The sequence below is a fragment of the Colius striatus genome, chromosome 17 (genome assembly GCF_028858725.1).
Source record: "Colius striatus isolate bColStr4 chromosome 17, bColStr4.1.hap1, whole genome shotgun sequence".
In the NCBI taxonomy this organism is placed as follows: domain Eukaryota; kingdom Metazoa; phylum Chordata; class Aves; order Coliiformes; family Coliidae; genus Colius; species Colius striatus.
In genome coordinates this window covers 5,903,605-5,971,526 of record NC_084775.1, presented here as the reverse complement: position 1 = coordinate 5,971,526, position 67,922 = coordinate 5,903,605, and the positions used below count along the sequence as shown (strand labels likewise).

Here is a 67,922-nt window from a genome sequence, read left to right as displayed (position 1 = left end):
TTTAAATGGGATTTTCAGGCAGCATAAAGTTTTTTTTTTAAAATAGCCATGAAAAGGGCTCATATTAATGGCAAGCCAGGCATAAACATGGACAGAGACAAAGAAAAATAAGGTGATAACGCTATGGCCATGGGTCAGAAAGAATCATTAAGAGTCAGCTTAGCAGCTACAGTAGAAGGACTTTGTGTTTTGTTCACACTGATGACATTCACAGTTGACTCCCTGTTCTTTGAGGAGCTGATGAGTTATCAGCAGAATCTTATGCTGGAACCAAAGCACCCAGTCAGCTGAGCAAACTCTTGGGAAAAAGGGCTGGCTGAAGTCAGCTGGTGGCTATGTGGCTCTTGAGACAATATTGGGGTGGGGATTGATCTGTCTCTGAGAAGTCTGACGTACTATCTCCATTCCTGTCCCCTTCATCCTGCTGAAGATGCTGCTGCACTGAACCTGCAAGGTCTGGTTATAAATAGCTTCTCCCTGCAGCTCCTCAATGAGCCACTGAGGCGGAATGAGTCATCTCTGCCAGCTCCATGGCCCCCCTAAACTGACTGCGTCAGGTTGGGAGCATGGCTGCCAAAAGCAGTGGTACACACTGTTCCCTCTCAAAGGGCAGTGGCCTTGGGGGACAGGGACACTAAACAAACTAGCTCTACTCATTACCCATAAGCACCCAAAAGCCACTTTGCTTTGTGAATAATAATGTAAAATCCATCAAGAGTGCTTAGAAACCAACACTGGCACTTCAGCCCCTTCTGTCCACACCAATATCCATGCCACCCTTGGTTTTCAACTGGAGCTTCTAACCCATTAATTGGCTTCTTATGGAAATGATTGAGCAGATCTCTGGAAGTGAATCTCTCATTCTACTTACAAAGAACTTCTCCTTATCAAGATTTGGTGACATTGTTCAGCAAATGGACACAGCAACAAGTAGATGAGCTGATAAACCCTCATCTCTAAGCGAGGTGTGCTATTAAGCACACATCTGTACATCCTATGACAAAAGGACATGAAAATGGAAACAAGAAAAGTCAGATTTGCTGCTTCTGTTGTGAGAGGAATTTACCCAGGACTCACATGCTCTTCTAAACAAGACAATGCATAGAGCCGATAGCTCTATCGCTTCTAGATCTGTTGCAGGAAAGCCTTGTGTGATTTCCTGAACTTGCACAGGACATCAGGTGCCCAGAGTAAAGGAATTCTAGTCATTATATGGGCTTTATTCAGAGGCAAATTGAGCTCTCCTGAAATATGTACTTTCTCAAGCCTAAGACAGTAAAGATGATTCATGAACTTTAGGATAAACACCTATGTAAGTAAGTAAAGCATAAGTCCTAGCCAAGACAGCCATGACAATTTGTTGTGATTAGCAGAGATCCAAGGGGTTGGGAGTGAGTACTTATGATGGGGCAAATAATTTAAACCAATACTGGATTAAAATTAAGGAAAAGAATATCAGGTTGGGAGGGAAACACAAGGCCAGTGCCAAGGAACCCAGGCAGGGTGTAGAAACCAGAATTACTGTTATGAAAAAAAAGAAAGGACTTACTCCATAGAAAAACCTAAACTTTGAAAATATGCCTGTCCTTCTTTCAACCTTTTCATCACTTAGAAAGTTATTTACTAGTACCTGGCACCCATGAAAGGACAATTCTCCTATCAGCTATCACCTCTAGCCTCTCCTCCATTTCCTCATTATTACCTGTTCTCTGTCCCCTAACAAGAATACAAAGAGTAATATCTGTTTTCTCTTGAGATGTTCCCATATCAGTAACAACAAAGGATCCTCTCCTCCTCACTTTTCACAGTGCATAGGGACAGGCTCTTCACCATCTTTTCTCTCACCTCTCCATTTTTCCATTAGAAAAGATCTAGGCACATTGCTATTGATCGCTCTATTCCTTAGCCTCTCTGAGGACTCCAAGCTGTACAAAGGTTGTGCAGCCATACAGTAATTGTGTCTCAAGGATGCATCTCAGCTGTACCTGAGTGCTGAACCCAGCTCCTGTTTTGTATGACAGCAAAGAAAGTTCCATCCCTTGGTAACAGTGTCAAACCCCTGTCTTCCTTCAATAGTGGGAGAAGGATAGAATAGGTGAATTCCTGGAATTTCACAAATTTCTTAGCACATTAGGATTTTTTAGTCTCCCTAATAAATATATTTTTTAATTCAGAAATGTAACACTTTGGTCCTTTGTTGTATTTGAATCTCAGTGCAGGTAGCTTTAACCATAGCTGTAGGCCAGTTACTTGCCACCTGAATGCTGATACAGTAGCCCATGCAAGACACAGGACATAGATAGCTCAGCACATAAGAAAGCAAGTTCTCTGCTCATTTGCAAACATAAAATTCAAGTTACTTCAAGAGATACGGCCAGAGGGAGCACCTGTCCTAACAATGGGAAGGAATGCCAATGGCAAAAGCTCCAATCTGACTACTCTACAATGGAGAGGATGGTGTTTCCCATACTTAAGTATAATATATATATTTATTAATGAGCAAGAAAATAGTTAGGAAAAGTAAAATTATGTATATGGGAGGCAAGCACCTTACTGAGGGTTGAGGTTCTGATGGTAGCAAGGAAAATACTGATGAAATACAATTTCTTGCTTTAAATATTTGTAAAGGCCAACACATCCCCAAACAGCTTTTCAAGACATAAAAAACATCCCAAAACAACAGAACAATTCCACCAACAGGTGCCCTGGTTGGCCCAAGACTGTACGGCATCCTCTTGTTACACAGACAACAAACTTGGAAAGGTACAGGAAGCAATGCAAATGAAATAGCTACTGCCAGGAAAGGCCAAGAACTCTGACAGAGCAGCTGAAGCTATACAGCTGCCACTTGCTGGAAAGGCCTGCCATTTGCAATTGTCAAACAAGAAATGAGAGAGCGTATCTCTGAAAGTAGCTCCTTCTGTTGAACTGGTGTTTACAGCATCCTATCTTTATCTTTTCTTACCTAAGACCAGGTGCCTCTCCAACCAGGTGTATTTCATCCTCATCTATGGCACTCTGGCTACTCTGAGCACAGGGAATTCCAGCTCCTAAAGATAAAAAGAGAAGAAGCAATTAGCCCAAATGCATCTGTGGTTTTAATTACAACTACAGGTAGGTTCTCTGTCTTTTAGATTAGGATTATTCAAAGTATTACACTCATTCCCTAGAAAAGCCAACCTTTTTAAGGCCCTAGAGGCTGCCACCTAAACTTTCCAGGAATTTATATAACTTTCCCTGAACAGCCCAATGGAGAATGTTTTCTGGGGGGCTTACACTTATCCTTCAGGTTGTGTAGCTTCCCAGGTCATCCCACGAAAAGCATGGTATACAAAGTGAGCAGAGATAATCAGATGTTTTTCATAAGCAATATCACCTTGCAATAGACAAAAACACATGCTGTTCAAGTTCCAAATTGGACACCCCACTTGAAAACTAATATAGGAAATATTTAAACCAAAATCTTCAAGGAATAGGGGAAACAGTTCATTAAAAAAGTCAAATCAACCCAAAGCAAGTTCAGGTCAAAATAATTGCAGGACTCATAATTCAACTCTGTATTCTTTCCTGCATCCTTCCACCACTATGTTTTTCGCCTTTCTGATCCACTGGATTCATCTCTCTTTCCCTTCTGCCTATTCTACTGCCTTAAGCAGAAATGTAGTGATTATGCAATGAGATTTTTCTTTAAATTGCCAAGTGGCATGATTAAGTTTTGTGTATGAATAGAAGAAAAATTCTCCTGATGGAACTAAAAAGTCAGGCACTGTCAGCTCCTGAAGCCCAATGGCACATCCAGTTACTTGGCATGTGGTATGGGGAAAGCCATGGTTGAGGGGCAGTCATCCTCCAAGCAGGATTTTAGATAGAGACTGGGACACAAACATTCATATATATCTGCTGTCGTCATTGCTTAGCAGAAAAAAAATTATTCCTTTTAGGATGTCCAGACATTTCAGTTTCTCTTAGAACCCAGTTTAAAGAAAAAGAAACTGATTATTCCATTATGGAGAGGAATATGGAGGAGGTCACCGCATGTGTAGGACAAATACCCTCCTCTGGCAAACCTGTATCAATCAGTCACCATCATCTGGTCTGTGGGATAAAAATGTCTCAGATACTGTGCACTCAAACATCAGAATTGCCCATCTCATTTACACTGCTTACTGCTGTTCAGCAGGATCAGCCATGAAGTATAAGGTGATTTCTTGTTCAGCCAATTGCTCTTTCCTTTATCTCTTTTTCTTTTTTGGTATTGAACCTTCACCTCTTCCTTTTCCCCAGTGTTAAGTGTAAAAAAATCTGAAGAGATAAAGGCACGGTCATGAGAATCGCAAAAGAGTTGATGTGTTCATGAAGGAAATTAGATTGCTCTGCAGAACTTTCAGCAGATGCTCTGCAATATTGCTTTTATATCTGTCTTTCACTATTTTTTTATACAGTATAAAAAAAACCCCACTGTAGATTCACATCTGAACCTAGTGCCAATGCACTGAACAAATAGTGACTCTGTCCCAAGGGAGGAGTGGGTAAAGAGCAGTGAGACAAAGGGAGAGAAGCACAGGGAAGAAAACAAAGGCCAAGCAACAGCTCAAAAGAAAAAAAAAAAAAGTTCTTTTTGCTCCGCACACTTCCTCTTGTTTCCTTCTCACACTCCAATTCCCCTACTACCTCTCCTGGGCAGTGGGATAAAGTAGTCTGCAGTATGGTGCATATCTGAGTCCAAACCCGACTTTTCAATTTTTAAAGCTCTGAAGGGAACAAGTAAGAGGTAAGAGCATCCCTGAGGAAGCAAGGCTTCTCCGGCAGAGCTGCTGCAGCAGCAAAGCTATTAATAAATGTTTGCAATCTTTTAATCATTCTGCTAAATTGCCATCATGTTCTTGCAAACCCCATAGTGTGTCAGTGCAGCTGCCTCCTCCTGCCTGCCTCCCCGTGTTCGTGCATGTGAGTGAGGGGGAACATCAGGAACATGCTCAGATCTGAGGGCTGCTGCAGCATTAGAGGGAAAATGGTTTTGACAAGTGGCTTCTTAAATCTTCCCTGTTCCAAAGAAACTGGCCCTATTAGTTACATTTATAAACCATACTTCCACCTGGTTTTTCTTCTCCAGATAATCCTGCCTGATTGATCCACAAAAAACTTTTCTTCATGAAAATATCACATGTGATCTGTCAAGGCTTAGGACCCACTACCCAAGAGACCATATCTCTTGAGACAGTACTGTAGTCGCAATCAGCCAGCAGTCACTCTGCCTTAAACAAAGATATTCTCAGCAACGGGCCATTTATGTCTGCTTTATCCCACCCACCGTGGAGCTGATAGTCATCAGGATATAACACAAGTATATATGGCTTTTCAGGCTTTTTCTAACAGGGTCACTTAGTCAGAATATAAGTGGACTGGAAAGCTGTGATTCTATTTATAGCAAGAGATAACATTTCAGGATGAAAAGGATTAATACTTCTAAATTAATTGTCTATTTGCCTTTTCATGTGCCTAAAGCATATCATTATTGTCCAAACTAGGATATAACAGACAAACCCTCCAACGTCATGATGGAGATCAGCTTAATCTTTTGTCTGTTCCCTCCCCCAGCTCAAACTCTCATCTTCATCCTAATTATAATAGCATCTGAAATTATCATGGTTTAAAAAAAGATGCCAGCTTATATAATATTCTTATTGCTTATTAATGATTTCAGAAGGGAGAGCAAGTTGCCTTGCATTCTGGGAATTATGCAAACTAAGGCTGAGCCATACCTTGCTGGGCTCCACCAGTTTCTTATTCAGAAGCCTGATGCGTGAGGATTACCATGTAATAACAGATATTAAGGCTTTTAGTGAATGACAGGCCTGCCGCACACACTTGAACAAGGAGACATGACAGGCATCACATTGCACAGTGATTAGCCTTGGGCACTTTTCAGAGGCAGAAGGCTCCAGGCAAAGTGACTTTAACCGCCCTGCAAGTGTGATAATCCCCAAGACAGCACGGCCTGAAGAGTTTGATTGCTGTTTGGCATGGGAGCTTATGAATAATGATAAAGAAAACGTCAGACTGGATATCAGTGACACAGTTACGTGGCACTGACAGCCAGAAAGACAGTCCACTCGGATAGGAAGTCCTTACGTCCATGACTTTAACCTAAAGTTACTTATACCCCATCTCCTATACATCACCTCCTCTATAAGGCTATAAAGTGTGAAAGATGCTAAAGAACTGAACGTGAGATTTAGCACGTGTCCTTCAGGCTTCTGTGTTTGTCACTGTGGTATCTTTCTGCTGGAGAATACAAGGTGGAGTAGGAGGGAATCTGAATGGGAGCAGGAGATCCAGATCCATGTTATAGACTGCTGCATTTTTATTGGTGTCAAAATAAGGTGACACTGTCAGTCTCTGATGCTGAGAGACTATTAAAAGACTAATGGAGTTGCTTGCTCCTATGATTACAGAGAAACACCTGCACTCTGCAAGTCCCCAAAATAAAAAAGCTCAGTATGTATAATTTAAGTAAATTAATTAAATAAATTTATTTTAGGATTATTTTGTTAATGTCTGTGATCTGACTCGCAGATGTTGATCACAATACTGGGTAACACTGTAATAGAGCGTATATGTTTTTTTTCAAGTAATAGGTTTATCTGTGTAGTGAGATACATAGAAACATTGAGACCTGAACATGTCTAATAAATGTTCAAAATCTAACCTAATCAACATGCAAAATCATCATCTTGTGCTTTTTAAAAAATCCTAGATCTGACCAAAATTAACTCCTAGTTATTGCTTAACAGCTGACCCTCTGTGTGCCACAAAGCAAGCTGAGGGAGTTTTGTTTTGGCCAAGAGGCTGGGGTAGGGACAGGGGAGGAAAAGAGATGGAGCAGGTTAAAAGCATCAATCCATCTCCTGGAGACAAACCCTCACATGTAGAAAAATTCCCATGTCAGCAAATTTAGAAATAAATGAGGATGTCATGCAGACAGTGCTGGGCATTAAGTTATGGTGCTGGGAGACATGTCCTCTGCTAGACCTGCTATTTCATCAGCAGTGTCCCACCCTGCTATTTACCCTGAGAAACCCCCTTAAGTGTTAACTATGGTATCATCAAAGAGGAGCTATGCTGTGCAAAAACACTGGCTCCTGTGACACTACGGGAATAATCTAATAACCTAAGCCAACACTCAGCTGTCTCCAGCTTAGTTTCTTGACCCATAATCAGATATTAAAGCTACACACAGTCCACAACACCAATTATTGATGTATCTCATGTTGTCTCTGCACCATCTTGTACTTGGTACTTGATTTGGCACAGAGAGACAGGCAGCCCAGGGTGCTGACATACAACAGGTATATGCTGAAATGTGGGGAAAAGTGAGCTCCCTTTGGAAAGATGGAAAATGAAACCAGATGCCACCAGTACTGAGAAAGAGAAGAAACCAGATCTGATCCTTTAGATGACTTGATGGAAGCTGCTCATGTTCAGAGGCAGTAGGACCAAATTCAGTTCTAATTAAGTCACTAATGTTACAGCAGGATAAACATGATCTTTTAAGCATCACAGGTATGAAACAGGGACAGAGAAGGTCACATAGCAACAACTGCTTGAGTTCCAGCATGAGCACTATGGAATTTTACTGAGGTAGCCTGAGGGACATGCCCTAGGTCAATTGCCCCAATATCCACTCACTGTGGCACTGCAAGAGGGCTCCTATGTGCATCTCCAGGACCTTCAGCTTGAGACCAACCATCAGCAGGCAGAAGTCATCTAGCACCAGCTCAAAGCCCTATCCCCTCAGGGGAACTGGTAGAATCAGCCTAGCAAATATAGCGAGGTATTTTTAAGTTTTCTTCTGTCTTCATGGTACACATAGTTAGGAAAAGTGACAAATATTTACAGCCTCTTTGACTCAGGTACAAGCACATCTTTAGAAAAAATTGAAATGAACAAAATAAAAGCAAAAAGCCCCAGCAAGCTTTCCAAAATAGGTCAGATGCTTCCAGCATTTTTTGTCATCTTCAGTTTTTAACAGCCACTGCCTCTGGAAACCTGTCTGCACTTACTGGTCTTTGTAAGCACCTCCAGTCAGCATAGCAGAAATAAAGAGCTGCTGTTGGTGCTCCCCACCCAAATCTGTACTCTGCTTTCACTTGCTGTGCTGTGCAGTGGGATGCTACAGCTAAAACTGGATCTAGGCAAGAACAGATGGGTGGGGAGGTCTCTGTCAGAGTGGGTCAGGCCGAGAGTCAAAGCAGTGTGCCGCAGCTAGGCAGTGACTGACACACTCTTTGCACCAAGCTGACATAAGTACAAGCCGAGACTCTGCAGCTGCCCAGGGAAAGTTCAACCATGCCCCACAGAGCAGCTCCACCACGGCCCCCTCCTCACCTGCACAGGCATAGGTCATATAAGGTGGCTGCAGGATGCTTGTCCACTTGCCTCAGCACCACAGCTGCTGAGTGATGGATGCACTGGCAAATGGTTTGTATTGCCTCCCTCATTAGGGACACAAGTGCTCTGCAGAAGATATTTCTGATCCTATGCTGCTCGAGGCTGCTGGAGTTAAACATACAGCCATGTAGTAAAAGGATCGTTCAGTATATGGCTACATAAACAGAGACATCTTACTGTAAAATAGGACCCTGGGTTAATCTGCATGTGGGGATGCAGGGGAAAGAAAATGCAGAAAGCAAAGATCTGTGAGATAAGTAACATTAGACAGATCACTTTTATTTCAGAATAGCCTCTACACCAACTCATATGTAAAGAAGGTGGCTCAGGGTAGGCTGTGTTTATGCTGTAAGAGCATCTATTTTCTCAATTATTATACTGTTTTATGCTGCTTACATTGTGTAATAATGCAATTATTTAATTATAGCATTCCTTGAAGTAGAAAAACTTTACTATCCTCATTTGCCAATATGAAACTGAGGCTTAGAGATACAAAGGCCAGACTTCTATGCACATGAAGGTGTCCAGCTCCCACTGAAATCGAAGGAAGTTATGTACCTACATATTTTGAGGATTTTAAACTACCAACAGAAGTCAGTGAGGAGTTGCAGGTCTGAGGCTCACCAGTGTACTAACCCCATATAATTGAAAGTTCTCTGTCCTTGTAAAAATCATCTTTTTTTTTTTTCTTTTTCACTTAATTCAGTTATCTCACAGTGTCCTCCCTCTGTCAGACACCTCTGCTGCCTCTGCATGCCTACAGCTGAGGTACCAGCTGCTAAAAGTGTCATGCACTGGTTTTGATTTTTTTTCAAAAGCTTCCTTTCCAGATAGGCAAACTTAGGGGTTCATTTTGGTGTTATTTGCTTCTAATACTTTCCCTTTGATTGACCTGTAGTTGTTGCACAAGTTTAAGGAAATTTACTGAGGAAAAGTCTTGCAGCAGTAGCAACAACCAGTCTTACAAAAAGAATCTTATGTTTAAGTGCCATTCAGCGCAGAACAAAACACCAAGTCCTGTCTCACTAGCGTGTTCCAAAATCTGTTCTCTCTGAAAATATCGGTCTCAAGTGTGGGCTGGAAAGTGAGTGAGGCTCGCTGAGGCCATTCTTATGGCAGCCTTTGCCAGAACATTATGGAACGTTGCATAGGTAGCAAGAAGTTAAAATTCTACAGATGCTTTTGGATTCTTTGTGAAGGAGCAATTTTTCAGTTACATGTAATTAAGAGTAATTATCCTTTATCTTCAGAGATCAGAACAAAGAATAATTAATCCATCTTAACATCCCCACTAAGGAGGTATTGAATATGGCTTTTTTCACACAGCACATTACATAGTAACTTCTATGGCCTACTATTCAGTCTGTGTTCCCTAATTCAGAAAGGAAAGAGGAAAGAGAATCCTGAACTAATATTCTAGTTTTTACCTCAGTTTAATTACCTAGTTTGGAAACAGCTGCTTGCTTCTTGCAGAAACTTCCTGCAAGCGAAGAGAGTGCTGCTTACAAATCTTTCATATATAGAAGCAAACTGTATTTGCTGTATATTTACAAACTATAAGCTTTACTATATTTGGTAATGAACAACATTTGAGTGGATCTTTTACCAATTTTTAACATCTATCCATGAGTGAAGTATTTTCAATTTTTCTCATTGCAGAGCTGGAAAAAATGAAAGTTGGAAATTTAAGGCCATCTTCTTAATGCCATCATCTGGCACAAGGGCTTTTTGCACTGCTCTCACGCTGCTGTTGCTGCACAGGAAGAGCAGGCTCCTGATTCTGTGTTCCTTCTAGACAGCACATGCCAAATGCAGAGACACTTATGCCCTTTATCAGACCTTAAACTTGGGCTTCACTCTTCCCAGGTGGCTTCCAGTTGTCAATATCTGAATGGAAGCTCACCTCCCAACACTTGGGATGTCTCTTGGGACACTATTAGACTGAACAAATTTCCTGTTCTTGACTATAAAAAAGTAACAAAGAAATGTAAATTTACTATTTTGATCTTGAGTAGTGTCAGATCATACTGTAAGCTACTGAAAGAGGCAGAAACAACATTTGCTTCAAACACATGGTTTTGCAAGACAAATATTCCACATGGCAGGATGACAGCAAAGATGAGGGCAGAGCTGCAGGCAGCATGTGTGGCAGCTTTGGCAGACAGACCAGCAGTCTCTGGCCTGTGACAGCCTAGGCACCCAGAAAGCTTATAATTAGTGATTACATGTTAAGGTGGTAAAAAATGATAGATTTGATTCCTACATGTATTGATTTGAGGGATCCTGAGCTCAAAAGGTGAGAATAGAGAGACATGGAAAATGGAGGAGTAAAAAGGAAGGGATCAAAGGGAGAAGGAGAACATCCCAAATGTTACATGAAAGCATCTACATGAAAGGCTCCAGGCCAACATGCTCAGAGAATGTACTCTTCTGTCTCAGTGACCTTGTGAAGATAAACAAAAAACTGAACAAAAAGCTTCAGGCAACATCAGACAGGATTTAAGAAGCAGTTTTAATTTTAGCCAGATTGTTTTGTATTTTCGACTGTGGGGTTATCTAGGGATGCAATGTGCATAGAGTGGAACTAAATGTAGTTGTCACCCCTAACTCTGATACTGCACCTGATGGCAAATTCAGTTCTGTGCTTCCAGGGAAATGCAAAAATCATGGCTTTGGCTACACAGGAAAGATGAAATTGTGGTATCACAAGGATGGGGCACCAGCACATCCAACTTGGGTTACCTTATGCATGAACAGCATACAAGACCTTTATCCCAACACAATATGCACTAATATGCTAGTTCCCCTTGCTTATACTATGTCCTTGCTTCTTGTCTCTGGGCTGACTGATAGTTTTTATGAACAAAATGTTTCATCCCCCTGCATGTCAATTGCCTCATCTATAAAATGGAAACATCCTACGTGAAAAGTGTGAAAGGATTCATTAACTGATACAATTTTTTCAGTATACACATTTGCTGATAATTTTAATTATAGTGAACACATACAAACCTAAGAGTTGGCTGCAAACAATAAAACATATGCATTAATCACAATGTCTTTTGCAGCTTATTAGCACAATGAATTTATACAAGTGGGATATAACCTGCAATTTGGACATTACAAATGCCATATAAACCAAAATGAGGGTCTAGACCTTCAAGCCTGTACTAAAATGTCAAATCATGAACTAAAATGATAATACAACCAACCTAGGCTGATTGGGAATAGCGCTTCCTCACACACATTACCTCACATAACATGCAGGAGCTGAGAAAATGAGACTTCAGTATTTTTCTTTCACCTCCCTAGCATCACTGCTTTATTGGACAATCATTGATGAATTATGCTGATGAAGGCTCTTCTATCCAAAGTTCTTAAGCTGCATCACAAATTGTCTCTCGTGTATAGACAGTATATGTTATTTCCCCCCATCCTCATATACTCTGTCCTCTGTAATTTCTACTTAATAACCTACCCTGAAGGGCACATTGCCTCTCCAAGTCTGCAGGAGAGACATCCATCCTTTCTCTTGGCAGGTCTCTTAACCCACTCTTCAGTTTAACTAGCATTTTCTGATTTTTTCTCTCTCAGACCTTCTCTTAGGAGACAGTTCTTTCCCACTCTGACTGTGTAATTCACCATCACTCACGACAGTTTCTTGAACCACTGATGCTGGAATCAATAGAGCAAAGCTGGCAGAGGATGGAAGTAAGGAGGTGGGAAAACAAATGTGATGATGTTGTAACCTTTTAGTCCTGTGCTGTCAGCTCAGCGCACCATGACGCCTGACTGGACTCACACGGCTTCTACTAGCACAGGCAGTGACTGTATGAGGAGCTGTGGTGGCTCAGGTCTGCTCTGCACATCTTGCAAACCAACAACAGGGAACTAAAGGCAATGTCCTACATGAAATGAAGCAGGACACGACTCTCACAACACATCTCTCTGCACTGTGTCTTTCCTAATCAGCCTTCTAGACTGAAAACAGAGGCCCTTGCTATCCATAGGGCCTGGCCTGTAGCATGCACAGTGCACATGTCCTATTGGATTACAGACCAGAGTGCACTCACATGGTCTATATGTCAGAGACCCAGCCATGCCTCTGCAAAAAGAGGGAAATGAGGAAAGGCAAATGAAAGCAACCGGAGCAGCACAGGACAACCTGAGCCCAGTCAGAAGGGAGGATATGGGATACCACCAGAAAGACAGGGGCAATAGGCAAATACATCTTGGCAGGCATGTTAGAAGGCTAAGCTGGGACCTCACTCCATAACTAAAATACATAGGAATCTTCATGGACTTTGATATGACTCAAAAAATGTGAGAACAGCTTATCACCTAAGAGCTCATTGTATTGACAAGTGGAACAGATGACAGCTAGATCCGAGTTTGGATACTAAAACACAAAGCAATATGGCAAAGATCAATGCAACGCAGTCTCTCTCACGGAGAAAATGCTTCTGTCTATATCAGCTTCAGAAACAAACAACTTCCCCCTAGTCCCTTTGATCACGAAGCAAAAGAAAAGGTCACTTGGCAAGTCCATACTGGACTTGGTGCTTTTTTTTGCCCCAGGTATATTTTGCAGTTCTCAGAAAAACATGACTCAAAAATGGGATCTCAAGGAGAGAGCAGTAAATAGGGAAAGGGAGAGAACAGCAGTACAGGCATCTATTTCAGAGGGCAGAAGTTTATCACCCATGACAGGATTTCCACTGGGTTTATCATTGTTTTCTTTGTCTAGAATTAAGGTCATTAAAGAAGATGTTTCCACTCTGAATTAGCAATGAGTTCCCACTTAATTTATAGTGCCTCAGCGATCCCATGTGAATTGGCTCCGGGGTCCTCAGTAGAAGCGTTTTTCCTGTGAATTACATACCACAACTGGTTCTTTCTCCCACCTCACATTCAGGTGCCCACCTCTTTTCCCTCTCCCCAGTTTCTTCTTGTACCTGATCTTTTCAGAAAGCACTACGTGCTTCTTCACATAATGTTAGAGATCGCAGGGTTGGAAAATACTACAGAACTAATGATAATGTGTTCCACGATTCCCTCAGCTGTTTTTGTTTGTTAGACAGTATATGTTCCAAACAACCAATACTCGGAGCCTGAGGAGCTATAAATGATGGGACACAGTTTTGAGAGGTAGTGAGGGCAGAGAGCCTTTGCAGGAGCATAGGGGTGGCACTGGGTGCTTCCAGAGGGTGCCCGCAGCACCGGGCCTGTCCCTACCTGTCCCTCCAAGGACCTTCCCGCGGCTCCGGTCAGGCGAAGCAGGGGTGCGAGCGCGGGACGCTCCGTCTCCATCATTTAGACTTTTTGGCACTAGGCAATGCAGGCTGAGCCAAGGTGGGCTGGAGCAAAAGGGTCAAAAGGGCTACAGCCGAAGGAATTAACCTTCAGCAAGCAAAGGGGGGCCGAGGCGTGGACCGCCCCCTGCCGCCCCCTCAGGAGCGAGCCGCCCCCTCAGGCGCGAGCCGCCCCCTGCCGCCCCCTCAGGCGCGAGCCGCCCCCTCAGGCGCGAGCCCTGCCGCCCCCTCAGGCGCGAGCCGCCCCCTGCCGCCCCCTCAGGCGCGAGCCGCCCCCTGCCGCCCCCTCAGGCGCGAGCCGCCCCGAGCCGCCCCCTCAGGCGCGAGCCCTGCCGCCCCCTCAGGCGCGAGCCGCCCCCTCAGGCGCGAGCCGCCCCCTGCCGCCCCCTCAGGCGCGAGCCGCCCCCTCAGGCGCGAGCCGCCCCGAGCCGCCCCCTCAGGCGCGAGCCGCCCCCTGCCGCCCCCTCAGGCGCGAGCCGCCCCCTCAGGCGCGAGCCGCCCCGAGCCGCCCCCTCAGGCGCGAGCCGCCCCCTCAGGCGCGAGCCGCCCCCTGCCGCCCCCTCAGGCGCGAGCGGCGCGCGCCCTCATGCGGGCAGGCGGCGGGGTCTCCGCGCGCGCTGCCCCGTCAGAGCGGCCGGCGGCTCGCGGAGGCGGCGGCTCGCGGAGGCGGCGGCGCGCGCGCGCACCCTGCGGGGACCACGCCGGCGGCCGGGGCCGGGAAGTCCTTCCCCTGACCCCGCCTCTGCGCGACGGCGATTGGCCGCAGAGCGCGGAGGCGCGTCCCCCTTTTGCTAGGAGCAGTCCCGCCGCCGCCATGGTTCGCTTCAAGAACAGGTGAGGCCGGCGGCGGCGCCGGCGGGCCCGGGCCCGCTCCGTCCCGGGGCGCTGACGCTGCGCGCGCTCTTCCGCAGGTACGTGCTGTGCGAGGTCGTCTCGGAGGACCCGCGGTGCCGGCAGTGCATCGAGGACCGCGCGCTGGGCCTCGCCGTCAGGGACGCCATCGCGCGCGTGCACGGAGACTACGGCCTGGCCTGCTGCTCCATCTCCTTCACAGGTGCCGGCGGGACGCTCGGCGCCTCGGGCCCCCGCGGGGTGGGGGGGCGGTGAGAGGACTCCGCCGGGCAGGGCCGGGGTGCGGAGCTCCCGGCTCACGGTGCGTGTGTATCCCCGCAGTGAAGTACCTGAACGCCTACACCGGGACTGTGCTGCTGCGGTGCCGCAAGGACTCCTACAGACTGCTCTGCTCCGCGCTTCCTTTCGTCCGGCAGCTGGAGAGCCGGAACCAGCGCTACCCCTGCGCCCTCAACACTCTGCACGTCGGAGGTCAGCTGTCGCCTCAGCCTCCCCGGGCCCGGGGTCTCCGGGGCCCAGGGAGAGGCCTCGGAGCCTAATCGTAGGTTCCAGGCCCACTAAAACAGAAGGGGGCCGTGGGTGCAGTAGTCATTAAGCTAGCTGTTTCTAGCAGCTTCACGTATGAAATGGGCACCAGCAAGTGTAGAGACAGACCCTCATTAATTCTCCCTGCATCTTCCAGACATTTAACACAAAACCAGAGCAGCAAGTACTGTATTACATTGTCTTCTTTTAAAAATATTTTTTGGAAGTATAGTATCAGCTATGCCCTGAAGATTAAGCACTTGAGGCAAATAATGGGCACGAGCTGTTAGAAATTATTATTCCAGCACTTAACCTCACCAGTGCAGAAGGGAAGTCTAGAGCCACTTCCTAGCACTTGCATTAATGAAGTTGTTGCCCAGGGCACTTGGCACTTGATAGAATTGTCTTCAGAAAATGCACTAGCAGCTCTGAAACACTTTGTGTTGTAGACTGTTACATGTTACTCTTGTGACTCCTACAGGTACCATAAGAACATGTCAGAAATTTCTAATTCAGTACAACAGAAGACAGCTGCTGCTGCTGTTGCAGAAGTGTACAAATGAAGGTGAGTTCTTCCAGCTGTGATCCTAAAATGTGCCCTCAGTTCCTGGGGGTTCTGTAGGAGATGCTGGGCTACTTCTGAATTCTTGAACTGAGAAGTGTCCTTTCTTTAGTAGGTGAGGATATTCCAGCATGTGCAGAGATTAAATGATGACCATCTCTTGCTCTCTCTGTTGCAGGGGAAAGACAGTGCATACAGAAGTCATTGTTGAGCTGTTCTCTTACAGAAGAGCAGTCTCAAAGTGGAGATGAGGAAGATGATGATGGCACAGAGACAGACTGAACATTACTGTTCATCTCCCCTTTTGTAACGAAGTTACCAGTTACCTTCAGTGTTACACAAACCACGGAACAGAAAAAGTGTATGTTGATATTTAGACTTCATTCCCCCATTCCAAGTGTTCTTAAATGAATAAATATTTTTTAAAACTGGAGAAAAGTTTTTACTTAAGTAGGTTACTTGCCCATTTCACTCCAGGACTCAAAAATCTGCACTCCTAAGGGGTGTCACAGCTCTGTATGATCTGCATGCTGAGGTAGAAGTGAGCTCTGGGCAGTTGGTGTGCCCAAGGAATGTAGTTATTCTCCTTTAGTACTGAGAAATCATTTAAGATCTTACTGTTTTTTACCTTATCTTCAAGTGCACCTGTTATCCCCAGGGCTGTCCATCATTTTGAGTCACAAAAGCACCAGTTGTGTACCCAGGAGCACTGATAACAGGGAACGCAAGGTAGAGCTGTAAGGCTCAACTCCAACCCATTATCAAAGTCATACAATCACTGCTTAGATATTTATTAAGTTTACACCAATCAGTTACAGGAAAGTAGCACTGCTGGTATCAGCTCTTGAATCCATAGGAAAACAAGATACAAGATATCCTGTGGAGACTGCCCTGCAGAAGGAACAGTGTTCCTTGCCTGAACCACTGCCCTTGTTCTAGCGCCCGTGAGATGGAGGCAAGTTAACACCAGCTCCAGCTATTCTCTCTTCCCAATGGCAAAGAAAATTTGATTATAAATGTGTAGAGATAATAGAACACAACAGACATTGGTTAGATACCAAGTAGTTACTCCTGTTCCATGGCTTAAAATTACTATTACAAATAGGAAACAATAGTACTGTGAATGCAGTTAACTGCATACTCCAATCTTATTTGCTTTCTCTGCCCTTATCAATAATTTTCCAGTGTGTATGTAAAGCACTAACAGCAATATGTGTCATCACCTTCAGGCACCTTGTCTTAGTTTCTTTCCACTCTCTTGACAAGCTGCACTCTTTCCATCAAGTGTGGTTAGTTGTGACCAAGCGTGAAGTCAAGCTGTTTTCAGTGTTTTGCAAGTGTTTCCTCCTCCTGTAGCACTTGAAGTGTTCTTTGCCTCCCCTCCTTTCTGGTTTACAGCCACATGTATCCTCTTTGCTACTGCCTTCCTTGCACACATGTTTAAGTGGCTCAAGGAAGCACATGTATAATACAGAGCCTGTTGCTTTGAAATCAAGCATCAACATATTAAGATAAATAGTTTCACAACCAGCATCTTTACCAGTGGTGTTAAAATACCTGACTCTAGGAGCCTCAAAGACACAGCTTCCTTGCTCAGACCTGTTCTGTGTCAAAGGCAGAGGGCACATCAGCTTTTTAAAGCCTGTGCAAGTGGAACTAAAGGCAGCAGAAGACATGTCGGTCTTGCACTGTGAGTGAGGTGGTACTTTACAGCAGGTCCCTGCCCCAATCTTGTCAGCAGGAAGGCAAGATCTGAATTTATGCAACTATGTGTTCTTGTGCTCCACCATGATATGACAGTTCAGGAAGTGTGCAGTACTGTGTGTATGCATATGATTTATTGCAACTGTTGGCCTTGACTGGTATGTTACACCTACAGTTCATTTTATTCAACAAAATCCACACCACTTAACTCATGAGCTCAAATCACAAGTGCACAATGTGACCACCCAAGGAAATAGCAGGGAGGGTTCCAGAAGAGGCATGTTCATAGCCTGAGGTGCTTAGTGCAGATTAACTTACATCCCAGAACCAAATGAATACAGGCCCTCACCCCAGTAAAAGAGACCCCAGATTCTTGCTGGGGGATAAAAGTTATCTCCAGACTCCAGCTATCAGTTGTTCTTCTAATTCAAGAGCAGCCAGTGTCAAAACACCATTCAGATAGTTCCCAAGAGCCCTAGGGTGGAGTGTTTACTCTAGATGATCAGGTTACATAGAATGTGTAGACCATAGTTGGCAATGAGAGAAAAAAAGTAGCAGCCTCACTCACCCACATTAAAACAGAGTTGAACAACTGAGAGAAGCCAGGAGGTTCCTTCTACCACTAGTGCCAGCACGCATTTTGAAATACACAAATTCATCTACAGTCACTTCAAAACCAAGCAGCCAAGTTCTGCTTTACACTCACCTCAGCTTTAAATCTTTCCAAGCCAGGAGAACAGGAGGAATTCTTGCTCTTTAGAAAAACAAGAGGTATAGTGGCTAACACTAAAGCCAGGAAGTTCTTTTGCCCATTTCCAGCGCAGCAGAAGCCAGTTTCTTAAGAGCATTTTGACAGTTTTACCGAAACAGCACTACTGATACAGTCAGATGGACTTCTGCCCAGGAATACTTCGAGGGAAATAAAGGCTCTCTGCCTCTTCACTTACGTAACGCTGCAGTGTCTTGGCAGTGCTACACAGCTGTAAAGACTTTCATACGGCTTATTAGGCCAAAAGAACTGACCTGGCACAGACCAGAAATCTTGTCTTATTTATCTCTAGCTTGCTTCTTTCAAAACATTGTTTCAGTATAAACTGATTAAGCGGTTGGAATCACCTTACTTCAACATACACTGTCATGATTTCCTCCTGAACCCTCTAGAAGCCCAGGAAACATAAGTTTAGTCTCCTCAAATTTAAATACTTAAACTATAGCAGCAAAACAAAGCAAAACGAAAAGAAAACCAGGAGAGGAAACTTCTCTTGAATAGCAGAATCACTTTGTGTGAACAACAGAGGTGCTGAATAATAGCTTCTGCTTCTGTTTCTTTTTTTTCTTGCCTCCCTTTTCCTCTGTGAAAAATTAAAATGATACTGTCATTCTTCTCATAGAACAGTAACATCACACAGACAAGATACATGTTCTTCCCTAGCCTAAAGGACTTCTAGAGATCTATGACACTTCCTATCAACTCACTGAGCATCACGTAGTTTAACCAAAAGATGACTGCAGACAAACTAAGGGAGGACTCCACACTACCTAAAACAAACCTATTCACCCACCTAGCTGATTCTAACATTGCTATTGCAACAGCAGATCCCAGGACCGCACACGTGCAGCAATCTGCCTTTCAGACTACTATCTATTTCATCCATGGCCAAAAAGCACAGCTGGAGCTGATACTCAATGTCACTGAAACTCTCAGGCCCTCCCATCTGACTCTCTCCATCACACAGTGCAGTCTCCAAACACAAGTTGAAGCTAAATGTCAGATCTGAGCATTATAACTGAGTTTTATCAGCCAGCACCAGGCCTAAGGATTCTTTGCTACTTGGAGACCTTCTCAGCCCCTACTAAGATCGCTGCTTTAAGTCAAGAGCAGCCCTAGTCAAGCTGTTCAGAAACCACAACCTGACAAATATTCAGAACTCATCTCTGGTCAAGTTATGGTCCCCAAAATTACTGCTCTCACTTCTTCCAGAAGACGAAGGGGAAATATTCCATTTTTTCACTTCAGAAATTTTTCACACCTTTCCTCCCACCTTTTACCTGATAAATGATCAGCTGAGGATGGTTTGTCCAGTTTCAGGAGGGCTGCCTCAATAGCTTGGCTGAAGGAATTCTGGAAGCTGGGCACAGGTATGCGGTCAGAGCTGTCACTTTCTCCATCACTATCTGCTGGCACAGGGAGTGCCAAAGTATTCTCATCTGGAAGAAGGAAAGGGCCTTGAGAGGCAGAAGGCTGTAGAAAAGTTTTGCAGTGCAAAAGTCCCTCCACACTCCAAATGCTTATTGTGAAGTTACCACACTTCTTAGATTCAGATGCATGTTAAAGAACCTGACGTAGTAATAGCAAATTTTCTTACCTCTTGTCTTTGGAGCAGGTTTGGGCCATGTTTCTGGTTTTGCCTTTCCAACTCTCAACATCTATCAGAAAAGTTGTAAGATATGATTAAATCCCAGGGGATGAGCAGCACTCTTCTAAAGTGGTAAGAAAATCTAGGAACCGCTTTGAGCACTCAAATCCTACGCTGTCTCCATATGATTTGTCCCACCTTGGTTTTGTGGAGGAAGCAGTTTTGTTCTCAGACTAAATCTCAATCAAGCACAAGTAATTCTGACAAGATTTACTCTGCTGTTTACATGGCTTACCTGGGCAAAGGAAGGGAAGGGAGACTCTTCTTCTAAACTCCCACAGAGCAATGGGCTGACCTGGCTAGCAGCAGGTGACAGTGGAGTTGGAATAGACTCTACAGAGAAAGCAGCAAATGATTAAAGCCAGTTTCATTTGTCAAAGGCACTCATTATGCTGCTTATCAACATAATGAGTGCCAAAATAAAGTTTCATTATCTTATGTAATTAACCATCTTTATCTCATCAGTTCCATCCATCAGTCACATAGTGGAACCTTTCAGATTTCTTCAGTCTTTTTACATAAGGGAGATTTAAACCTGGGGGTTTGTTTTGGGAGTTTTGGGGCTTTTTGAGAAAAAAACATTAAGGAAGAGTTTCTATGTAATATTTTCTATGAACTGCAAGATAAAACATTTGGTAAAGCATCAATGGACTAAAAGAATGCTCATCAAAAACAATGCTTTACTTCAGTATGGAATAGTAGAGAAGATGGGAGAGGACAGAAAGAAAAAGTGAGAGTAGTGTTTTTCTGGCATACACAGCTTTCTTTCCTTTTTAGGGTTTTTTTTTTTCCCTTTCTTTCCTTCTACCTCAGCAAAGATTTAAAAGATGGTTTAACTACAGTGCAGTTCTCATACTGACATTGAAGTTGAGGTAGTCAAAAGCAGACAAAGGATCAGAATGTTTCTTATGGGTGTCAGCCTTTTGTGCATGACCTCATAGGTAATCCAGGAAAGACGCAGTCTTTGTTCAGTATTAAGAAATTTTAGTGTGATGAACTGAGCAGTAGATCCCAAAAAGAATGATCAAGATCTAGATATGCCTTCCCACGTGCTCACCTGTCTGACACACGGGGCTTCTGCCAAGAGGAGACAGACAGAAGCTCTGATGATCAATGTTGGTAGTTTCTCTGGAGCAAGAGGTAAAAGCAGGGAACTGCTGCAGATTCTCTAAAGCAATATGGACCTCTGGATCTAGAAAGAGGTTTTAAATTAAAGCACTACACAATGTGGGGGAGGACTGTCAATATGCAAGTTGTTTCAGGAGTCTAGGAGGTGCCAACTCAATTTTCTTTCCATGCTCTATTTTAGAGACCAGTACAAGCCCTGCGGATGGATGGAAGCAGTTCCTAGGCTTCTCTTCCCCCTCCACCCCACTTTTCACTCTATCTCGTGATTACTATAAAAACAGAAACTAAGAATCCTGAGAGCTACATGTACCATGAAAATAGCTGCGCCCTCGAGTGCCCTCTGTCTCTCCCATCATGTACAAGTACGCAGCAATTGCATAACATCACTTGACATCCTGACTCAAACAGCTTATATTTTTTACTCTAGAAACATTGTTTCTAATACCTCATAATCTTGTTCTAAGTACACACTCCAAACTAAAGACCTTAGAGTTCACCCTATAGCTCAAGAAATCAACTCAGCATCTAAAGATGATTGGAAATCACCAGTTACGCTCAATCCCAACTTACATTTGCCCTGCTTCTTGTTTTCTTCCATCTCAATTCTGCGTTCACGTCGTCGTTCATCACGAGCTTTTTTCTGCCGGAGACGTTTCCTCTTTTCAAGGTCATCTAGGAACAATGCACAGTGTTGGATATCAAGAAAACCCACACCAATACTTTACCAATGTTTTCTCCAGCTCCAAGAACAACGTGTTCAGTTATAATACACTGGTAACAAAATATGCTTACAAATGACATATGCTCTTCCAAGCAGCCAGGCTTTTTTATTCATTGTGTAATTGTTTATAAAACAGTGAATTGGAGTTTTTCTATCTACTAGTCATCAGACAGTTGGTGAAAGGGGAGTGAAGCTGTTATGTATGTTCTTTTTCCTGCCATTAATATTCCTTCCCATCATCATCACACTCACAAATACAAGACAGAGCCCACTAGAAAGATAGTACCAACCTGAAAACAACTCTAAAGTCTCCTTAGAGATTACAGGTGGCTTCAGAGCCAGTTCACAGATGCTGAACTCACAGGTGAGAGGCAAGTGACAGAGGTAACGATGACGTTGTCTTATATCCTGTTAAAACAAGAGCAGATGTATTACCACAACAAGGTCTAGAGGCTGCCACATTGCTGACTAGTGTATGGAGATAGAACGTCCACCACTTGTCAAATCAAAAGGAAAACAATATTCACAGTGACACAATAATCCCTTTATAAACTACAAACATGTGAAGAATGCCCTGGGCCACAACCAAATGCTCCAAGATCTCCACCAACTACATCACAATTAGATTTGGATGAAGCTACTCTAGCTTGATTATTGATTTTCTTCTTGTTCCTCCCTTCTCACTGATACCACTGGAATAAAATTTTACAGTGCCAGTCTTCCCATGCATTTATGTTTGCACTGGACCCAAATTACCTTTTACACTTAAATTATTTGGACCAACAACTCCGCTGGACTGAAACAGCAAAGGTTTATCTGTTTCCTTGCAGAGGCGGAAAACTTGAAGACAGATCCTTACTGCCTCTGAATCCTTTCTTACTTGAGCATATCCTTTCTTGAAGATTAAGAATTATGTATAGTTGATACTGCAATTTTTCAAGTTATCTTTACCTGAGGTAACAGAATTCAAGATCCATCCCCTTTTCCAGAACTTCAGTGCCTTAAGCACTTTCACTCCCATTATCTCAAGCACTGAATTTTCCTTCTGTCCTCTTTGGTTTTTCAACAACCCACCATGCACAGAAACAATTGTTTGTTCAAGACAGTGGCTGAACACTTCTTCAGGTTGAGAAAGATGATAACCTGACAAGTTCAAGCTACTGTCTTAGAAAATAATTTAAGACAGCTTTAACAAACCAATTTTAAGCTCGAAATCCTGACTCCTAGTTTCCTACCTTCTAAGAAAAAAAAAAAGCTAGACTGCAGCTTACTTATCAAAAGCAACTACAGGTGCTGCACCTTACATAGATTAGCATGTCTACTCATTCAGAGTTCTTGTTTCTTATTACTGAAGAGAAATGTCAGCCACAACAGCCAATCTCCTAGAACAGGGACCCTTACTTAATAATAAGATAAAATAACTACCTCTGTCATTGAGTAGCCAGTTATCTCCACTACAGCTGCAGTTATCTTCTCTGGACTCTTCTCCAAGCTGCCATATTCGCGGACCAGACATCGAACATTCACAGGATGAAGGTACATACACTGTCCATCCTCCGCTACAAGATAAGATGAGATCACTTGTTCTTTGCCTGTTAATTTTCAGTACTCTTCCCCCTACCTCAGTATATTCTCCAGTAATAAAATTAAAGCTCCTTTCTGAGTTTCTGTGGGTAGTTTTACTTCACGTGGGTTAGCAGCATCTAATGAAATTACAAACATCTTTTTCAAGAAGGATCCCGACTGTCCCCATGACTGCAAGACTTCATTGCACTGACCTTGATAGAAATAGTAAAAAGGAGAGGTGTTAAGATGTCCACTGCTAACTGTATCTTTAGATTCTTGGTAACTTGTTTCAGCTGGATTTGGCTCTTCTGTAGTGTTCATATCAGGTTCCCCTATGGTGTCCACCTCCGGTACTTCCTCTGCATCCAGAACTGCCTCCTCTTCTTCCACAGGAGGCGAAAAGGAACTTGGTAGATCAGAGCAAGGTTCCACAAGCTCCTCATCAAATGCAGAGAGATACTCCACACCACACTATCACAGCAGAGAGCGTACAGTTAGTTCCACATCACCTCCTTCAGAAGATTACCATCTCTGTAAAAAATCTTTGGCACCAGTTCACCATACACTGCAATGTAAAGTGGCAGAATGAAGCACTAACAAGACCTGTCAGAACAGGGTTGTCACTCACCTTTTTCTCTTGGGAAACTGCAGGCTCCACAGCCTTGGAGCTTTCTAGGACCAATTCTTCCACAGCTGCACGGATTCCAGCAATGCCACTGTTTTTATCCTGGTCAGCAGAGAGTGCTGTTTCTCGCTCCTGCGTGTCATCCAAAGAGAACAAGTTTCAATGTCCTATTTAAGCCTGCAGACTATCACCATAGTCATTTTTAGCCTTGTCCTATACTTCAGGTTTTCGTAGATCTATAATTAATCTGTGACAAAGAGTGATTGTAGAAGAGAGGTTCTCTCCCTCTAGTTACTGGAAAGAATCCCCATTGTAGGATGCCTAAAGGCTTAGAAAAGGAATATTCTACAGGTTTGTTCCTGTCTGCCCGACAGAACTTATGCAGAAACTGCTGAACCTGACAGTGAAACACATCTTCCTTTGAAAGCAGAACTACTTCACATTTATGGAAGGAATATCATTGAGTAAAAAGCATTCCATTCTGCTGTCTTGAATATTGTGCCAGACACCTGGGATCCAAAGGCTATAATCTCCTCTAAGATCTTTAATGCTATTCTAGTAGCAAACATCACCACCTTGATAGTATGTATATCAAGGAAACCAGGATAATCACACACAACCACTTATGCAGTAGAACATAGATGCTCAGCACTCAACACGCTCTTAAAAATAAAGTTACTAAAAGCCTCCAAAAAGGTTCTCACCTTCAGTTCCTGGATAGCTGCCTCAATAAAGCAAGCCTCTGGGGTGTGTTTCTCTTCCTCATACTGTTTCAGTAATGCCGCTTTCTCCTCCAGAATCACCAGCTGCAAGACCTGCTCCCTGGATGCCAGAAGCAGCTTTGAATACTGACTGTGCTGGTCATCTGAACACAAGGAGCACCAAATCATTAATATCCACACATAGAGGCAACAATTTGGACTAGCGTTTCTTCTGAAGTTTTGTTAATGCTCAGCTTTGTGAATCAATGCACACCAAGGCAGAAAATACTTAGCAAGAGCTTGATACAGACTCTGCATATTACCCTTGTATCACTGGGAACATAAGCTGATGCCACCCACCTGCTCTGCTACACACATCTCCCAGACACAGCAGTTTACCTGCCACTTCACCACTCAGTTGCTACACATAAAAGAAAAAAAACTAGTCTGAACTCTATACTGTGGAAGCAGCACCTTTGAGAAGCCTTGGGTGGTCAAAACTCCCTGGAACAACGCAAGTCTGCAGCTTCTTCCTCTCATCTATAGAGTCAAAAATACTGCAACTGGAAAGTTCTGCAAAAGTTACCTGTTTTGGCTCAAACTAGTTCATAAGCCCATATGTACTACCAATCCATACAAAACATTACTATGAGGTTTTTACAAGAAGTACAGCAGAAACGGTAAGCTAAAGAATTGCAAGTTTAGCAAAAGGCTATCTCTGTTACTAGAGAGCTTTTCTCAACTACAAGCTTTACAGCAACCATAGTGTCACATACTAGTACAGTCCCTGAATCCACTGCTCCTCAAAGCTCCAACTTTATCTCACAAAACACTAAGATAATGCTGAATTTCCTGGGATTAGAACAATCTCAAAACTCATATTTAATTCATTTCATACATTAAAAAAAGTCCTTTACTTTCAAATACTGGGAAATATGTAAGCACACACCCTGTCTGATGGATATCCATCCTGCATTAGGAGACTTGACTTTGTACAGAGAGCTTAAATGCATGCAGTCTTTTATAAATGTGGCTGCAAACTGAAGTGAGCCAAGACAGCCCACAAAACTGCAATGTGAAATAAAATCATTTCTTTAGTCACACCAACAGATCAGATAATGATACGTTAGTCACATCACTTGACTGAAGAAATCTTCAGAAGTTGGGTAACAGATGTTTGGAATAGGTTTGCAATAATTTTGGTTATTTCCCTGTATTGCTCAGGGGTTTTGGGTCGTAAGTAAGTGATGCTGATGAAAAACCTTGTTAAATACTGCACCCTTGAAATAGCTTAGACACAGGGACATGTTTTTTGCTAAGCTGTATAACAAGGAGCCAGAAGGAAAAAGGTTAAGGACATTGACAAGCCAACAAAAGCAGCAAGAGTCATATCAATGACTGTAAAATATAAATCATACATCAAACTAACACCAATGACTGAGAAGGTAGGAGTCTGCAGTGCAGAAGCTTGGAGGGAAACAGCACACAAGTTAAAGCCTTAAAAAAAACAAAGTGTGGGTAGAAAGTTTAATATTAATATGTGGTTAATAAGGTTTTCAGCTGCTAAACCTCATGCTTTGTAGCCTGGTTTATTTCAAGATGACAGCATAGCATTGCCATGTTAAATCCTCTCTATACAAGTCCCACTTCCAGTTCAGAGCAGGATGCCAACCACCAGTTACACTTACCTCTGATGTGAACAGGCTGCACCACATTCATCCACTGAGATTTGGGCAATGCTACCAGAACACCTTTCTCTCTTCTCATAAGTTGCATTGTAATGGTATCACCAATTGCATATTGACGTGTTTCCATAGCAACAACACTGCAATGTAAGGAGGGGGTTAGTAGGGTGAAAAATAACATCAAAACCATACATCATTTAATAAACATTGAGTCTCACCTCTTGAGATCCTTCTTGTGAACAGAGCCATAACAAATAGGACATTTACTCCAGGTCTTTTCGCTCAAGGACAGATAGTGAAGGATACAAGCCCAACAAAAGATATGCCCACAGCGGGTGATCTTTGCTGCGGTTGGTGGGTACAGACAGATTGGGCAAGAGGGCACTTCATGGCTACAAATTCGCTGAAATAGCACACGAGAAGAACAGGACAAGTTTTAGACTTGGAAATCAGTTTCTATGCTAGCTACAGAGTAGATCTTACAAGTTTTTTATTCTAACATACTAATCTTCCAGGTCTTTAGGCTCTGCTTATTTACCAAGAAACTAAGTACACTGTGACCGAAGTAACACCTTCAGACCGAACGTGGAACAACCTTCAAAGCCACCCGTCTGGTATTTCTACCATATTGACATTAAAAAAGTGACTCTTCTCATATTTCCCTTATGTATTCATCATCTCTACAAGTTAGCAGCATCTTCATCATACAAATTCAGAGACTGAGAAGACTGCAAAGGAGCTCTGTCACCTCACACAAACAGATTTGTGCAGCCCCATGAGACCGAATTCATCTATCTCCACGAACATGCTAGTTTAGTCAGACACTGTTAGCATCTGTATGTTGCAGAGACATAACTGCCAAGCTAGCACCTAGAACTTTGGGCTCTGTCATAGCATCAGATGACAGTAAGCCTACCTCCTCTACAGCTACACCATACACCACACTGGCAAATAAGTTTGTACTTGAGGCAACCCAAAGTTCTGACCACAGTTCTCAAGAGATTTTTCATTTCGTTGCTAGGCAAGATGGGCCATCTATGCACAGTATAATTCTTCAAAATTCTACACTCTAGTCCTCTTCCATGGACTCATGCCCAAGTTTTCTGTTAATATCTTGATCACAAGGACTCTGTCTACAGAATGTCAGATACTATTTTTGATGAGCTCCCATCTGCGAAAGCAAGATGAAGCTGCTAATTTTCCTAATAGATTTTAGCACTTCTCTTTTCCTGTCATGAAAGTATTTCATAATATATTCCATGACAGATCTTTCCCAGTATTGTGGGAGTGACAGAAGAGGACTCAACTCAAAAACAGCTGAGTTTTACGTAACAGAGAAATAAAGAGGCAGTTAAATACAGGTTGAACTTCTTAAGAAGAAAAAAAAACCATCTAGCCCATCACAACTGACCACTTGCTCCACAAAGTCCCAGTTGACCAAGGTATCTGGATCAGCAAAGTGGACTGTGTAGTCCTGTTCTTCAGTGACAACAAACTGGCAGCTGGGGAAAGGCAAACAGACAGATGATCCACTCAGTTGTTTCTAAAAATTCTTTCAAGAACTATCCTATAGGATTCTCTGAGCTTCTTCTTGGTCCAGCAGAAAACTGCTGGATGCATTCAGTAACTTGTACCAAGAAAACTCAAAAGAGTTTAATTCACAACCTGATTTCCAGAGTACAAGCGTGTCTAAACTGAGTTAGACACTAACTACAACAACATCACACACACTAACTGCAGAATGAGCCAGGCAGAGTGGTCTTTCAGGATCATCTCAGAAACAGCCAGCTCCACCGGGGATCTATTAAGAAAACAGGGAATCCACAAGCAGAAAAATATGGTCCCAAACACTAAAAAGAACTACTGGGGTTCCTGCAAACAGACTTTGCTACAATAAGCCACAAAACAAAGGCAAAAAAATCCAAGGCATCAAAGCTGAAAATAGTTTTCATTATCTTTGATCAGATACATGAAGTCTTGAACACACTGCAAATTCCAGTGAAAGGGACCACTATTTCTGGTGAAAAGCAATTCTGCTGCTGGATTATTACACTGATCATCATTTGAGTTATACTATATGAGGTCTGTGCAATAGTCAGCTATTTAACAACTAAAGCCCTCATTAATAATTGCTTCTGCAACTTATGAATTCAGATTAGCTTTCATCCAGCAGCTGCTACCCCTACCACCTCAACATACTATTTTTTGGAAAAAGCTATCACCTTCCATAACAGAACCACACAGGTCTGCCCAAACGGAATGACACATTCCACAGGGGATACTGGAGGATTAGAGCAGAGAACTAAGCTGTTTGTATCTGAAGGACTCACTCCATCAGACACCTTGTAAACAGATAAAGTTGACAACTTGATCTAATTTTATCTGTTTCAAGTGTAGTCATTAGCACTAAAAATGCTACAGAGAGGTAACTTCACTCTAGAAAACTCCATACAAGGAGTCAAGGTCAAACAATTTCTTGGCTGATCATCTCTCACAGCTCAGTGTTTCTGTAGAAGTCTAGAGAACCCTGCTGGTCTTCCACTCACTTGGCCTGTAGGAAGAGCTCCTTGTTGAAAGGCTTATGTCCCCACTTGTTCCTTTTTCCCCAGTGGCTATGTCCATTCCCATCAAAATGGCCAGCTTGGCCACGGGGTTCAAAAGTGAAATTCAGTAAGTGGTTCAGATTAATCTTCTTGGGACCAGAGAATTGGGCAGGGCTGAACTCTGCCCGCTGAGCCTCTGCTACCTAAGAGACAACAGAATTGTTAAAACCTGATGGAATATACTGCAAAAGTATCAGTACAAGTTGATACCCTGGCTCCATCAGTAATTACATACGAAATATATGTAGCATCCACTCACTCACCTGCTCCCATTCCCGTTCTGCAAATCAAGCAGTGCAGCATTAGAAGTGCATTAGAACCTGAAAGTTAGGACTGAGTGGTCTTACCCCACACTGATCAAAAGGAAAAGAGCATAAGAACAACCCATGTAAAGACAAGTAAAAGTTAGCAAAATGTAGCAATCAAAGTTAAAAACAGAAGAAAGTTGTTATAGTCCTGACAACATTCTTTCAGGCAGATAGCAATACAAACCTGGTTACTATTTGCACAGGCTCTACTTGTTTTGTTTAGTTTTTATATAACAAAGCAAAGAATGAGAATTAAACAGAAACAGCAGGTGAGTTTTGACAGAGTCAGCAATTTAGGTGAACAGTGTTGTCCATTCACTAAAACTGAAAAAGCAGAGTATAAATGAAAACCCACAATAGTCTGAGGTATGTACACCCACATCGGCATAAAAGCCTCAGGCTGATTTGACTCCATCTTGATGTCACCAAGGCCATTACTTTCCCAATACCACTAACACATGCAGATTTGTACACTGAAGCAGTTAGACACAATCACCTCAGACTTCAAAGACAGAAATTGTACCACTAGGTGTTTTCACAAAGGACCTCTGTTTCACAAGGTATGTACATGACCTGTCTAGGTACCCATTCCTCAGACGGTATTTTTTATTGCAAGTCTCCCAGAGCAGAGAGCACTCCTCTTCTGTTGTCGCCAAGTTGCTGTGCTCACACTCACTCTGGCCATCTCAGTGATGTTAGCACCTCTTATTGCTCTTTCCCTTCCCAGCCCAGGAGCTGAACACAGAAGACCTATCTAGGCAGGTCAGAGTGATCCTCTTGTCCCAAGAAAGAAGGCCTTGAAGGCATGGCATTGCAATTCTCACCTCATCTCGTCTTCCACCATTACAAGAGCTAAAAAGTCTCCCACTTCCACCACTACCTCCCCTTTGAGGGGGCATCTTGTTAAAAGCTTTGCTTTTCTGTGAATTGGAGCGACGGGATTGACTGGAAAAGTTCTCATTTTTGGAATATGAAGTTTCTCTTTTACGATTATAACGCTGTTTGGATCCACTCGCATTCTTTCCATCTGAAAGAAAAAAACAACACCAAGAGTCAGATCAGCAGCCTCAGCATTGTCCACACCAATAACTGCACCTCCAGTAACTCCAGGGCAGAGACCTGTTTACCTCAGCCACTGCTTTAGGCCTTGGTTAAAAGGCGGGTGTTTATCAGGACATCAAATTGTCCCACCAACTCAAACCATTTCATTACTATCACTGCCTGAAGAACTGGTCAAAGAAGGATGTACTTGCTAGGCTTTATCTTTTATTAGAATGGCTGCATCTTCTTTATCCAGATTTGGAACTGCCCTCACTAGATGTTAGCACATTACCTGGTACATTAAGTGATAAACAATACCACATCCCCATGCCTCATTACAAAAAAATGACAACTAGTGCATTTTTTTCATTCCACTTACTGAAAACACACAACTAATCATATACTGCTCCCTATATAATATGCTGCTGCCTGCATTTGCCTCAAGGTTTCCTGCTTTGCAAGATGCACACCGTTGCCTGCTTCGCTCAGTTCTGCCCCTATGCTTAAAAGACCCAAACAGATCTAATCCTGTTCTGAAATACCCTTGTATTTCATGTGGACAACAAATGCTTATTGATCTCCAAGTACAAACACAATGTTTTGGCCTCGCAGGGCACATACCTACGTACCAAGTCCACCAATCCATGCACCAAGAAATGTTTATCCAAAAGCACACAGAGCACACTGCTGACCCCAACACAGGACAAGGCAGTGAAAGCACAAGGCAAAATACTGCAGAAACAAAGCTCATGAGAGCAGAAAAATCAACCAGGCTCTTGAAACCAGTTTACTGTGTCTAAACAGCTGCTTCATTAGACTGGTAAACCAGAAAATTAATATCATAAAGGTATGTCTAAGAGTCTTAACATAAAGATCAAATCTGCCCCAAGGACACAACAGACGCTTACCAGTCACTTAATCTAGCATTTCCACTGAGGGCCCTACGTTTTATTTGCAGCAGAGTTATGTTGATAAGTGCCAAAGCAAAATTCCACAGTCCCAGCAAGACATCTATCCACACCAGTCAGCCTCAAAATCACTCTGGATACTCAGCAAGTGTTACACAAACAGTAACACCTTATACAGTATTAAAATCCATTTTATACAAGCCTACCAGCTTCCCTTTTTCCACTTCATAGCCCTCCCCACCCCTTAGTGTAAATCTTACATGGTAGGCAAACATGGCTGTGATTCAGGATCGCATTGCTTGTATGGGTAGTTTTCATCACTAGTGCCTCCAATTTTCCCCTTCCCCGGGACCATCTACCTGAGCATGTAAAGTAGCTGCAATGGGATCATTCACACAATATCTCACACTTTTTGTTTATTTTTTCTCTCACTTACACCCCCATAAAGAAGGAGGCAGTGGACTGAATGGTCTGTGTGGTGTTTTATGTCACTGAGGATCCAACTACTTCAGAACAAGTTAAGCAATACGAGTGGCTTGAGTGTAGCTTGGGGCAGTGTGCTGTTTCTTGCGTGCTACTACAGCTACGGAAGGACACTACTTTCTCATGATGTGACACTGCTATTTTGCAGACAAACTTCATCACCAGAACTGGTCATTTATTCTTCTATTCAAAAGGCTGATCCTTAAATTAAGAATGAAACCAACTCCATCAGAACCACAGATGTGTAACTCTAGCACGTGCTTCCATAGCTTGCAGTGCTCTAATGCACGTCAGGCTCAAGAGACAGGGTTGAGAGTTATCAGGGGAAAAAACCCAACCAGAAGCTGCCAGGCGCTGAGGGCGTGACCAGGTCTGGCTGAACGATTACTTAGATAGACCTTTTTTGAGAATGTTTGTAGGGAACAAGCTATAATCAACACCTCTGAGGCTGTTCAAAAATTAAGTTGTTATGAAGAGTTTTGGACTACTGCTTCAGATAGTCAGGAGCAGAGCTGGTCAGCTTAGAGCTCAATGACCCTCACATCTGCAACTTCAGTGAATGTACTAGAAGAGCACTCGTCTAATATCTATAACAACTTTGCAGATTCTCTGCAATCATCAGCTGGGGAAAAGAAACAACAGTTAAGTGTGAAGTGAATCTTTAGGAGGCCCAGGAACAAGGAAGAGCTTGCACCTGCAGCTGACAGAAGCATTTCCTACCACTTATAGTTTTAATCAAGTTAGTCACCATCACAATGGTCAAACAGCTGGTTTATACATGTTCCCATCATATTACGGGTCCTTTCAGAACAACTCATAGAGCCTTTAGGAGTCAATACAATGACTCTCACATTTTATAGAAAAGTGCCTTTTTCAGAAAGGACATTACATGATAGTCTAACAATACACTGACATGCCACAGCTGCCAAACCTTGGTCACGATTTACCACAGCTCCATCCTGGATCTTCGCATTTTACTTTTCAGTTACCTCTGGTTAAGATAATCCCAAATATACAACTAGTCCTAGTAAAAGAGAACAGAGTTTTGCTCTTTGATGTACCATAAAGGAAGCAGCTCATTCCATGTCCCTTTGCCCTCTGTGGCTGTAACAAAACAAGCATCTCAGAGGTGGAATTATGTCAAGCCAAAGTTTTCCTTCTGTTTTATTAGAGAAAATAGTCCTTAAAAAAAGTTGGGCTTTTAAAATGAAAAGTTAGTGTGTTGTATTGGAACATCAGGATTTCTCTCCTCACTGCTCCTCTGCTACTAGTGACATTGTTTCAAGCCTGTAAAAGGTGACATTCCACAGAAACCACTTAAGACTTATTTTGGGCTGGAATGACAGGTCTTTTATTTCCTGCCTCACTACAGACACTGTTTCTTCTGTGTGAAGGCAAACCAACCACAGGACAGGCCATCTTAACTCTCTACTGAAAGGTGTTTATATCCTGTGAACAACCCTCCATATGGGATCACACACCCCTAGAAATGAAGCTGGAGTGATAAAGTATCTCTTGGTGAGAGACAGGGACAGAAACTAGTTCCCCACAACAGGAAAATGTCATGTCAGCTAGCCTTTCACAATGCCTCTAACGATACACACAGAGCAGTTTACATACTTTGTTATGGCCTCAGAAGCCAAAGATTTGGTTCTAAAACTCTTGTTGTGTACCTAGCACGTGATATTCCCTGCTGCCACTGGTCCCATTCACTAGAGGGGGAAAAAATTAAAAGAGACCGAAGAATCCTGTTACTGATAAAAAAAGACAACTTTGCAAATCAGTTAGGAATTTTCCCAGAGAGGGCTACCTAAAAAGTTTTTCCTAAAAAGACTTTCACGTGTTTGAATTTGAAATTAAAATTGAACTATAACCACACAGCTGCACCACAAGCTGGGGGGCTGTGGGTGAGGCACCTTCCACGTCATTCACTCCAGTCTGTCCTGCAAGAGTTTATACAAGTGAAGACCAGGTAATACTTGATTAACAGGGATCTGAAGGTCCAAAAAGGAGTCAATACCTTCAAGATACTCATTTTGGTAACCATCTGGAACACATGCTGCTTTCTCAGAGATCTGAATTAATATAGTTGAAACAAACCACTGAAGAGGAAGGAAATTAGCACAGTGATTATGATGATGTAGCAACCTGTTGACACTCCCACAAGTACTTCCAGGACTAAACCCACTAATTTTAGTCACCACTGTCCCATTTCTACCTTTTTAGGGGAAAAAAATAGAAAGTCAAGTTTGTCTGGAAATACTCCACTCACAAACAGGTTTAGATAAGTGGTCTTACCTCAAAAAGGACAGATGACAGGACCCATAATGGCTCCTCATGAATAGTTGTGTCAGCAAAACTAGCTGTTTGCACTGACAGATGTAACACTTTGATTTAAACACCAAGTGAGTAAACAATACGTAACTAATTGTGATCTCCTCCAAAGCAGGTTAGTGAAATACAGCTAGTACAAGGAATGCTGTGTAATGACCTCCTTAAGCAAGGTGTAAAAGCATACTCAACTAGAGTATGGATAAAGTTAAAGTTTCTCTTATTGGGTACTAGCAACTGTATGTTCTTACTATAAAACCAGCTTTGACTCTGAAGCCGATTAATCCAACACTAATAGAGATAAAGCATTAATCCTTCAAGCAAGAACAGAGTAGGAACCACAGCTCAGCAGATAACGAACAAAGCCGGAAGAGGAAGGAAAAAGAAAGCAAAAACAAGCAGTGACCTGAAACGAAGCCTATTAAAACCCAGCCGAGACGCAAACAACCCAAGAAGTTCGATTTCAACATAGACCCAGGCCCCGTAAAGGGCCATCAGCACCCATGGCCTCACGCTGCTCACTCACCTAGGGTTACCCCTTTCTCCGGAGCTACTCTTGCTGTGGGCCCACCAGCGAGACCCAAAGCCCGGCAAGGGGCCACGGCCAACGGCCCGAAAAGCCCGGGACTCCCAGTGCGCCGCCAGACCACAACCCCTGCCCCGCTCCTGCCCCACCGCCGCGACTCTTACCGCCTTTGGGCTTAGACTCCCCCGCGGCGGGCCCGGCCGAAGCGGATCGCGGCTGCTGCCCTTTGCTGCCGGCCGAGGAGCCGGGCGTACCGGAGCCGCAGGGGCTGCTCTTGTCCATGGCGGAGGCTGAGGCGGGGGTCGCGCCGGGCGGGCTCTGCAGCATCAACGGGCACCCCGGCGGGCGAGCGGCGGCCCTGAGCAGGGGGGCACGACGGGCACTGGCGGGGCCGGCGGGGGCCCAGGCTCATGGCCCGCGGGGGCGACCGGGGGCGGCGGCGCAGCGCGGACTCGGCCTCCTTCATGGCGACATCTTCTCGCTGCTCCGCTCGAACCGGGGAGGGCCGCGGAAGGCCGGGCCGGGCCTGCGGGGGCTCCGGGAGTAGGGGAAGGAAAGGAGCTGCTCACGGAGCCCCGCGGGGCCCGGCGCTGCCTGCCGCCCGAGTGGTCGGCACCACCCAGGCACCCACCGGCTGCTCGGCGCCGCCCCGGCCCCGGCTCGGCCGCCGCTGCCCCGTAATGGCGGCGAGTCGCCCACAGGAGTGGCGGGGACCCGGATGGAGCCGGTCCCGAGCGGAGCCGCGGAGCACGCCGGGAGCTGTAGTCCCCGCCCGCCGCCGAGCACGCAGGGAACTGTAGTCCCCGCCCGCCGCTGAGCACGCCGGGAGCTGTAGTCCCCGCCCGCCGCCGAGCACGCCGGGAGCTGTAGTCCCTGCCGGCCGCGCCTCTCCTCCCACTCCACCCTCGCTCCTCCCCGGGAGGCCCGGACCGACCCCGACCACTCCCCGGGGCTGCAGGACGGCCTGCGGGGCCCAAAGCGGCCCCAAACAACGACGCAGCAGCTGGGACAGGCCCTGTCCTTTATTGTCCAAAGCAGTTCTCCGAGGAGCAACAGCAGAAAAAGGAACAGCTCAGGCTTTGGAACTGAACAGCCAGCAAAAGAAGAGGGGAAAACAACATCAAAAACAGACACTGGAAGAATAACAGGTTTGGAACAAAGAACTGAACAGTGTGAGTACTTAGCACAGCACACGCAGTAACTGAGAAATACTGTATATGGCTAAAAATCTCTTAAAGGCAAAACTGCTGCAAGAGCTCTACTAACAAAGCAGCAGCCTTTGGGGAAAAAATAAATACAAGGAAAACTTTTTGGTAGTTTTCCTTTTTATATCCACAATGTAACATCATCTGCTATAGCATAAATCCCTGCCATTGACCTTGAAGATCAAGGTCTGTGTCCTCAGGAAGGCCGTGGTAACTAGTCAGGAGTCAGCACACTGTCCCGTAACCGGGTGGAAGTGTCAATAACAGTCCATGGTTCTAACCAGACTTGAAAAGAAGAATAGCAACTTGGCCGAGGTAGAAGTAGATGAAGTGCTTGGTCTCATGAGTCACGTAGCTGCCAAAGTTCCTTCCCACGATGCAGTGCCAAGTGGGACCGTATTTCTTGTCAAACTCCTGCAAAACAGACCGCTAGAAATTAAGAACTCTTCTAAACAGGTATTCATTTCTAAGAAATTGAATCAGGGGAAGAGCACATGCTCTCAAGTACTAGGATTATCTTATTTACAGCTTATTGTTCACCTGCTGCTTAGTCAGACAAAAAAAAAATCCACAAAAAAGCCAAAGTGCTTCTGAACTGAAGAGTGGTACCTTTAAAACATTACTTTTGCCACCTTTCCCCATAATTCATACCATGACCTGAAACATTATCCCTCAAGTAAAGTCTTAAACACTAGTTTTATACCCACAGAGATTAAGCCATAATTCAGACTTAATTGAACATCAGCAACATGGGTGCTAAAGGCACTCAGTGGAAAATTCTCTGCCACTTGCTCTGTAACACCTGTACTACCAAAAAATCTAAGAAGCTGTGTTCTACAAATTTCAAATAAATCTGTTACAAATTCTCAGAATCTGCTACGAAAAATATCTGAAAGGTATTAGAATAAGCTCTCACTGTCATAGACACATCCTGCATCTGGGAAAGAATCTGTCTCTCTATATTATGGGCAGCGCAAACCAAGATTTCTCAAGTGGAAGCAATCATTCTGCTTAGTTGAATCACTTTTTGAACAGCACTTCCACTCAGTTTAATTTCCATGAACACTCTTAAGTTGACAAAGAAGGAAATACAATCAGAACTAGATCTTTCCCACGTTCAGAATTGTTAATCCTCCATAAAAAAAGTGACAGAGACATTGCAAACAACAGATAATCAGTGCCACTAGATTTTTGGAGGGGCTTTTGTTTCTTTAGTGCTTACCTCACCACAAGGGGAGAGGTGATACTACACTTTTCACTGCATTCTTTGACTCGGTTGGACAGAAGTGTGAATAGATCCTTAAGATTAAGCTCAATAAAAGAGAAACCAAGGACTATGTAAAACTAGCTTTCTTTCTCTCAGAGGAAAATGGCAGAAGAACTCAATAGAGCCCCTGTGTTTTCTCAGCTGACAAGTTACTTGCCACTATTTGTTCACCTGGACAATAGGACAGTAGTAGAAAAGGCTCAAGTAAAAGGTACTGCAAAAGGAAAGCTGAAAGACCTGGAAAAGTCCATGGAAAGGGTGGGGAAAGGAACACAAGGACACCAGCCTACAGAGAAAGTCCAACTTGATTATCTAGTGTCTACAGAACTTGTTTCTCTAGAGCTACTTGCCTAGCAGCATTCTCCCCCTTTGATTTTTTGTGTGTGCAGAGACTTCAAGAGGACATTAGAAACAAACATTTACCTTCTTTATGTGAGCAGAAATGTCCTTCTCAATGTTGTACTTCCCTAAGGCCTGAGTTGCACACTCCACAGCATCTTGCTGCATCTCTTCTGACATGTCCGCATTCTTGATCACTGCCTTTCGATCACTCATGATTGCTTCCACGGAGCAAAGAAGAACGTTCAAAGCTGCAGGACCAGCCACCGGCCAGGGCGCCCTGCCCAGCAGTCCCGCGGGGGTCACCGTTCCCAGGGAGTTGTCAGGGCCCTCAGAGGCACTGGCGCGGCCTGTCGCTTACAGCCGGGAGCGGCACCAGCGGGCCGCCGCTGCCCCCCAGCCTCTCTCCGGCTCAGCAGCCGCCCGACGCAGGCCTGAGCCCCAGGGGAGGGCACAGACGCCCCAGCGCCCGGCTCCTCCGGCCTGGCCCGCCGAGGGGAGCCGAGTGAAGCCCAGCCGCCGCACACAACTGCTCACAGCCCCGCGCGGCTCCAGGGAAGATCCCACCTGCAGCTCCCAGGGCTCGGGAAAGGGGATACAGCCGCCGGGGAAGGGCTCAGGCACGGGGGAGCCTCCCGACTGCTCAGGCACCAGCTGCCCATAGCCTCAGCCTTCCAGGTGGCCAGATCGGATCCTGCCCCTCTAGGGAGCTGCTCCTCCCCAGCGCTCAAGGCCCTCACCGCGCTCTCCTCACCGGTCGGGGGTTCCGCAGGCCCAGCCCTGTGTGGCGCGGGGGAACACACACACGAAGCTCGCGCCGCCGCCGCCGGTGCGCAGGTTTAACCGACCCGCGCGCGCCGCCGTCGGCTCCAACCGCTCCCAGCCCCACCCTCTCCGTACTGTCCGTCAGCCATTGGCCACTGCCGCCACCCCCCGGGCGGTCATTGGTCAGAACCTGTCGCTCTCGTAGCACTTTACTGCAGCAGTTTCTTTCAGACCGGCATGCTCTGCGCCGCGTCCGTTCCCATAGCGACGCGCGGCCGCGCAGGTGCGGGGCGGAGCCGGGGCTCGGCGGGAGACAGGCCTCTGGGCGGGCCCTCAGAGCGAGCCCTCAGAGCCCAGACGCGGTAACCCGCCTGCCGCCGGGCTCATGCTGCTCATTCTCAGGCGATGCGCCGTTCCTGCGCGGCCTTCCCCTTTTCTAATAGCTGATTTGCCTGAAGGTGGATGGTTGCTGGCATCTGTACAGTAGCCTGTGACTGCAGCGTGGGAGAGACTCTCCTGCTCAATTCTCTGGTAGGCAAATATCTCCAGCTAGAGGCAAGACTGGCAAAAAAACCCCACACACCCCCACCCAAAAGGGGATGTTCTGCAAGGCAGCCTGCTGTAAAGAACATAGAGAGAGGGAAAGCATAGGTTTTGCTTGTCTGCAGGTAAGATATGAGAAAATCGTGGTAGGGGCTGATGGTGGCGCTCACAAATCTCATCGTGGAAGGAAGATCTTGGCAACGGGGACCAACTCATACTCGGGAATCCAGTCTCTAGTCTGCTTTCTTAAGTGTGATGTCATGTAAAAGATAAGTTAACTTCTTTGTATCTTCAAAGCTGCCAGTTTCTAGGTGACTGAAATATTGAGATTAGGAGGGTAGCGTTTTTTGGGGGGGAAAAAAAGCAGAAAAGGCGCCCAATTTGTAGTCAGATTCCCAAGAGGAATCGGTGGCAACCTGCCGCTCCTCCCCTCAGCTCCCAGAACCCACAGACCAGCCCTCCCTGAGGCTCCCGTAAGGCTTTACTTAGCTACAGAACTATACAAAAATCTAAAGACGCTAGAGAAAACTGGCTGGTAGCGCTGGGGTGTTTGCAACCGTTTCAAGGCAGAACTGTGGAAAACCCCGGAATAAATACCCGGTACAGGGCACAGGCTCAGAAACCCGCCTTCCTCGGTCTGGGCCCGAGCACAGAGCCCGTCCCGTCCCGTCCCGGCGGGCCGCCTCCCGCCGCCGCGGGGCCCTCCGCGGAGGTCGTGCCCTTGCAAGATGGCGGCGGCGGGGCTCTGCCCGTGCCGGCTGCTGTTCGCCCGCTGCGGCGGCGCCGTGCGGCCGCTCTGCAGCTCCGTGCGGGGCCTCGCCGCGGGTCCGGAGACGCACTTCGGCTTCCAGACCGTGACAGAGGCGGAGAGGAGGGAGAAAAGTGAGGGCGGCGGTGGCGGCGGGGTCTGCTGTGGGGCCGGGCGACCTGCGGCCGGGCGGCGCCCCGGGGGAGGGCGGGTGGCAGCCTCGTGGGGCTCCCGGGCAGCCGGCGCTTCGGCTGGAGGGGTGCTGGGGATGTATTTGGAGCTGGGCCCTTGATCTGAGCCGTTACCGGCAGTCTTGGTGAATAGCATCGGTGTTGTGCCAGCTCTAATCCCCTCAGCTCCGGAAGGGTTACGGGAAGAGGCGTTTATCAGGCAGCAGGCACAGTACGATGAGATTTGATTTTTTTTTTGGTAAGGCTTTTGCAGGGGGTATTCTTCAGTTGTTATCCGAAAAGCTGGTTCGTGCCTGATGTGCAGTAAGCCAGTCTACACACAGAATCGAGATAGTGCTTCATTTTGTGTCTGTGCAGGGATGGATGCTAGGGAGTAACTCCCCAAGGCCAGCACACCCAACAGTACATCTCACACTGTATTTATACAAAATCTTATATTATACAAATTGTTACTCAGTTTGTTACTCTGGCCAGACTATCCAGCCTCTGGTGCCTGATGAGGCAGTGGGTTCCATACTTGCTAGTGTAAGTCATGCGTATAAAGTAACCAGGCCCTTCCCTTCATGCTGCTGCTGCTGGTCAGAGTACAGTCATTACCAAGTCATGCGTATAAAGTCACTGGGCCTATCTCATTGATAATGTTTTCTCCTCCTTAGGCAGAGAAACTTATTACTATTCCAAGGGATCCTTTATAAGGACAGCATGTCTACCCTGAATCCATTTATGTTTATTTTGGTCAATACCATCTTACTATTAGTTCTAATTACAAAGCACCTATGCATCTGGACCTAATACATACCTTTATCTCCTATGATCTTTTATCCAGGTACAGTTCCACATGGTGACAGACCTCCATGAGGCAATAAAAGACATGTTTACTTCCACAGAAACAAATGGCATCTCATTATTGTATCCTTTCTTTGCAGTTTACCAGGTCTTTGAAAGTGTGGCAAAGAAATACGATGTAATGAATGATTCGATGACTCTAGGGATTCATCGAGTGTGGAAGGATATCCTCATGCATAAAATGAACCCTTCTCCTGGAACACTTCTTCTTGATGTTGCTGGAGGAACAGGTAAATAATTTTGGTGGGTTCCACATGACAATGCTACACTGTTTCTGAACTGGTTTGAGTCTGCTCACACTCAAGTTACCTAGCATTTTGTTTGTTTTCCCGTCAGCTTCTTGCCTTTAAAACTAGTGAAACATCTATTTCATTTTAACAGAGAAGGGTTGAGCTTTTTTGTAATTTGAAATGTCTTGCTCCAAGGCTCTGAAAATATTGTAATACTGCCCTGATATGTTACAGAAAACCGTTTCCATTTCTAGGAAGTTATAGACTCTCTGCTTTTAATATCTCCCCTCTATATGTTATACATGTGCGTACACACACACATACTCTCTCCATCCCTCTATACCCTGTGTGTGACTTCTTTCTATTTTTATAAATACATATAAATAAAACCTCATTTTGATATTTCCATTTCATAGAGTTGGAAACATTCCAAAACACGTCTCTTTCTTTTAAAACAAATGCAGGAGACATTGCCTTTCGATTTCTTAATTATGTTCGCTCCGTAAGAGAGCGCCAGCTCCAGCAGAAGCTTAAGCACCATCAGAGTTTATCGTGGCAGGAAATTTCTGAGAGTTACAAGGAAGACAAATCTGAGTCACCAGGAGATTCCCAAGTGGTGGTCTGTGACATTAACAAAGAAATGTTAAAAGTTGGGAAGCAGAAAGCACAACATCTTGGCTACTCCAAAGGTAAGATTTGCATTGTGCCATATCACTAGTATGCCTGATACTGAGAATTTGATGTATGATAGCCATTGAGTAATTGCCACTTCAGGATTACAATATATATTATATAGCTGTGGTATATGCTATAGCTGTGCTGGCATATTTGCCACTGTTGAGTTACTTTTTCAGCAAGCACTCGTGCAGTATATTGTTCAGATGTATAACTAAACTCCTGAATAATACCTAAAACTTTCAAAAATAATCTATGGAAGTGTCTGTGAGGTCTGATATACAACTATGCTTCAAAATTGGTCAAATAATCTAAACTACTGTTGATATCTGTGCAAATTAATCTGATTTTTATGGAGGCAGAGAACACAAAATAGCTCAGCCCCAGAATGGTTACACTAAAAATCTTGTAACAGGTATTTTAATAATGAAGGCAGCAAATGAAAAAATCCAAGAACTAATAAATTATATTGAGAGTCTGTAAAACTTTCCATGGTTAGAGCATATGCTCACAGTACTCAGGGAAACTGCATTATGTTAGTTTACAGGTCAGTGTATTAGTTCACTGATATTTAGAATTTGGTGGGTATCATGCCAATCTTGATTGAAAAGCCTGATTGTAAGAAGTAAGACATAAAGAAAGAAGTACTGCTTACGGCTCAGTGTTTGTGTGATAGCAGTTTATTCATTTATGGCTATTTGGCAAATATTTTAGCAATTTAAAGTATACCAGGGGGTTCCCAAACTTTGTTTGCCTGAGCCTCTGTGGATGTATCCCGAGCTTTCCAACGTAGCCTTTCACTGTGTACTGCTCTCACACCCTCGTTGCTGGGTTCTATGGTGTGTGGGTGGAGATGGGGCCTTGTGACAATAGTCTCCAAAACAGGTGCAAGTGAATTTCCTGTCTGCATATTGTGAAGGCTGAAGGATGTATGGAAAAACTCAGCACAAAGGGGCTGAAATATAAGCTGCTGGCGTAGGTTCTCTCAGCTGCTCTTGCTTCCTGCTGGTGGGTTGCCCCAGGCCATTACCTACCTGCCTCTTCCTTTTCTTTAAAAACCTAAGTTGTCAAAGCATTGACTCTTCCTGCTCTGGCAGATTGCCTGCATTATGCTTATCTGATCAGTTTGCCAGCCAGTCTACAGCTCTTTTTATGCATTATGGTTTGAGAACGCCTGAAATGTATCAACATTGGAAGTATAAAAGCTTTATGATAGTAGTTTAGCACCTAAAATAAAGCTTGATGCTGCTTCCCAGCTACTACAATGCAATTTGTTTAGTGGTGTGCACTTTTTGTGTATTTTTGTAACTTTCCAAATTCTCTAGATGAGGATTTATGATTTTTGTTTTCTTCCTCTGTACATAATAGCTGTAGAAGCCCCACTCTCTTCTTGTTGCCTGGGTTGCCTTATTCCCCACTGTGCCACAATTCTGACTTCTTGCTCACTTTCATTCACTTGTTCGGCACATACCCATTTAATATGCCCTACCTTGTGTTCTTCATGTGATTCCTCCTTACAGTAGTAATCTCATTTCTGAGCTTCATTATATGATGATTGTCTGAGGAGGTTTTTTTAGCCCCTCAGAAGGGGCAGAGTTTTCTTCTACTGCCTTCCTATGCACATTTACCAACAGCAGGGGCTGTGAATGCTGAAAAGAAACACGTGTTGCCAATAGCTGGTTGTGTGTTTTGGTCAGCAGCAGTAGCAGGCTGTGCTGCACAGGCTCCAGTTCCACTTGTTGGACACCAACAGTCCCTTCTATGTATCTACTTAAAAACTCTTGGCCTGTGACTTTTACTCTCACAGAGCTCACTGTAGTAGTTTTCCTGTTGCTCCAAACCTTTTCTTGATGCTCACTTCTTCAATGTCTTTTCAAACTGTCTACACAAGTAATTACTGCTTGAACAATGTTACCTGCTGCTTCACATACAACACTTTCTACAAGTATAAATATATATACAGTAAAAATTACATTTTAAAGTCTCCTGTCAACAACTGTTTTATACTGTTAAGCTCTCATCTATGCCACTTTCTAGCATACTGCTCTTTGAAACTGCTTATCTGTTGCAGAAGGCTCCTGGGGCTTTTCTGTTAAGGTTTTTTTTTGGTTTGCATTTGAGTCACCAAAATCAGCAACTGTAAAAGCTATTAATTTTAAATTCAGCAATCTTATTTTTGGTACAAATAATCCAGACAGCCATGCTGCACAGGTAGGCATGGCCTTGAGCCATTGCGGTTTTAGGAAACAAAGCAACTGCAACAGGATCACATGCTGACAGCGCTGAGGGAAGCAATGTGCCTTCTCATGCTCCTCAGTCAGTGTAAGTTTTCTAGCAATCTGGCTTAGGTGTTATGACTGCTACTGCACAGCAAGACATTAATCATTGTTCATAGTTATTCTTTGAGCAGAAATTCTTACTTTTGCTGCAAACAAATGGCAGCCAGTTTCTGGAAAGCCAGCTGCTTTCCACTACAATGCAAGGTTTGGGTGACATCTTTTTGACAGACTAAAGCACCGTGAACACAACGGGTATATATGCAGAAGAATGTTTGGGCAGATTTGCAGCATTAACTACTTTGCTCAAAAGACAGCTGTATAGTCAGGGCCTTGAAAGCTTTGTGAGTATAGACTAAGGTGTCTGTCCTCCAACAAAAATGCAATGTTGAAATATTAGTTTTATATATCTCTTTCTATTCCAGAGGAAATTATATGAGTTCTAGTTTTTCTGGAGAAGTCTCAGTTCTGTAAGGTCTGTTCAATACTTTGTCTTTTACTACAGGCTTGTCCTGGGTGCTTGGGAATGCTGAAGAGTTGCCCTTTGATGATGATATGTTTGATGTTTACACAATTGCCTTTGGAATCCGAAATGTAACACGTATTGATTTGGTAAGTTGCTACATTTTATCCCAACACAAAGTCCTTACAATTCACCATAGAGTTATTTTTCTATCTGAAGAAGCAAAAGACTAATTCCTTTGGCTAAAGGAACATCTTTGTCTACTCTTGAAGCATTTTAAATTAGTGCCATGTAGCGTGGAACTTGCTTGAATTAAGTGTAATTAAATGCCTCACCTTTGTTATGAAAAGTTAGAATTACACTGGTTGCGCCCAATCCTTCCAGCTTGGCAAGCCACACAATCTCTTCCTAACCAAAAAGGGCTGAATGCTACAGTAATTCCCTACCTCCTTCTGTCCTGTGGTGCTGCTGGATCTACACATGCACAGTGCAGTCAGTCTGCCTGTCTCATATCTTCCCAAAGCACCCAACGTGGGTCTAACACTTCCTGCCCTGTTCCGTTTTGCTAATCTGAGCCAGCAGAGCTCCCAGAGCAGAGAGTGGGAAGCAGCTGGCTGCTGCCAGCACTACTGTTGAACTAACCTGTTCAGCCCACTGCCACCAGTGTCTTTACATAGGCTGGTAGTAATTTCCCATTAAGAATGAGAATTATTTTAATTAGGGTAGGTAGTACTCTTTGTTCTAAACCATATCTGTCCTTTCAGAAAGATTAACTGTCTTGTGGGTGAAGATTAGTTAGACCACCTGTCTAGCTGGACTAGTTGTCTGTGTTTTGGAGGAGTGTGTTACAACTTTGGCAATACTGTGGAAGATAATAGCATTTGGATCCAAAACTCCTTGAACTGTATGCATTTGAATTTCTCCTGTGTGGCCTTTCATGATGCTTGGTCTGCACCCTTCTGAAGCACAGGCTCTTTGCTTTCATGGATACACCAGTCTAGTACTATAGCTCCCTGGAGACCTGATACAAAACACATCCAAACTTCCAGTTCTTTTGAGAGCTCCTGTCACATATGTGTACTGTTTATATTTTATCCCTTAGGAACATGGCAGTTGAAGCCAAGCAGATGTACAACCTACAGAGGTTCTTGAACACAACTCTGCTGTGCTTTTATATGAAAAAACATACAGATGTGAACAGAATTTTGTCTTAGTGCTTTGATTTGGGTATAGGATGGAATTCTTCCAAGTAGTCAAAGGTTTTCTTCTCTTTCCTTCCTCCCTGTTCTCACATATTGCTCATTCAAAACCCAGTATCATTTCTTCTTTGGTCCTTTGGGTGTGCCTCACAGTTAAGTAAAATCTTTTGTTTAAAAAAAAAAATCTGTCACGCCCTCTTCATTTTCAGCTTCTTGTAGCCGAGACACTTTTCCCTGTTTGGGTTTGGTCTATAATTACAAGAGCTCTGCTGGCAAACATTCATCAACTAAGAGCAGGGAGAAAAAAGAAATATTGCAAACCTGACATCATAGTTTCGACACAAAGCTCAGTATAAACTTATTTATGTAACAGCAAGAGTTTTTGTGGCTTGGTTTTTTTGACTGAGCTTTTTTTTTTTTTTTCTTTTTAACTTGTCTTGGGATGCTTCTCCACAAGTAAACATTGGAGACTGTGAATCAGGATCCTCCTTATTCCCCTCAGTTCATCACTGAGTTGCCATCACATGGCATAATAGGCAGGTGCTGTTCTACACGAACAAACTTGTTGCATCTGCTTTGTCTCAGGCACTTCAGGAGGCCTATCGTGTGCTGAAACCAGGAGGAAGGTTTCTCTGCCTTGAATTTAGTCACGTCAGCAATCCTGTCCTGTCCAGGTAGGAACATGGTGACACTCTGCCATGTTACAGGGCCCTCTTATTTGTGCTCAGCCAGAATGAGAGGTGGAGACATTTTGAGGCCATCTCATTGGGCACTTTAAAAATCAGATACAGACTCCATAGCATAGTGGTACAGAGATCAATTTGTGTTGGAGAGGATTGGTTTAGACTTGTTTGTATTAATCCATATTTGCTGTCTGTCTCTGCAGGCTCTATGATCTATACAGTTTCCAAGTGATCCCTGTTCTGGGTGAGGTTATCGCTGGGGACTGGAAGTCTTACCAGTATCTCGTGGAGAGCATCCGACGTTTCCCCCCTCAGGTAAGAGTATTCTGAATTCACTAGCACACAAAACACAGTCTCAGCATCATCTTGCAGGCAGCTGGCTTGTAGGCTTTCAGTTTATTGTAACTATGACACTGTTTTTTTCAGGAGGAGTTCAAGGCAATGATAGAAGATGCGGGCTTTTTAAAAGTGGATTATCAGAATTTAAACTTTGGCATTGTTGCCATTCACTCAGGTTTCAAACTGTGAGTCTGCTCTGTAGCAAAACACAGAAGTGTAAATTTTCCTGAAAGCTGTGGAATTGTAATGCTATTAAGATTGAAGGGGAGTTTTAAGAACTTGGGACAGATCCTTGCTGAGCAGTCAGACTCAGAAGAACAGCAGTTACCTCTTTCCTGCAAGAAATCTGTGGATGGAATGGCTCCTGTGTTGTTTCTTACACTTGCATTTTCTTTCAAGTGCAACCTAAAGGACATGGCCAAATCTGACAGGTTTGACAAGTAAAGCAACTTCAGTTACTTCAGTGGTGTGGATACACATATGGACTGACTAGTTTTCTAATAAAATGTCTCCTTTTTTTTTTTTAAACTAAGCTCCAAGGAGGATATCGTGCCACTGAGAAGTAGCTTGGGTTTATTAGATTTTTATGAGGGTGCTATTATCATGTGGACTGTAATGGATTTTTTCCCTTTCCTTTACTTCTTTCAAAGGCAAATGGAAGGCTTGTGAAATAAAACAACTCTGCATCAACTTTTTTCCTCTTAAGTCAGTATTTTAACTTCTGTAAGAAGGTTTCTAGTTTAAGAAAGGAATTTTCTTCTGAAAGAGAATGACTGCATAAATACAGGCTGGCATGAGATTACCTCTCTACGAAAGCTTTTCATCAGTGATAGATGCATAATCTTGATGTAAAAATACCATGCATTTTCTTCTGTTCTTTAAACTGTGGAAGAGCAGATGCTTCTGTAGCAGGATACAAGGAGAGATTAAAAAAAATCTAGAGAAATTTACATTCTAAAGAGACAGCTCTGTAATGAACTAGTATGAAAATTTCTCTCTGAAAAGTAGGAGATGAAAAGACTATTGCTTAAGCAACACCATGTATCTAAAGTCCTGAATTTGCACTGAAGCTTGCACAGAGTGAAAATACGCTTATCAAGAATTGAAAAGCGGTCTCTCTTCCTTCAGGCAAAGTATCTCCTGTCATTCTCAGTTACTGACTGGCAGCAGATTCATAAATTAGCTCTGGCTTCAGATGCTGTGGAGTGGTGGGCAAATGGGGGATGGGATATTCCTCCTTCATTCACCATGGAGTAAAGAAGGTAAATGCAAGCACTAAGAGGGCACAAAGGGAGAAAAACTATTAAATGATAAACATTTTTCAACAGTTTTATTAGCAAAGAAGCTGTCTTTCAAAAGAAAATAAATACAAGGAAGACATTTTTGCCTTTTTTATAACCACAATCAAAATACCAGCTGCTACAGCAAAATCCCTGACTATTAACAATACAACAAAAGACCTGAAGATCAAGGTCTGCCTCCTCAGGAAGGCTGAAGGAAGGAGGCTGTTTGGAGTTAGTGTGCAGTCCTATAAGCAGGTGCAAGGTTTGGTAATAGTCTGGGGTTCTAACCAGACTTGAAAAGAAGAATAGCGACTTGGCCGAGGTAGAAGTAGATGAAGTGCTTGGTCTCATGAGTCACGTAGCTGCCAAAGTTCCTTCCCACGATGCAGTGCCAAGTGGGATTGTATTTCTTGTCAAATTCCTACAAAGATAGAACTAGAAATTCAGCATTTTCATGAGAATTCTACTACCATTGTCTAACAGGGTTTTTTTTTTCCACAATGATACATCTCTTGTCAACTAACTGCCTTCTTCCAGAAGTAAAACTTGTTAAGGAGCAGCAGTCAGTGGTACAGTCAGTGGTTTTATACTGCAGTATCTCACAGCTGTCACCTGAAGAGACTTTTGGGGAGACCATGCAAAAGTTTGTATTCTGCTAAACCAAACCCTTCAACTACTTGCAGCTCAATCAGGCTCCCAGTAGGAGTCAGAGAAAATCTGACAATCTGTGAGCTATGAACCATCTGTTCTGCATTAGCAGGAACAGTTTGTCTTACATGTGTGGGGGGGGGGAAAAAAACAAAACACTTCTCACAAGACCAGCAAACCACCATTTCTCAAAGAAGCTACACAGAGCCCTAGTGCTTTATACCAGCTCATCTGGGACAGTCAGCTGCCACTCTGCTCATCTGGGCAATGGGACAGTGGTAGAAAAGGTAGAAGGTACTGCAAGAGGAAAGCAGGAGGACCTGGAAAAGTCCATGGAAAGGGTGGGGAAAGGAACACAAGGACACCAGCCTACAGAGAAAGTCCAACTTGATTATCTAGTGTCTACAGAACTTGTTTCTCTAGAGCTACTTGCCTAGCAGCATTCTCCCCGTTTGATTCTTTGTGTGTGCAGAGGACATTGGAAACAAACATTTACCTTCTTTATGTGAGCAGCAATGTCCTTCTCAATGTTGTACTTCTCTAAGGCCTGAGTTGCACACTCCACAGAGTCTTGCTGCATCTCTTCTGACATGTCCGCATTCTTGATCACTGCCTTTCGATCACTCATGATTGCTTCTACGAAGCAAAGAAGAACGTTCAAAGCTGCAGGACCAGCCACCGGCCAGGGCGCCCTGCCCAGCAGTCCCGCGGGGGTCACCGTTCCCAGGGAGTTGTCAGGGCCCGCAAAGGCACTGGCGCAGCCTGTTGCTTACAGCCGGGAGCAGCACCAGCCCCGCCGAGGAAAGCCACGCACTCCCATTCAAGGGCTTGGAGCCCCCGCGGCTCCAGGGAAGATCCCGCCTGCAGCTCCCAGGGAGGCAGGAACGGGGAGGCAGCCGCTGTGGAAGGGCTCAGGCACGCGGGAGCCGCCGGGACACGCACCGCACTGGGTGACACGGAGTGCCCGGCCAAGGCACTGCGACCGGTGCCTGGGCTATTCCAGTCGTGGTCCCTCTCGGGTGCCAGCGACGCCCTCGCCCCGCGCTGCCGCCGCTCCCCTTACCGTTCGTCGGGCGCTGCGGGACCGGCGCTGCGCTGACTGTCGCTCCGTCACTGTCTGGGGCAGACAGCGCCGCGGCCGCCTTCTAGCGCCTTTAGCCCCGCCCCCTCCGCGCCGGCCGCCAGCCCCCCCCGAGCGCTGATTGGCCACGGCCTGGTGCTCTGGCTGGGTTTTACTCCGGCGTTTTCTTTCAGACCGGGATGCCTCGCGCCGGCGTCCGTTCCCATAGCGACGGGCGGGCGCAGCCGCGGGCCCCCGCCGCGCGGTGCGGGCAGTACCGGCGGGCACGTCCCGACCGCGGGCAGAGCCCGTGCTGCGGGCGTTGATGTGGCTTTCAGCTGTGCTGCGGAGAGGCGGCAGCCCGGCTCCCGTGCTACTGTGGCATGGTCTGATGACCGCGCGCACAAAACCCTCTCCGTCGGGTGCGCTCGGCCTCCAAAGCGTTTAGCGCGGCCTCTGGCTCCTCAGCGCATCCGCCCGTGTTATCACTCACACCAACCCACATCACAGAGACCGAATTTAACCAAGTAATCTCTGCAATGAGTCTCTTTAAATTGGTATTTCAGACTAAGTGACGTCCAATAGAAACTTTTAACTCATGTTTTCTGCTCTAAACTTTGTTCCTTGAGTGAACTGAATCCATCAGACTTCTGGTGTCTCATTTAAAGCATCTTTTGCAGGGCTCACTACTTTTGCAACTCTTGCCTTTTTATTTTTTCAGTGCGGTGTGTGCTGAGGGGGTTTGCTGTTTTAAATGAAGCAAGAAGGTTTGTGATATCCCCAGTGCTCTGTTTGCTTAGTTTCATTCTCCCCGGGGCACTTTCTGCTTATACTCTTGTCAGCAGATAGAAAATTGCTGTTGTCTTCCACAGACAGTGATCTGTTAATAACAGGACTCTCGACCATGTCTGTAGCAAACAGCACAGAAAAGTTGTTTTCAGATAGTGGTTGGTGGGACTTCCATTTCCTAGTAGAAAACTTCCTACATTTTCTACACATAGAAAACTTTCTACACTTCCTTGTAGGAATAAAAAAAAAATCAACAGCAGTCATCCACCTCACTTGGAATGCAAATATTTTTCATTTTAGCACAATATAGTTCCCTGCTCAGTGTCATTCACAGCGAAAGCAGAGTAACTGGAAGCAGCCTGTTGCTTTTGCAAGCTCTGAGGTAACATCAGAACAATATGCTGTCCACAAAATATTAAACCTTTTGACTTTATCTCCCAGGTTTTAGCATTCCAGTTGGAAGAGATGTGATTCATATTTCCAGTTATGAAACTAAGGGAACTTATCTGGTTTAATGCAGCAGATGAAAGGGTATAAAAGGCCTTATGTGCTAGAAACTGAAAGCTTTGAATAGTCTGGGGGCTGCAGTAAGCAATTTACAGAACTGTGTTTAGTATCTGCAGCGCTAGCAAAGGTTCTTTAAGTACTAGACAGTTTTGTGCTGACAGAACTGAACATTTAACAATCTTCCTGGTGTTTACAATGAAATTCAGAAACACCCATGAATATCTGAGGAGGTGGTTGTGTTTGGTAGCTGCAGGCAAATTTCTGTGCATGTATTAAGAAATGGTTAGCTGAAGGAACAGATGTGATGACGGCTGCAGGAAATGTCAGTGTGGGTGAGAGATACGTCATTAACAAGAAACATTAAAGCAGGAGATACACAACTTTAAAGAGAAACATTAGAGCCTTACTTGGTAATCAAGAATATAGAAAGATAGTTTCCCTCAGGACAGAGCTGCAGGCAAAGGCAGAACAAATGCACATGGGAGATGATAAGTGGAGTAGAGGAGGCACTGAAAAAAAATGAGTAATAGATAAGACAAATCATGAGATTGCTTTTGCAGATGAAGGTTAGATTGGAAGCACTTTTCAGCTGAGGCCTCTTTTTGCTCTGTTTTGCATACTGTATCACTACATGTAATTGAGATTTTTTCGGGGGGCTCCTATTTACTATAAAAAAATAAAATAATCATTCTTATGAATAAAACAACTTCCATTTCTTTTTTACATAAAATTTTATTAAATCTCTACCTTGAAATTTTCTTTGGAAGCTTGGAATCTGCACGCTAGGGTGTCTATCCAATTTTATGTGTTACAGATCTACATACGAGTGGAAAAACCTTAGTGGGTGCAAGTCATCTCCATGGTCTCCAGGGAAACTACATATATTTACACCATCTCAGAATCTGGCCTCCTTTTGTTGCTTTTTTTAATACAAAAAGACATCTTTTCCCTTTTGTTGTGTCTATTAACCACTGAGGAAAGACGAGTTATTTCACAAACATACATGATGTTTGCCTCACTAAGAACTTAACTGATAGTGATTTTATTACGTGAATCCTTATCTACATTTATTCACTTGCCAGGATTGATAAATTGCATTTTGGCAGAATACTGTAAAGATCTGACCCAGATCCAGACCTACTTATGTGTCAAGGCCCTGGGGTGAAAGCAGGTTAACTGGCACCATGAAGGGTCTCATCAGGGTGCACTCAGAGCCCAAGGAGGCTTTGCACCATCCCGTGTGGTACAGCACCCACAGCATTAGTCATTCCAAGGGCTGGCTGAGGCACTAACATATTCTGCCCTATCGGGAGCTCATCTGGCCTTTGCAAAGGTTTCTGTTTTGGTTGCAGGTGTCTGAGTCGGGGCTGTAGTTCCTTTATTAGCAGTGAAGTTGCAACAAACCCCTTCATTATGGAAATGTGTGTTTTCCACTTTAAATGCAGTTTGTTCAGGAGGAACAAGCATCAGGCAGTCTGTTCTCTCCCTAGAGTGCGTAGGTAGAAGAGCAGCAGTGAACTGGCAGTTTTAAGCTTAGCCTGTGCTGCATTAGGAATGTGAGATTATCTGTGTCTAAATCGATGGTTTGGTGGTTGTTTTTAATTAGCTACTAGATGATATATTGCATTGGAAGCTCCTGCAGCCATGCCGTTCACTCTCAAATTCCTCTTCCTTTTTCTATGTAAATGACATTGTCCCCATTCTCGTGTCAAAGGAGGTGACCAAAATGGGTAGAACAAATGATGAGTCCTCAGACTGGGAATTTTCTGCAAACATGTTTGTGTGTGGAGTGACTTGAGGTCTTTCCTTGTGATTTATATACACATCAGAAATTACTTTTAGGCTGAGCTTGCGTATTCGTAAAACATGAGCATTTGCAGGGTCTGAATGTTGACAAGCCTGAGGCTAAAGCACTAACACAGTGTTACAACTTTACAGAGAACTGGTCTAGTGGGGTTAAATAGAGACATTTAATTCAAGTATTGTAATGATTGTGTTTCATGAATATGTGTAATCTGTATGTATATTATGGAAGCTTAAACAAATAAGTAACTGCACAAATAAGAGTGGGACAAGCATTTGCTCTTGCTTCCCGACAGAGAAATATGAGTTTAAAAAAAAACCCTACACAGTTCCAAGCTTACCAAACATGTAACCTTTGAGGGTAGTGAGTGAAAGTGCATTCTACCCAGGAGCTGTGATTTCTTACACCAGCAAAGACAGCTGTAGCCTTTTTCCCAGTGGGAGCTTGTCAAAGCAGTTGTGCACACAGTATTAACAGCAAGCCACTGATGTCTGAATCAAATACCAGTACTATCCAAACCCTTTGGTATTTTTTTTCAGTACTTTTCAAATGATCTTACTTCCAATATGCTTAGTGGACTTTTGAGATGTTGAGAAACAAAGCATGTGTATCATTAATCTCTAATTCATATTACCTGTTGTTTGCAGCACTACTACACTTTTCACCCCTTCCTTCTTCTGTAAGTCTTCTGTGCAAATGCTCTTCTTTTGATCAAAATACATGCCAGGATATACAGCTGTGACTGCACAAAACTTAGTTTTCCCAAATAAAAGAGCACAGTGGTGTTTGGGTTCTGGGCTTTTGCTACGAGCCCTGCAGATAAGTATCTCGTTCCTCTAGCTTTGGTAAAGGGATGTTACCTGATAGGAAGCAAAAAGAAAGTTGTGTGAGACCAGCCCTAAGTTACCTTCTAGGTAGGACAATTTAGCATAAAAGTGCTTCTTCCATTTATTCTCACTATGTACAGGCAGCTTATATTTCCTGAGCAAGTAAGGAAAGTCCTGTCTGACATCCTGTAAAGAATCACGCAATGTGTGCAAGGAATTTAGAGGAAGATGAGCTTCGGTTACTGCCTTTGGATCAATAGCTTGCAGATTGTTTTATACATGTGGCTACAGCCATTTACTTCAGTACTTCCTTATTACTAGATTGTACTTCTGAGATTAAATGCAGCTATAGAAAGTTATATTCCTCAGGTTGATTCAAGCTAGATTAAAAGGTTTTTCTAAGGAAGATAATACCTGGTGGGGCTACAAAATACTCCTCTACTTTCTCTCGGGCATTTCTCAGCAGCTCTTTCGTGCAGTTACCTTCTGTAACATCATCTTCTCTGAGATACAGACACCTGAAGAACAAAGGTTACAAGCCTATATTTAAGCTCTTCTATAAATATGAATTAGGAAGTGTGGCTTATCTCTAAACCTGGTTCTGGTCATACGTAAGCAGTAAGACAAGCACTGGAAAGTTTTGAAGCAACTTAAGAACAATTGGTGACAGGTATATGGAGAGCAGTGTGTGCAGACCGTTCATGACAAGATACACAGTGGAACTGGAGCTTATCTTTGCTCTGCTTACACCTACAGATCATGGGGGGCAATGACATCTTTCTCCCACAGAAAACCATTATAAGACTTTTCTGTAAGCAGAGAGGCCAAATGCACGACCAGAGTGATTTCCATGTGATGAAAAACGTTAGGAAAGCAAGTAGTTTAATACATGAAGTTAAGGGAGGCTGCTGACATTTCCTACCTGTCCTCCAGGACTGAATCCATCGGTTCCACACCATCGGTGTTTACTTCATGAAGCTGATCAGCAAACTGGATGGCTTTCTGCAGCCGCTGCACGCCCTCTGCATCGCGGAAATCCACCAAGGCCAGGTGCTCCAAGTGATCCAGCACATCCACCGTCACTCTGTGCTGCAGAGAGACAAATACGGACGAAAAGAGGCAGCGGTGAGCAGCTTTAACGTACTGGGGCTTTTTTTAACTACAAACTTGTTACGTGTCAAACCCCGAGTTCACATCTGCCGAGACACGCTGACTTCTTGTACCCTCTTACAAAATTAACCTCAGTCGGACTCGTATCACTTTGCTCCTCGTCTCCTGCCCACCGAGGGGCGAACGGGAGTTGGCAGCGGGCCTGACAGGAGCGGCCGGTGCCGCCTTTGGGGCCGCGCTCCTCTCGCGCGTTCCCCGGCCGAGCTGCCCTACCTGCGGCGGCGGCCGCGGCTCGCCGGCCCTCGCGCTGAGCGCGGCGCGGGCAGCCGGGACCTGCCAGGCCGCGCCGAGCCGCCGCGCCACGGCCAGCGCCCGCACCGGCACCGGCATCGCGCCCCGCGCGTCACGCCCGCGCCGGAAGCGCGTCAGAGCGGCGGCGCGCCCGTCCCGTCCCGGCGCGGGCAGGGGCTGCGGGCGCTCGGCCGCCGCCGCGATGAACAGCGTAGGCGAGGCCTGCACCGAGCTGAAGCGCGAGTACGACCAGTGCTTCAACCGCTGGTTCGCCGAGAAGTTCCTCAAGGGCGAGAGCGGGGGGGACCCCTGCGGGCAGCTCTTCAAACGCTACCAGCTGTGCGTGCAGGTGCGTGCGGCGCCGGTGCTGCCCGGGGCGCTGCCACCGGCTCGGGACAGCAGCGTGCTCACGCTTTGCTGAGTGCCGCCTCCTCGCGTCCCACCCCAAAGCTTCTGACCGCTTTGGCCCACCCGCCGCTGTGCACTCCCTGCGCGGCTCCGGGTTGTCTCTCGTGGCGTACGATATCTTACTGGCGTATCTTACCGTGTTTTCTCCCCTTAGTGTAACTTCTTAGACCTGCTGGTGTTGAAGGTGTAGCCCGTTTATGTGATAGGACGCAGGCTGGAGTTCAGCATGAGTGCTCAGTACCTGCTCGGGCATCTCTAATATTGAAACTTTATGCAAAATAATCTTAAAACTGCTTTTTCTAGGTCACATGTTGCATCAAAAATCACATCATTAACACTACAAAGCTGAGTCCAGTTTCATTTTTTCTTCTTTTCAGAAAGCCATCAAGGAGAAGGACATACCCATTGAAGGCCTGGAGTTCATGGGCCCAAACAAAGCCAAAACTGAGAACTCCTCTTGACCTCAGCTGTATGGACAGAGTCATGAGTATGAGCCTTTGGACTGAGCAACATCAGGTGCACAACTGGATACCATGTGAATAACACCTTTGTTAAGCTGCTTTCAAGGAAGTGAGGAATTTTCTCTGCTTGTAAAACAGCTACACACAGGCACACAATGAAAAACAATCTGGGTCACCTGCTAACTGCTGCCTCCTTTTCAGTGAATTTTGGTGGTGGTTCAGCACTTAAACTGTGAAAAGCTGTTTGAACTAACTTCCTATTGAGTGAACCCTGCAGTGGGAGAATACTTATTGGAGTGGGCTGAGATAGTAGCTGCTTTGTAACTGATTTCTCTTATTTCTATAACACTTGAAAGTGTTTAAAAAGAATATGAAAGAGGGTGATTTACTTTGTCTCATCTCTATGTTGCTGAATTTCGGTAAAAGAAATTTGTTTTAAATGATCCTAATTGCTGAGAGGCTAAAATGTTGTTTTCTATCAGCAACATGGGTGGTATAAAAGCATTCTGATGGACCTGCAATAACTTAGCTAAAATAAACATACCCAAGTTATGTTTTGTTCAAGTAGGTAACTGTCCAGTAGAACCTGCTTGTGACCTCCAGAAAGGATGGAGGTGGCCTGCAACAGACGCTGAAGAGGACATTTTAATGCTGAGGCTACTTCTTCAGCCTTTTCTGAGGTACTGAAACAATCTTGAATTCTTTCTCCTGTAACATTACATGTTCCTGCATTAAAGTGCAGCACAGCCCTGGCTGTCCTTTTCCACACTACCACAAAGCACCAGGCTGGCCACCATCACTGTTACCACTTGTGGTTGTCAAAGTGTGTGTTAAATGAGGGAACCATTGGGTTGTGGCTTGACAGCTGGTGATGTTAAAAGCCCCAGCTGCCACCTGGGCATCATCTCTGCTTGCAAACCTGCTCCTGAACTGTGTGTACTTTACACCTAGGAAAGCACACAGTTATTTGTGCTGTCTTGTAAACTGCAGGGACACTCACAGTAGCTAGAAAAAGGATGTTTGGGAGAGAAGCAAGGGATCAGGATCCATCCTGCCCAGTGGCCCTGCAAGCATTTTGGCAGTGGAGGACATTTCTGTTGATCCTGATACAGGCATGGGGAAAAGCTGTCCTCTCCTTACACCAGCACAAGTGAAAGAGTAAAAAATATTAAGGCCTGGGGATGAAAGAGAAGTCAACTTCCTAATTCTCCTAGAATTAGTGAGGAAAAAAGTGAGCTTCACTCTGCTTTTAAAGCACGACCAGAAGGATCATTTGAGGGGTTTACTTAAAAAAATGATAAAAGTGCAGTTCTCAGCTGTCACAGGTGGGTTGTGTGCAGCACAGCCCCTCAGCAACCACCCAGTTCTCGGGGGTGTTTGGCTGAGCCATGCTCCTGCGCTTGGGGGTGTGAGCGAGGTAGTGCAATGTACAGGGATTAAACATGGCACTTAAAAAAGAGCTGTTGACTCCTAAACTGCTGGGTCGCTCAGGTGAAAATAAAAAATAGCTAAGGGAAAGGTCTTTCTAAAAGCACTGTCAGTAGCATTTTGGGGAGTGTCAAGTATGTGGCTTGTTTTGTTTTAAGGAAGAGCACATAAATCCATTTGCTTTTCTATCATCATGCAAGAATAAATGATTTTTGTCAGTTAGCTTTAAAACACCTGTGCCCATCAGTGCCTTGTTCTGTGCTTTTAACACAGAAGAGCTTGTCTTGGCAGTCATTTTAGAACTAAGTGAATGAAATCAGTTGCATTGAAGCGTGGGAAGGGTGTCCCACAGCATCTGCTTTGAAATTCTCCCTTGCCCTCCATCACTCCTTTCAGCAGCAAGGTGCTAAGTCAGCTGCTGCATTCTGCTTTTTGTGAAACACAGTATTAGTGACAGCTAAGACACAGCTCTGTCTCTCATACCTTGCAAAAAAAAAAAAGAGTTCAACTTTTGCAGAAGGAATTAGAAAATGGTTGTCTTGCAGAATTATACTGGAACAGACTGAGGGCTTTAGAACTGGCTGTTAACTATGGGAGATAATTAAGGTTAAGAAGCTTCTAAATGACACAGCATCATTTACAGATGTATGCAGTGGAGCAGAAAGCATGTTTTCACTTTTAACACCTGTATGAAAGACTGTACAGCCAGACTGCAGCTTTCTGACAAGCAGGGTTGTGGGCAATGTATGTACTGATGTACTAGAAAATCTGAGAGCTGAAGATGAACATTGTGTAGAATGAACATTGTGCACAGAGAGCTTAATTAAACATCTTTGCTGCTGCCTTCTCCCAGAAGGGGTTAAAAGAAAACTGCCTTCACGACTGCTAATAAACATTGCAATAGCTGACTATGGAGACTGTGCCTCAGTATATGCTGAGTTTTAATCTACAGTAGTAGCCTGATACCTGTTCACTGGGCTGTGAGCCGTGGGGTCACAGCAGTCAGTTAAACCAGACACAAAGGATACAAAGTTGTCGTGATCAGATGCAGGAGCAAGTATTGTCATTCAGGCAGTCAAATCCCTTTGCTCATGTATTGTGGGAAGCCTTGTGTCTTAAAGAGCTAAGGATCCACATTAACAAACAAGTCAGACCTTAAATTCAAGTTCAGGGTTGTTTATTTAAAGGACCTCTACACAAGCTCAGACCCCACTCTGCATCATCGTAGCAGGAATGCAGTTCCCTCTGTGAAGATGCCCACACAACCTTATGGTCCAAGATGGAAAAAGATGAAGTTCTGTCTGTAGTCAGGATCTCAGTTTTAATCTTCATAACCGGTTGGGAGAGCATTAACATGGGGGTTGTGGAACAGAGTTTTGTTCCCGTCACCCCAGGGGAAACGCTGTTGAAAGGAGAAAGAAAATGAGCCAGTGACAGCTGACTGAATATGTACAGCACATGAAATCAACAGCAACATGGATGCAAACGATGGGGTGATGAATTAAGGAAGCTGGCATCTGTTCTTGGCCTGGGACAAGTCTCCCTGGTCTGTCAGCCACCATCTCTAGACAAGATGATCTTTGCTTTCACGTAGACATCAACTGTGCCGTAGTCCATATAGAATTATGGGAAAATCTGGGATCCCCAGGGTTAAGTCTCAGATCTGTATTCAATGCAACAGCTCTAAGACTGACATTTTTTTTCAGCAAGACGGCAGCAGGATGACTTGGGAGTGGGAGGCCCATTGGGAAGCCAATGGGTGCTTCATCTGAGCTGCCTCTGAAACAAAGCTGCAAGTTAAAATCCTGACTATTGCAGCACCTCATGTGGCAGGCAGGAGAGCCAGAGATGTGGCAGTAATCTCAGATGAAGCTCTGCAGTCACAGGAAAAAATTAAACAGAATACAGAACATACCTTGGTCCTGATCCGGAGGTGAGGGTAAGGAACAAACTCGGGTCTCTCATGCTCTTCCTTTCCCTTCAAGTAGCAGTTCAGCATGCAAACGCCAACCCCAGGGAGAGCAACCACGAAGGACAAGAGCTTCCAGAGGCGGGCTGGTGAGAAGTTACAGTGGTTACAACAACAATCGCCATTCCCGTCAGTGCTGCTGATCTCAGTACAGTGCCGAGGCGCCGATGGGCGCCCCGTGTCCCTCCCTCGAGCGTGGGCCTCCCTCCCCGCTTTCCACGACGAGACGACAGCTCCTCCGTCTCGTGGGGACGCAGGGCTCCCGGCGCAAGCCGCGGGGCGACCGCGGTCCCTCGGCAGGGCTCACACGGCCGGGCCCTGCCGAGCGCCCCGCTCGCCGCAGAGGGCAGCGGCCGTCAAGGGCAACGGGCCGTGCCCGCGGTTCCCAGCTGCGCGCTCGCCCCGAAGAGCCGCGTTACCTCCGCCGCCCTCGTGGGCCGCGGCCGCCGCCATGGTCCGCCCCGGCGTTGCGCGCGGCGCGGCGGCGCCGAGCAGCAGCCGCGGGACCCTCCCGAGCGCCGCCATCCCCTCCCGTCCGCGGCCGCACCGGAACCGGAACCCGCGGCGCGGGCACGCGCGTGCGCACTCCGCTGCCGTCGCCGGTCTGACCTTGAGCGGCGCGCGCTGCGGGGGGGCGGTCTGCGCATGCGCCGGCGCTGGCGGGCGGGAGGGGCCGCACGTGACGGGGCGCAGAGCGCGAGGCTCGGGCGCCATGTTGGTGCTGAGGGCTCCGGGGCAGGGCGCCCGGCCGAGGCTCCCGGGCCGCGCTTCGGGAGCGGCCCCAGGGCTGTGGGGACAGCGAGGGCGTGAGGGGAGCGCTGGGCACGTCCCAGGCATGAGGCGACTGACCAGTTCCTCGAGGGGAGGCCAATGTAGAGGCGGGGTAGCCGTGAGGGAAGCGGGGGCTGCAGAGGGGCTCGGCGGCCGTCAGGCTGAGGCACGGGGGAGGACGCTGCGGTGCGGCAGCTGTGGGAGCTGGCAGGGATTTCTGCTGGGTATGGGACCTGTGAGCACACAGCTCTCCCGAGAAGAAGGAGATACTGTAGCCAACGTCCTTGCATCCAGAGAAAGCAGGGGAGGAATGTCTCACAGCGCGAATATCCACGAGTGACTTTCAGAGACTCTGCTCAGTGCAGGTGGCCTAAGAGACAGCACTGCTGTCCTCTGGAATCTCCTGTCAGTGCAGTGAGTTGTGGCTGTATGAGTTTCTTTTATGCAACAGCAGAGAAGGGCCGTTGGATTGGTTAATTCAGATAAGAGACCAGTCCCATCGCTGGGATTTCAAAACTATTTCAGTCATGACAGTAGAAATGTTTTTGTCGTTAATGAGATGCAGGTTTGTAACCACTTATGTGTTTTTAATTACATGGATTCCTGGGATGCTTCTGCTTCAGTGATATTGCCACTTGAATAAACACAAGATCTCCAAAAGAACAAACAAACAGAAACCCACAAAAACCCCACCCTAAACTAATTTGAAAACACCTAGATTCTTTTCTAATGACAACCCTTTATTGGTGCCTAATGGTTGGCTGTTCCAGCTGTGGTAAAAGCCATGTAGATGGAAAGTAGATTTCAAACACGTCAGACATGCAGTAAAATGGGAGGACTCTTGTACTGGACTGAAGCAGAGTGGGGAAAGCAGAGAAACTGAGCTTTCAGGAAGGGATGGTGGTAAGGTCTGGTCTGTGAATGAATGACGATGAAAGAATTGTGTTTCCTCCTAATAAAGTATGTACCTTTGTGGGAGAAAGAGGAGATTTGTCTGTTACATGAAGGCATACAAGGAAGTACAAGAGCTCTGTTCTGGTTTTGGGTGGTGTTTCAGAGTGCTGCTCTGGCCAGAGGTAGTACGGGCTCACATTGTGGTCCTACCAAGCTGACTGCTTTTCTGTTGGCAAGACCAAAGCATGTAGCATGGCTGAGTTGCTATTACATGTTGTTAGACAGTAGGGAGCTGTGCTTGCTGCTGAGGAATTTGATTTTCACTTGGAAGAAGGCTTGTGCCCAAATGTACTGTCTAGCATATAGGAATGGTAAGGTGGCCAGGATCTTGGAAGGCTGTTATGAATCATAGCTTGGCATAAAAATACTGATTGCTCAGTAGTTTGGTTACTGCATCTTTCCAGCATAAGCTGTTAATAAGTACTTTGGTGTCTGTTATTCCTTTAAAAAGAAAAATCACAGTTACCTCTTCCAGTAATTTACTTTCATATTGTTTTGTTTAATAAATCATTTTAAGAACAGTCTTACATACTGAAAGAAATTCTGAGCACTTTTTGCACCCATGGAGCTCCAAGGGGCTCGTGGAGAGGAACTGAAAACAGGCTTTGAGGTTCAGGTCTGTCCTGAACCTGAGAGTAGTGGCAGTTTCGTTACAGTCTGAGTTGTACTGGCTTAAAATGGGACTTTCTTAGGCTTAGAAACTAGCCTATCACCTTTAAATAATAAAAAAAAGGTCCTAAATTCTGCCTTTCAAGGAAGTTTCAGCGTGTATATTTTCCCAAAAGACTCAGTGTCCTGAGAGCCCTTTTAGTGCAGAAGATGCTACAAAGTTGGATCTGAAAAAGGAAAAGAAAACAAAAGCCCAACCAGTGCTGTTAGGCAGTCCCTTTGAGAAAGCTTTTTCCAGTGTGGTGGTGGTGGAGGAAGTCAGGCTGGAGCTCCTGGCTGCCCAGTGCACATCATGTGAGTGTGCAGTGGTGACAGGCTGCACCTGGGTGCAACGCTTGGGATGGAATTGCTGTTCAGTTTAGCAAAATTGGAACGATGACATTGAGCTGGTGTTCAGTAAAGGGAGAGTTGTCTCACTAAGCTGAAAACACTTGGAGCAGAAACCAACACTTTGGTTCCTGTGTAGTAAGCACAGAAACACTTGGGGAGGCAGGAAGCTTTACCTTTCCGGAAACGGCCCTAAATTTAGGGAGTTTTGAGATAGGGAGGTTCTCCTGTAATTCAGAATCAAATGCTCTTTTCCAAAGACTCAGTTTTTTATCTTTTCTTTTTCTGATTTTTCCTAGCTGCAGCAGTGCCCAGCAGAGGGAAGAGGACACGGGACAATCACTGGTGAGCTGAGCTTTATAAAACCCTTCTGTAGCGTCAGCTCTCAGAGCAATGCCGGCCTGGCCCGCCTGGTGGCAAACTGCATTCACGGGATGGAAGCACCTCTCTGTTAAGGAGGTTTGGGATCAACAACAGTGTTCACTGGGATTTCAGATTGTAATCTCATCTCTCTGCGTTTTAAAGTTTTCAGAGACCTGCTCATCCCTCTCAAATAGCAATGTTTCCTCCATCAGATACTGGCTTAAATGCAGAGTCCATGCTGCAGAGATAGTGCCTGTGTCGAACTTCACAGAGTTTCTGGGGGGTTCTTCATCTTTTCCCTGTAGTCCTGGAACTGCAGAAATCAATATTCTGCCATCTGTAAGTTCTTTGTTTTCCCTCTTTTCACCAGAGCTTTATCAGCTTTGTAAGTGAGGGAGGGAGGGGGGAAGAGGGCGTTGAGAAGCCATTGTCCCTTCTCTGGGGAACGATCTGGAAGTACTATGCAAATCTTCATTTGAAGACCCTGGGAACTGGGGGAGGGCTTTAGCTGTGAGCTCAGTAGGAGGGGAGCTCTGCATCCCTGCTCACACCCCCCTGCCTAGTGCAAGGAGCTGGGAAGAGTTTTTTGAACTGGCAGAAGAGATGTTTTGTGCTTTGTGCCCTTCTGTAAGGCTTTCCACTTCTTATGTCTGCTCCTTTGTGCTTGTTTCTCCCTACTGTCTTTTAAATGTTTGCATAAGAATTGAGCAGGGGAGAGATCTAAGAGCTGCAATTAGCAGTGATGGAGTCAGAACCGTGCAGGGTGCAGCATCCATCCCCACCTTGCACCCCATCTGGAGCCTCCCACCCCGCAGCAGTGCAGTCTTTGGCTTGGAGTGCAGGCACAGGTTTAGTAAGCAAATTGTTCATCTGGTCAGGAGCAGCAGAGTAAAATAGCTTGCAGTTCTCAGATTATCACATTGTAGCCAGGTCTTAAAAAGCCTTCTCTTATGGGGGAGGAAGACTCAGAGTGCAGTACCTGCTTTATGCAGTACCTGGCAGTCGGTCCTGGCGTGGTTCTGGGCTGTGTGCCACCTGGTTCTATTAGGACGGTCAGTCTAACCGCCAGCTGCCTGGAGGCTGTATGGGGTTGTCCTTAGGCCTCATAGAAGGGGAAATATCCTGACTGCATAGACACATGGGGAAGAGGACGTTAGGGAGGGACAGCACAGCTTCATATCTAGGCGTTTTTGTGTTTATAAGCTCCTCTAAAGACAGTCATAGTCTCTTGGATTTTCTGACTTTCCTTTTCATGGCATCAGTCCCATTGTTTATTTTTTCTAACTTTGAGGGGTTTTGTGTTCCAACAGACTAAAAATTGGTTTTGAACAATGGCAGCCCTGGAAAATGCAACACTATTCTCTCTCCTATGGGCAGCTGAGAAGATGCAGCCATTTAAAAATCACACCTTCTGTAAAAGCCATAGGAGCACACGCCATGAGACTTAACTCTCTGTTACCTCCCACATTATATCCAAAGCCATGTAAAACGCTAGTGTTTTGTTCTGCAAGTACTTTACTGCTTTGTAGAGGGAAAGTGCATCACAAGCATGCTCTCATATGCACAGTTGGGGCTGAATGTGTTCTCATTTCCCCCCCCAACTCACTTTTAAGAGTATCTCAGCTGACTTGGGTGAATGTCCCCTGGCACTATGCTTCCTGAACGTGCCCCCTTCCCCAAGTGCTCCCATTACCTGTGCACCATCCCTGTAGATGCATTTCTGAGTATGCTTGTTTGCATGCAGGCTGCTGTATGAACGCACATTCTTCTCACCCACTCTTCACGTATGCATGCAAACACACAGAGGCATTCTCAAGTGCACACATCCATTCACTTTCTCTCACATACATTTGTGCACATACACAGACCTTTTTGAAAACTCCTGTTTTCAGAAAGGTTTTATTTATAGGTCCTGCCTGGTTGTGAATGTGAAAGGGAGAAAGCCCCTCAGAGGGTTCCTTTCATGTGTAAATCAGCCTAGGCTGAGAGCATTGGGGTCACGGAGAGGAGGATTTCACTCTTAATTACTCAGAGAGAAAGCGGGCAGGGGACTTTCTCAAACTAATAGGGTTGTTCTCTGCTGGGGAAAGCAACTTCAGAAGCCCAAGTTTCTCTTGCATCAGACTTCGGGATCTGATTCACAGGCCTCTTCTGCCAGTAGCAAGAGCTGGTGTCTGTGTGGCACTTGGAACAAACAGTTCAGCTTCCAAAATGCTTTACTTATTAAAGATGATTATGTTCATTCTGATAATTGGGTATTCTTTGGAGACCAGGGGAAGAACTGACCTAGTTTGCTTTATTTTTATGCCACTTTTACTGAAAAAAAAAAAAAAGTTAGTTTGTGCTGCATAGATCTGTGACTCCATCTCAGGAACTCAGTATCCTTTGAGATCTGCAAGCTTCCACCTCTCTGCCAAGCAGAAAAATGCTATTGTCTAGAGATTAGTCTGTGAAGCAGGACTCTGAACTTGGACTTAAAACCGGCACTGAATCCCCAAATCAGCCACCCAATGCCTTTGTGACCTTAGCTGTGAAAGGGCCTAATGGTCCCTCCAGAAGGGGGCTGTTAAGAACAAAAGTCAGTATGGATTGTGGTAATAAGGCTGCAAATGCCAAGGTAAATGCAGGTGAGGAGCATGTCTGTATCTGAAGAGCTCTGTCTCTTTCCTGGAATGCCATGCAAGCACCAGGTTCCTGTCCTGAAGTAACATTGTTAACCTTTCATCCATCAACACAAAACTGAGTCTGGAAATCTGTGGGAATGGGAGCAGTTGAGTAAGGAAGCACTGGGTTCTCTGTGGGAACTGCACAGAGTGCAGCTGCAAAGTGCAGCTATCAGAGGTCGCAGGGAGGAGATCTGTGCTGCCAAGTGCATATACACACAAGCAAGTCTTATTTTTAATTTCAGTTGACTCAGAGTATATCCTCTCACCTGTACCTCCTTTTCACATGGCCTCTGCTTCTCTGGGTAGGAAATAGAAGCTTTGAGTGCTGAGTGTTCCCATCCTGTGCGTGAACAGCCCCACAGAGCCCCGGTCCAGGACTGTTGGAGCTGTGTTAGCTCAATGTGCCTGGGAAGGCCAAGGTTTGAGGCCCAGAGCACCTGTTTGAGGAAGCTCACACAGAGTGGGGACCATGGGCAGATGAGGTCAGCAGTCTGAAGAGGTCAGAGAGAAATGAATGGGTCATTTCTTTTGCAAATGAAGAGCTGCAGCCTGGAGCAGCCTTAGCAGAGCCCAGCATGTGGGTCCAGGCTGTTCCTTTTATGAGCTGATGGAAATGGGGCCCAAAAGGACTTCCCTGATGGAGTTCTGTCACAGCCTTTGTTATTTTTGCCTCCTGCAGCATGCACTGGGCATAGAATATGGATTGGGGGTTATCCTGGCTACCAGCACAGTCAGGAGGATAAGGCTTTATGGCTGCACAGAAAACCTACGGCTGCAGGGTATCCTCATTGCCATTTCACAAGGAAAATCTTAGTTTAAGTTGTAGAACACATGTTTCTTTCTGCTTTAGTGCTCCTTTTTACCCAGTCTACACTAAAATGAGTAAGTTCAAGAACTGCTTTAAAATAATGCACATAACTGAGTAACAGGGATTAAAAAGCCTGGATTGTATTCTGTTGCAATAGATTGTAAATCTATCTATTCTGCTGGTAAATTGTCAGTTACTTTGGCAAAGCCATACGAATGCCTTCTTCCTCTTTTCCTGTAAAATGCTGAAGAACAGCAATGTATCCTTTCTTGTAAAATATTTTGAGGATTTGGGGTAGAGAGTACCTTATATATGCAAAATGTTGCTGTTAGTAGCACCATCTGTCAATGAAATCTATTCTTATCTACTTTTTATGCAACAATACTTTCTCTGAACTGTTGATTTGGAATTAATTTTATGATACATAAGCAATATCAGTTCTGTCTTGCTATTTGCTCTTTTTTTGTTTTCTTTTTTCCACAGACGACCAGGGAACTTCTTTTGCTGTGACATTGTAATGAGAGGTGGAGACACCTCGAGGAGAAGGTCGAAACAGACAACAGCAATTACAGTCAGTAATATCTGACTTGAGCAAATCTTGCTTCACTTACTGGTCGGTGTATGATCTGTGGCATGCCAGCTTTCCAGTGCACAGGTATTTAAAATAAGGCAGGACATGGAAATAACTGTTTCCCTTGTAGGAGCTCTAGAAACAACTGCCTATTATATTGTCTTTATCCCAGCCTCAGACAGAGTAGGGTAGGTTGGGGCTTTTAAGGGGAAGACGGGTAAGGTTGATGTGACTGTTCGCAGGGTTTTTCCTCACTGCTGTGATATTACAGCTGTGACAAGCAGCTGCAAGTTAGAACAGTCCTGAGATTGACAGTACTTGCACTAAAGAGGGAAATAAACTTAGGTTTATGTTGTATTTTTTGACCTTTACTATGTGTGAAGGATTATTTTTTATGGCTATCTTCTCTATTTTACTTTAGAAACCTCTGGAGGACTGTCCAGCCTTCAGATCTGTTTTGATGTGTTTTGAATGCATGATGTGGAGCACAGCCACTCTCAGTAGGTTGGAGAAACAGGACATCAAATCATAACATGACTGTGGAGGGGTAAGCATGTTCTTTATTTCCTAGAAGCATCAGCTAGGTTTATACCACTTTGTGTAAGAAAAGCTGCAAGAGAAGATTAATGTTTCTGAAGGCTCAGAAACAGTTTCGTGTTTGGGGTAAGGCTGAGGTTAGCCATGGAGCCTGTGTCCAGGCAGTAATTTGACAGCAGACATGGGCACACGGTAATGTAGTCTCTGAAAATCACAGAAGCCTGCTGAGTTATTGTGAGCTGGAGAAGCTTTTCTGTTTGTGGGCACATGGGTCTGCCTGCCTCATATTGTGCAGACATAACTGAGACATAAAGGAGGCTGGCAAATTGCAGAACGCTGATGGAAAGGAGGACAGGGAGCTGAAGAAGAAAAGTTAAGAGTTTGCATTCAAAGGGCTCAGGCCTAGTTGTGAATTCCTAGCAGATAGTTGGTCTTTAAATGAAAGCATTTGTAGTATACTGATTTAATGTGGGAATTGTACAGGTACCTGCAAAGGTTTTTGCACTCCATTTGCAGTGTGATTACAGGAGATGTTAACAGAGAGAGCAGTTTTACTTTCTATCATGGCATGTATGTGTTCATGTACCTAAACTACATAGGACAGGCAGTATAGATGACATCATGCAGAGTGAAACACTATGAGGTATGGGCATAGAATGTTCTCAAAGGTTATGACTGATTGTAAAGATGGCATGTAACTTGCTTTCCTTCTGGCAATACTCCACCATACCATCAGCGTTGCTGTTGTATTATCCAGGGTCTTGCATCAGCTGCACTGGGCACCTGACTGATGGTCTGTTTTCCCTGTCCCACAGGCCCACTGCTGTTTCACCTCAGCACTTTACCCTACTCAGCATCTCCATTACAAGAAGCACTGTTCTGAGGCACTACTTTATCTTCTTTCACTGTACTGGGACCTCAGTGCCATGATGAGGTTGCTTGTCTGTACTGGTTAGTAGCTGTGGTCAGACCATCCCTATGCCTTTCACCAAGCCATGGTACAGATGTGTTCCACTGAGCTCAGCCAGCAGCTCCTCTCTGCTCGAAGTGCATCCCTTAGTGCTGTCAGGACTGTGTTAAGGAGTGTACCAGGCTCTGCGTGGCAGGTTTGTTGGCAATCCCCGTACGCTTGTGCCAGTACCCTACCACAGCTGTAGCTGATGCACAGGGTTGCAGTATTTTGAGACTGATCCCCCATTTAATTATTTATTGATTTAAACTTTCAAAAGCCTCTTCTTTAAACCATTCTTGTGCTGGAGCCTTGTGAATTAATTGCCAAGGACTCACAAGTTGCTGATAGATGTGTGCAGAAACTAGCTACATGGTTGGCCATTCCTGTAAATCATTGGACTCTTCATAAATTTCATTCTGGGCTTTTGCATAAAAGCTGTCTCCCAAACTGGACACAAGACAATGGACACCAGCAGGCACAGCTCCCAGTGACTAGGATATT

General features: G+C 45.0%; 8 protein-coding genes and 1 long non-coding RNA gene across 10 annotated transcripts; 4 read left to right on the top strand and 5 right to left on the bottom strand.

The window, feature by feature from the left end:
* Nucleotides 1-14,561: 14,561 nt before the first annotated feature.
* On the top strand, nt 14,562-16,129 carry POP5 (POP5 homolog, ribonuclease P/MRP subunit). Its single transcript, XM_062009602.1, has 5 exons — nt 14,562-14,597; nt 14,675-14,817; nt 14,937-15,086; nt 15,622-15,705; nt 15,881-16,129. Exons 1-5 carry the CDS (start codon nt 14,578-14,580, stop codon nt 15,982-15,984), a joined length of 501 nt encoding a protein of 166 aa, XP_061865586.1. The 5' UTR covers nt 14,562-14,577; the 3' UTR covers nt 15,985-16,129.
* RNF10 (ring finger protein 10) lies at nt 15,404-35,178 on the bottom strand. 2 transcript variants are annotated; one of them, XM_062009600.1, is made up of 17 exons: nt 34,614-35,178; nt 29,985-30,187; nt 28,796-28,995; nt 27,661-27,751; nt 26,468-26,652; nt 26,253-26,389; nt 24,568-24,728; nt 23,867-23,995; nt 23,451-23,709; nt 23,098-23,231; nt 21,963-22,080; nt 21,522-21,623; nt 20,881-21,015; nt 20,059-20,156; nt 19,773-19,833; nt 19,456-19,614; nt 15,404-15,871 (listed from the first exon to the last, which is right to left on the bottom strand). In XM_062009600.1, exons 1-17 carry the CDS (start codon nt 34,774-34,776, stop codon nt 15,774-15,776), a joined length of 2,433 nt encoding a protein of 810 aa, XP_061865584.1. In that variant the 5' UTR covers nt 34,777-35,178; the 3' UTR covers nt 15,404-15,773. The 2 variants fall into 2 exon arrangements, with proteins under 2 accessions (XP_061865584.1, XP_061865585.1); XM_062009601.1 differs by lacking the exon at nt 15,404-15,871 and adding an exon at nt 16,478-18,758.
* Nucleotides 35,179-35,453: 275 nt separating this feature from the next.
* LOC104552137 (dynein light chain 1, cytoplasmic) lies at nt 35,454-38,146 on the bottom strand. Its single transcript, XM_062010170.1, has 3 exons — nt 38,015-38,146; nt 37,345-37,481; nt 35,454-36,068 (listed from the first exon to the last, which is right to left on the bottom strand). Exons 2-3 carry the CDS (start codon nt 37,474-37,476, stop codon nt 35,931-35,933), a joined length of 270 nt encoding a protein of 89 aa, XP_061866154.1. The 5' UTR covers nt 37,477-37,481; nt 38,015-38,146; the 3' UTR covers nt 35,454-35,930.
* A 190-nt stretch (nt 38,147-38,336) lies between these two features.
* Nucleotides 38,337-46,908, top strand: COQ5 (coenzyme Q5, methyltransferase). The gene is made up of 8 exons (XM_062009567.1): nt 38,337-38,556; nt 38,694-39,450; nt 40,434-40,583; nt 41,048-41,272; nt 44,040-44,146; nt 45,782-45,870; nt 46,083-46,194; nt 46,306-46,908. Exons 2-8 carry the CDS (start codon nt 39,297-39,299, stop codon nt 46,405-46,407), a joined length of 939 nt encoding a protein of 312 aa, XP_061865551.1. The 5' UTR covers nt 38,337-38,556; nt 38,694-39,296; the 3' UTR covers nt 46,408-46,908.
* A 623-nt stretch (nt 46,909-47,531) lies between these two features.
* DYNLL1 (dynein light chain LC8-type 1) lies at nt 47,532-49,320 on the bottom strand. Its single transcript, XM_062009568.1, has 3 exons — nt 49,213-49,320; nt 48,646-48,785; nt 47,532-47,922 (listed from the first exon to the last, which is right to left on the bottom strand). Exons 2-3 carry the CDS (start codon nt 48,775-48,777, stop codon nt 47,785-47,787), a joined length of 270 nt encoding a protein of 89 aa, XP_061865552.1. The 5' UTR covers nt 48,778-48,785; nt 49,213-49,320; the 3' UTR covers nt 47,532-47,784.
* Nucleotides 49,321-51,217: 1,897 nt separating this feature from the next.
* GATC (glutamyl-tRNA amidotransferase subunit C) lies at nt 51,218-54,636 on the bottom strand. The gene is made up of 4 exons (XM_062010332.1): nt 54,520-54,636; nt 54,059-54,225; nt 53,551-53,654; nt 51,218-53,169 (listed from the first exon to the last, which is right to left on the bottom strand). The coding sequence occupies exons 1-4, from the start codon at nt 54,634-54,636 to the stop codon at nt 53,114-53,116; spliced, it is 444 nt and encodes a 147-aa protein (XP_061866316.1). The 3' UTR covers nt 51,218-53,113.
* Nucleotides 54,637-54,681: 45 nt separating this feature from the next.
* On the top strand, nt 54,682-57,751 carry TRIAP1 (TP53 regulated inhibitor of apoptosis 1). The gene is made up of 2 exons (XM_010196943.2): nt 54,682-54,886; nt 55,323-57,751. Exons 1-2 carry the CDS (start codon nt 54,740-54,742, stop codon nt 55,404-55,406), a joined length of 231 nt encoding a protein of 76 aa, XP_010195245.2. The 5' UTR covers nt 54,682-54,739; the 3' UTR covers nt 55,407-57,751.
* Nucleotides 57,752-57,994: 243 nt separating this feature from the next.
* On the bottom strand, nt 57,995-59,366 carry LOC104549778 (cytochrome c oxidase subunit 6A1, mitochondrial). Its single transcript, XM_062010039.1, has 3 exons — nt 59,223-59,366; nt 58,750-58,889; nt 57,995-58,236 (listed from the first exon to the last, which is right to left on the bottom strand). Exons 1-3 carry the CDS (start codon nt 59,326-59,328, stop codon nt 58,156-58,158), a joined length of 327 nt encoding a protein of 108 aa, XP_061866023.1. The 5' UTR covers nt 59,329-59,366; the 3' UTR covers nt 57,995-58,155.
* Nucleotides 59,367-61,938: 2,572 nt separating this feature from the next.
* Nucleotides 61,939-67,450, top strand: LOC133627070 (uncharacterized). Its single transcript, XR_009819926.1, has 4 exons — nt 61,939-62,226; nt 65,845-66,016; nt 66,354-66,479; nt 67,285-67,450. It is a non-coding gene; the product is annotated as an uncharacterized LOC133627070 (long non-coding RNA).
* Nucleotides 67,451-67,922: the final 472 nt, after the last annotated feature.

Coding starts and splice junctions, on each gene's coding strand:
- POP5 (XM_062009602.1), top strand. CDS start 14,578: ATGGTTCGCTTCAAGAACAG. Junction 14,598..14,674: donor ATGGTTCGCTTCAAGAACAG/GTGAGGCCGGCG, acceptor GCTCTTCCGCAG/GTACGTGCTGTGCGAGGTCG. Junction 15,087..15,621: donor CAACACTCTGCACGTCGGAG/GTCAGCTGTCGC, acceptor TGACTCCTACAG/GTACCATAAGAACATGTCAG.
- RNF10 (XM_062009600.1), bottom strand. CDS start 34,776: ATGCTGCAGAGCCCGCCCGGCGCGACCCCCGCCTCAGCCTCCGCCATG. Junction 23,710..23,866: donor CAGTTTCCCAAGAGAAAAAG/GTGAGTGACAAC, acceptor CTGCTGTGATAG/TGTGGTGTGGAGTATCTCTC. Junction 20,157..20,880: donor AAGCCCCGTGTGTCAGACAG/GTGAGCACGTGG, acceptor CTTTCTCTGTAG/AGTCTATTCCAACTCCACTG.
- LOC104552137 (XM_062010170.1), bottom strand. CDS start 37,476: ATGAGTGATCGAAAGGCAGTGATCAAGAATGCGGACATGTCAGAAGAG. Junction 36,069..37,344: donor TTTCTGCTCACATAAAGAAG/GTAAATGTTTGT, acceptor TCTGTTTTGCAG/GAGTTTGACAAGAAATACGG.
- COQ5 (XM_062009567.1), top strand. CDS start 39,297: ATGGCGGCGGCGGGGCTCTGCCCGTGCCGGCTGCTGTTCGCCCGCTGC. Junction 40,584..41,047: donor TGATGTTGCTGGAGGAACAG/GTAAATAATTTT, acceptor AAACAAATGCAG/GAGACATTGCCTTTCGATTT. Junction 44,147..45,781: donor ATGTAACACGTATTGATTTG/GTAAGTTGCTAC, acceptor GCTTTGTCTCAG/GCACTTCAGGAGGCCTATCG.
- DYNLL1 (XM_062009568.1), bottom strand. CDS start 48,777: ATGAGTGATCGAAAGGCAGTGATCAAGAATGCGGACATGTCAGAAGAG. Junction 47,923..48,645: donor TTGCTGCTCACATAAAGAAG/GTAAATGTTTGT, acceptor CTATCTTTGTAG/GAATTTGACAAGAAATACAA.
- GATC (XM_062010332.1), bottom strand. CDS start 54,636: ATGCCGGTGCCGGTGCGGGCGCTGGCCGTGGCGCGGCGGCTCGGCGCG. Junction 54,226..54,519: donor AGCCGCGGCCGCCGCCGCAG/GTAGGGCAGCTC, acceptor GTCTCTCTGCAG/CACAGAGTGACGGTGGATGT. Junction 53,170..53,550: donor GTATTTTGTAGCCCCACCAG/GTATTATCTTCC, acceptor GCTTCCTATCAG/GTAACATCCCTTTACCAAAG.
- TRIAP1 (XM_010196943.2), top strand. CDS start 54,740: ATGAACAGCGTAGGCGAGGCCTGCACCGAGCTGAAGCGCGAGTACGAC. Junction 54,887..55,322: donor GCTACCAGCTGTGCGTGCAG/GTGCGTGCGGCG, acceptor TCTTCTTTTCAG/AAAGCCATCAAGGAGAAGGA.
- LOC104549778 (XM_062010039.1), bottom strand. CDS start 59,328: ATGGCGGCGCTCGGGAGGGTCCCGCGGCTGCTGCTCGGCGCCGCCGCG. Junction 58,890..59,222: donor GGCCCACGAGGGCGGCGGAG/GTAACGCGGCTC, acceptor ACTTCTCACCAG/CCCGCCTCTGGAAGCTCTTG. Junction 58,237..58,749: donor ACCTCCGGATCAGGACCAAG/GTATGTTCTGTA, acceptor TCCTTTCAACAG/CGTTTCCCCTGGGGTGACGG.